The sequence below is a fragment of the Ascaphus truei genome, chromosome 15 (genome assembly GCF_040206685.1).
Source record: "Ascaphus truei isolate aAscTru1 chromosome 15, aAscTru1.hap1, whole genome shotgun sequence".
Lineage (NCBI taxonomy): Eukaryota > Metazoa > Chordata > Amphibia > Anura > Ascaphidae > Ascaphus > Ascaphus truei.
Window position 1 is genome coordinate 53,588,546 of NC_134497.1, and position 72,089 is coordinate 53,660,634.

General features: G+C 40.7%; 8 non-coding genes across 8 annotated transcripts; 5 read left to right on the top strand and 3 right to left on the bottom strand.

The window, feature by feature from the left end:
• The first annotated feature begins 4,216 nt into the window (after positions 1-4,216).
• Positions 4,217-4,299, top strand: TRNAL-UAA (transfer RNA leucine (anticodon UAA)). Its single transcript has one exon. It is a non-coding gene; the product is annotated as a tRNA-Leu (tRNA).
• A 12,704-nt stretch (positions 4,300-17,003) lies between these two features.
• On the top strand, positions 17,004-17,085 carry TRNAS-UGA (transfer RNA serine (anticodon UGA)). Its single transcript has one exon. It is a non-coding gene; the product is annotated as a tRNA-Ser (tRNA).
• An 11,282-nt stretch (positions 17,086-28,367) lies between these two features.
• TRNAL-CAA (transfer RNA leucine (anticodon CAA)) lies at positions 28,368-28,449 on the top strand. Its single transcript has one exon. It is a non-coding gene; the product is annotated as a tRNA-Leu (tRNA).
• A 2,480-nt stretch (positions 28,450-30,929) lies between these two features.
• TRNAI-UAU (transfer RNA isoleucine (anticodon UAU)) lies at positions 30,930-31,022 on the bottom strand. Its single transcript is given in 2 exon segments — positions 30,930-30,965; positions 30,985-31,022. It is a non-coding gene; the product is annotated as a tRNA-Ile (tRNA).
• A 3,406-nt stretch (positions 31,023-34,428) lies between these two features.
• On the top strand, positions 34,429-34,510 carry TRNAS-AGA (transfer RNA serine (anticodon AGA)). Its single transcript has one exon. It is a non-coding gene; the product is annotated as a tRNA-Ser (tRNA).
• A 2,483-nt stretch (positions 34,511-36,993) lies between these two features.
• On the bottom strand, positions 36,994-37,086 carry TRNAI-UAU (transfer RNA isoleucine (anticodon UAU)). The gene is given in 2 exon segments: positions 36,994-37,029; positions 37,049-37,086. It is a non-coding gene; the product is annotated as a tRNA-Ile (tRNA).
• Positions 37,087-37,464: 378 nt separating this feature from the next.
• TRNAS-AGA (transfer RNA serine (anticodon AGA)) lies at positions 37,465-37,546 on the top strand. The gene has a single exon. It is a non-coding gene; the product is annotated as a tRNA-Ser (tRNA).
• Positions 37,547-46,202: 8,656 nt separating this feature from the next.
• On the bottom strand, positions 46,203-46,295 carry TRNAI-UAU (transfer RNA isoleucine (anticodon UAU)). The gene is given in 2 exon segments: positions 46,203-46,238; positions 46,258-46,295. It is a non-coding gene; the product is annotated as a tRNA-Ile (tRNA).
• Positions 46,296-72,089: the final 25,794 nt, after the last annotated feature.

Sequence of the window (72,089 nt, forward strand, 5' to 3'; positions counted from 1 at the left end):
GTACAGTACTGTAACAGTATCACATTTTGGCATATACAGCGCTCTCCCCTCGCTCGCCCCCGCACACACACAGGATAATTTACTGCACTGCAGGGTATTTCAACTACTTATCTTCTCTAAAGTGCAGTACACCTCTCACACACCATTCCTTTGAATGTGTTTCTTTGTGGTTTCAATCACACTCCTGCTTGCTTGCGAAGTTCAAGAGTGATTTTTTATTTTTATTTTCTCCACAAGCCTGCCTAAACCATCTTGATATGATGATATTCAATCTGTGCTGTAGCTTTTGACTGCGACACTGTGCGTTTGACTGCACATGGTTGATTTGTGTGCTTTTTATGTACTGTATTTTGGGGTGTAGGTATCAAATTATTATGATGACCTACCTTTTGAAAATATGCATTTCTTTGAACTGCAGTACAGCTAATCCTTCATGCAGGCTCGCTCAAGGATTTGAAACTCTTATAGACAGACACCTCTCCAGAGCCATTCCGTTTCTAAAGCTTGCCATTGTGTTTTTAATCCATCCCTAGCTGAGCATCACCTCTCTGCGCCTGCGTGCCTTATTTTTCTATTGTTGTCTTAGAGTCACCTCTCTATAATCCTCTTTGGGAAGGGAGCTAGCTGATGATTACTGCGCATGACTCACCCATCCACCACCCCAACCCTTTGAGGCTTTGTTTACAGTAACGCTTTTGAAAATCCCTTCTCGATTTTGATATGTAAATCTGATTTGCACAGCACTGTGAAATTGAGAGTTAAAAAAAAACATTATCTGATTCATGTTGTTGATGCAGTAAATTACCACTTTTTGTAATTCATTCTTTTTCTTTGGTGTAGGTGTGGGGGGGGGGTTGTCAATGATTATGATTATCATGAATGTAAATAAATATTTATTTTATTTTATCAGGAACAAAAAACAAATATAAAAATAATCATGAATTATACAAAATGCAGTCTTTATTCAGTTCTTCTGTCAGATTGAAATTGAGGGCCGATGTATAATCATTAATAATGCACATTGATAATAATATTAGTTAATAATATATAATAATATATATTTATTAATATAATTTTTTCCGTCTTTATCTTCTTCTTCATTCTGTGTACAGTACAGTAGTTTATTGAGAGAGGAGAGGTGTTGTGTACATCATGACTGCAGTTTAGATACTGTACACTTAAGTGTACAAACAGTTCACAAACTTTAAACGATACCCCCCCTCTCCCCCAGTACATCCTTTTTTTCTGAAAAGACAAGAAAACAAAAAATGAGTGCAGTTATGTGCATACTGTATTATGGCATTGTGTGCTGTATAGTACTGTCAAATTAGTATATACTGGAACTACTGTATACTCTGACTACTAGGAAAGAAAAAAATCTGTGCCATACTTATCTGAATCATACTGTACTTACAATACAATACTACAGTACAGTACTATACCATACTACCTTCCTGATGCTTGCCCATTACGCGCGATCACAATGGGCAACACAGTCGCACTATGGTCAATATATTTATTGCATCGTTCCACGGTGAGTACATCGTTCCAAAAACTCAGTATGCCTTGCGCCAACTCATCCTTTTTGTAGGGTTTCACGACTTTTCGGATATGGTCCTTCAGCTGATGCCAGACCATTTCGATAGGATTGAAGTCTGGCGATCTGTCATTGGAGGGGGGAAAAAAGGACAATTAGTTAAAGAAATACAGTACACAGTAAAAACAGTGGAAAAAAATGAGACACGGTTACCGCATTTACTCTGCTGGCGTCTTCACCCAGTTGATACCACGCTCAAGGATATGCGCTGTTGACGCGTGTGCTTTAAATTGTTGTCCTGGTAGAAACGGTGACCATCCGGGAACTCACATGAGATGTATTCCACAATCTCCGGCACAATTTTCTCTTGGAAGAAAGCTTTATTCATGATTCCTATAACAAGAAAAGAAAAGTGCTCAAAAAACTGCACACTAGTACAGTACAGTGCGTAAGGCAAAAGCATGTGACATACATTTTACTGTACCTTCAAAGATGAAGTTTTCTGAGAAGTCTTCAAAGAGGGGTTTGTGTAAAAGACCAGACACTTGTTAATTCTTTAAACTAAAGATAGTGTCATTTTCTATTGGTTTAGGAGATTTTGAAAAAATCAGGAAAAGCTTTCTGTTTTTTTTCCATGTAAATAGAATTAACACCATGCACTACATGTTACCAGTGGAACTTTTCTTCTGCTCCTTCTCTTTCTTCAATATTTTAATAAATGATTTTGAAAAAACAAAATAATAAAAACGATGACTTTTTGGTGGAAACTGCTTTGTCCTTGTTCTTCTTGCCCCAATTGCCATCCGACTCTGCTCTTCTAATCTCTGACATCCAAGTTAGATCATTTTCCCTTTACTCCTTTTTCATAGTTACATAGTAGATGAGGTTGAAAAAAGACGTACGTCCATCAAGTTTAACCTATGCTAAATTTAGACAACAGATACGTTATCCTATATCTATACTTACTTATTGTTCCAGAGGAAGGCAACAAAGAAAACCCAGAGTCATATAATCCAATGATATCTCATAAGGGAAAAAATAAATTCCTTCCTGACTTCAAGAATTGGCAATCGGATGAATCCTTGGATCAACATCCTTCCCAAGTATACTTATTTGGTATATATACCTTTCCTATCTAAAAAGATGTCAACCTGTTTTTGAACAAATCAATTGTATCTGCCATCACAGTCTCCATGGGTAATGAATGCCACATTTTTACTAAGTGCAGTATTGGCGGATCCGCTCATCCCCAGTTTATTTCCAACTTTTTGCGATGGGGCAATTTGGAGGTAAATTTGCCATTCTAGAGCCCCGAACAGCAGCAAGAAGCTGATCGGGGCTCCAAGAATTGCACGAGTTTGAGAAACTGGCGATGCGCTGCGAAAAAAGTCTTCTCGCCAAACGTTTGGAGGATTTTTTTGTACGCCAAAAAAAAAAGGCGAATTTGATTATTTTCGCCAGGTTACCGCAGCTTCCTGAATATCTAGAGGCACTTTTGGCGGAAACCTGGCAAGAACTGATTTATCGGAGCTCTCTGCATAGACCCCTAAGTCAGAAGCTGGGACGAAGTTCTGAAAATAGAAGGCGGCAGGCACGGTTGGGTATTCTACCTGAAAAGAGTACCAAGAAGCCAGGGAGGATTTCCCAATCAGGGTAAGCCTTTCAAAGAAGGCGCTCTGCACTTATTTGTAGCTATTTTTCGACCCCAGACCCCTAGTAAATGTGTATTTCTTCTGTATATTTTATATTCATTGTTGTCCGTGAGTTTCACTCAAATAAACCCCATTTTATTCCACTATCTTGTTTTGTCTATTGAATGATCCCTGAAAGGTATAAAAGGTGTTAAAAGTGCTGGGCTCCCATGACATTTGGCTAGACAATAAGATATTAGTACTGGAATACATTGCATATTTGCATAACCTAGGTTTATACAGGCAGCAATATTATGTCAAAGGACAAAGTCATCTTTCTATCTATATGTAACTACTTCTTCAGTTACTGCTATGTACTGACCTTTGGTGGCTCTCTTAGTGGTTGTGGACAAAATACTGTATGTAGCTATCCCCGCCCATCTCAAACAGGAAAATACATCCTGTATGTTTGATATATATATATATGGTAAGGAAGAGTAGGCTTGGAAAGTGGAACTAATCAGTGCTTAGGGAAATCATAATTCTAGTGCAGTGTTATAATAGTCAATCTTTCTAAAAAGACTAACAATATGTATACTATTGCCTAGACTTTCACATTCAATGTCATACATTATTCATTGGAAGTCACCCATGGCCTTGAAAAATTTCCCAACTTTATAAGATAACTCACCGTGAAATGCTCCATGAAGGACAACTATCTATAATAATCAAGAAGATTAAAAAATGGGTTAGGAGGCGCAAATTGTAATAAATGTATAATGCACTTCCCCTGACTGAGTAGAAGAAAGCTAGACATTTTGACTCCATTTATGATATGGGATCACTCTTTTACAAAAAGTAAATATGTAACCCTGTTCAGCATAATCTTGCTGCAAAAAAACTCTAGCATTTCCAGGAACAGGTGAAAAGGCTGCAGAAAGCACAGTCACTTAGCCATGTTGTTCTCATTCGTCATATATGACTTTTAAGGACATACTGTACATTGCTGAAGTCCATTTTATCCAGATGATCAAAATTCTAAGTCACCACCAGGATGGCCGAGTTGTGAAGGCGTTGGACTTAAGATCCAATGGACACATGTCTGCGTGGGTTCAAACCCCACTCCTGGTATTGCTTTGTTTGTCTTGCAGATTAATTGAATACATTATTCCTGGACATGTTTATTTTGTTGATACTTTTGCCATAGTCCACATATTGATAGTTCATATTTGTCATCATTCAAAAGTGAGTGTTACCCATATACGCTCAAGAGCCATCTGTGTGACTGAATTCTGTGCTACCTGCTATGTAGTAATGGCCGAGGGGTTAAGGTGGTGGACTAGAAATCCATTGGGGTTTTCCCACGCTGGTTCAAATCCAGCTGACTACGTTGACTTTTTCAGTGGTAAAGTGTTATTAAAAACTTCACTGCACTTATCATTTGGTTTGTATCTGCTTGGCAAAGCAATCTTTACTTACTAGAATATGTGGCACACTAAAGAAGAAAACACTCTGAATTCTTAAAACATTTTCCAAGTTATACATTTTAGGGTGACTGTGCTAAGTACTGCATGTATTGAGATGTGTACATTCTTTACAGTCTTAGGTACCATTTTATGGCATAGTTCTTTTTATTTAATAAATAGTATTTTTATAGTCACTAGGATTCTCTATGTTGTATGTGTAGTGTAGACCTGTTTTAACCCTGCAGAGTTGCACTATGATCTGTGTCTGTGTGTGTTTTTTCCCTTACATGGCCTGTCAAGCAAGTGTGCTGATCCCCTGAGGAGTACAGGATTATCCATTGAACTTTTGGCGCCAGGTTTTTTTCTTTGTTTCCAAGTATTTTCTGTTAGTACTGACAGTATTACTAGGCAGCCATTATATTTTGTATTTTTACTTGTCACATTGGTGTTTTAATCTTTTGCGCTTGTTCACATTTTTTATTTTTCACATTCTTTACAGTCTGCCAAAACTATATTGTTTAAATACAGCCACGGCCCCTTTTATTCTCCAACATCTCCGATTTTTTTCAGGATTTTTTTCCGAATGCCACGCACTTCACTGCACTTCACCACGTTCATGCCGCATTCTGACCGCATTTATACCGCATTCATGTTGCATTCACACCCGTGGTTGATGTGCGGTTGATGTGTTTATTGATAATGGTTCGGATTTAATTGGTTGCAATTCTTTGCGTATCCGCCAGATGGCAGATATTCATGAATTGTAATGCGCATGCGCTTCAGTAATGTGTCGACTTGCAGGTGTTTAAAAGAATACCACAGTGGTCCATTGTAAATTGGCTTTGGGACTGAAGAAGTTACAATAATGTATCAATTTAGGCTTTTCATATTAAAAAAAGACAAGCACAGTTTCTGGTCTGGTTATTGTCCTGAGAGTCTCGCCATGAGTGCACAACTGCAGTCCGTGTTCCAAAAACCCGACAGAACGTACGCTTATTTAATATGGCCGTGATTAATGCAACAGATGATAAGATGGCAACAGTTGTTCAAATTTATCAGTATTTTATCGAAAACTATGACTTTTACAAATTTTCACCAGATGCTCATGTGTGGAAGCGTGCAATAAGGAAAAAGATATGTAGCGATCCATGTTTTTTTCATATTGATCCCGATGTTATTGGAGGGTATTGGTGTGTATCACTGGGTTTTTCCCGTATCTATGATCATGGAGACTGCAAAAGGCGAAAGGTCGTGTTAAAACCAACTAAGAAACGTCAGTCGCTAGCAAGCAATGCGAGAGTGACAGCGACAGTGACAGCTTCCAATAACGGTCCGACCGTCAGTGAAAACCTGGTGACCGGCAACCCTTGCTGTCTGTCCCTGCCCGGATACCTGCAGTCTGAGCCAGATTTCGCGTACAGATTCGAGCAAGCTTGCATATACCTAAGCGATTTCCAGCCTCATCAGCTGACTACAGGTGTAGTAGTCCTGCTGTCACCTGTCAACGACATGTACGATCAAGAATACGGGACTGGCAGTGGCTCCGTGCCAACTGATTGGCAAAGTCTATGGTGAGTAATGTTGCCGTATTTTATTCTGTTTTTGAAATATCAATATCAATGTGATTCAAAAATCAAGCGATTCTCCTGTAAGCAATATCATTGGCTGAGCAGCTTCTACAGTAGATACTGCACAATTGGTGAAAAGCTAGGTGCATGCGCATTGGAACCTTCTTGAAACGCATATGCGTGTCATCACATCGACAGTAGGCGCATGCGCATGTGAACAGGAGATACCCCCCAAGAAAATTATTGGTGGAACTGACTGTGGGAACTTCTTTAAGGGACTGACTGACCATTACAGTAAAACTTTTACTTTTTTTTTGTTCCTCAGAAAAGAAAACTTTGTCATCTCATGCGGAAAATTACAAATGGAGGGATTTCGATGGATAATATCGCTTTGTGTTACAATGCCTGCATATTGCTGAATCTGAGTAAAAGAAAACAGGTACCGGAGTCTACAGTTTAGTGGCCGTTGTTATTGATTAGGATAGAATACCTGAAACAGTATGCTGTTGTTTTCAGACCGTATACAATACTTTTTTTATATATACTGTATAATAAACCCGAAAAATAAAAAGTATGCATTTATTCTACAGTACATATATTCCAGTACATATGTGTATTCTATACCCGTACAGCATGTATTGTTTTAATACTCTTGTGATGTACAGTACTGAGCATGCCTATAGTATACTGTACAGTATGCCTGGACAGTACTGTACAGTATATTCTAGAAACACTGTATTTTGTTACAGAATAAAAGGAGACAATGGAATAATTTAAAATAAATCAACATTTTATTTCATTGGTGGTGTAAGTACAAAAACATTTATTTACAAATACAATGTAAAAACATTTTAAGTGTACAGCAATTCAAAACATCAAGAGGTGTATGGTTTACTGCTAGTGAAAACATTTATGTACAGAAAGTCAAAACATTTACAGTCAGTCAGGCCTGCACACAACTCCAGTCTTCGGGGGCCGCAAACAGCCCCGGTTTTAAGGCCTGTTTGCGGCCCTTCGGGGACTGGAATTGTACAGGTCCTGTGTACGGTAAGGAAAAACATTTCTTTATTAATACAAGTTAAAACATGCAACATCTCCTTTATTAAAGTACAAAAAGTCAAAACATGTACAGCACAACAGTATGGTGTTATTAAAAAAAAATATTTCTTCATAAAATTTAAAAAACGCAACATCACCTTTATTAAAGTACAGAAAGTCAAAACATTTACAGTAGGATGGTGTACAGAACAGTCAGTCAGGCCTGCACAACTCCAGTCCTCGAGGGCCACAAACAGCCCCGGTTTTAAGGACAACCTTGAAAAACGGGCCTGTTTGCGGCCCTCTGGGACTGGAATTGTGCAGGTCCTTTCTACAGTAAGTAAAAACATTTCTTTATTAATACAAGTTAAATAACGCAACATCTCCTTTATTAAAGTACAGAAAGTCAAAACATTTACAAAAACATTTACAAAAAATAAACAACAGTTGAACAGTCACGCAAATTCGATCCCCACCAGATTGTCCTTCCAGGGCCGATGCCTTGTATGGCGCAAAATGCCATTAATGGAGTCTCGAACGATTTTCATTAAAGGATCTGTTATTGAAAAATAGCGCCGCAATTCCTACACAATAGTCCTTCTTAAATTTTCAGGAAGCACACTTTTTTCGGTATTTCCTTCGTAGTTCACTTTGTAGACCCACCGGCAGTACACCAAGTAGGACACGTGGTGCTTAAAAATTAACATGGCATACTTCTGGGGTAAACCAGCACTCATCACCCTATACTTCTCCCTGAGTGTCGGTTGCAGCTCGCGCAGGATGATGTCGGGCACCGTATCGATGCAAGCGTATGTAAGTTGGGTTCTGTGAGCGGGTGTTCTTCTGTGAGCGGGTGTGCTTGTGTCAGCGAGAGAGTGTAGGTTGTCTGGGAGGAAGCTTTCCTCCTGTCTTGCTCGCCGTGTTGTCTTCTGGCGTGGTCTTGACGGGGTTGTCATGTTATCCTCCTCCTCAACGGCATACATGTACACAAATTCTTTTGGTGGAGGCGGTGCGCTTAGTGTTGGAAGGTGGTCGAAGGTCCCATTCATCACATCCATGCCACCCTCCTGCTCCGGTGTCGGGGATACAGGGGCATGGACACCGAGCAAATTATGTATCCCCGCTATGTCAGTCTCTATCTTCTCCATCCGTCGATCCATCTTCTCCATCCGTTGATCCATCTTCTGCATCCGTTGATCCATATTTAGCATGGTCTCTAAATGCAGATCTATCTTAACCAGCACAGTAGAGTTCCCGTGGATATCCACATTTAACCCATTCAACATGCGGTCTAACGAGCTGGTTCTTGTGCATGGCGTGCTGTGGAAAACGGGGTGGATGGGTGCTACGGAGGATGAGATGGGGGTTCCATGGAGAGAAGCGGCAGCGTCGTCGAAGAGGGATGGAGAAAGCGACCTGTGGATTTCCGGGCGAGGAGCGGCAGATTCATCTAAGCGTAATGGAGAAAGTGACCCGTGGATTTTAGGGGCACCAGTGGCAGCGTCGTCGAAGACCAGTGGCGAAGATTGGCTGTCGGTTTCCGGGAGAGCGGCGGAAGATTCGTGGATGAGTAGTGGAGTAGTATGGCTGTAGATTTCCGGGAGAGCGGCGGCAGAGTCGTCGAAGCATAAACGAGGAAGTGGCCTGCGGGTTCGATGGGTTGGCTTCCATTTACATAACTACAGTATTTAATACAGTATATCTATTGTTTATATTGCTGCATATTAATAGAACTATATATTGTGTAGATCTATCTCATTTTATAGTTATTTTGGTATATTTATATAACTACAGTATTTAATACAGTATATCTATTGTTTATATTGCTTCATATTAATAGAACTATATATTGCTTAGATCTCTCATTTTATAGTTATTTCGATATATTTATATAACTACAGTATATAATACTGTATATCTATTGTTTATATTGCTGCATATTAATTGAACTATATATTGTGTAGATCTCTCATTTTATAGTTTTTTCGGTATATTTATATAACTACAGTATATAATACTGTATATCTATTCTTTATATTGCTGCATATTAATTGAACTATATATTGTGTAGATCTCTCATTTTATAGTTTTTTCGGTATATTTATATAACTACAGTATATAATACAGTATATCTATTGTTTATATTGCTGCATATTAATAGAACTATATATTGTGTAGATCTATCTAATTTGATACTATTTTTACTGTAAATGATGTGCTGTACTTGTGGCCTACTGCACTTTAACTTACCGGATTGTTGTTTTTCTGTACATTGTAGGGAAACAACTCTTCTGGTCGACAAAATAAGTGAAGAGAATGATGAGTGCCTTATAGGTCAAATACACAATGAACCACCAGGAGAGGGATAGGGAGTGATCACAGGACCATACTAATAGAATAATGTAATTAAATACGTGTATGTTAGGTAATCAAATAGTGGGTGCAAACTGTGAACGGAAAAGTGAATCAGAAAAAGGGGGAAGGGAAACACAAAGTGATTGTGCCCCTAAAAGTATTCACTAAACTGCACACCACTGAGTGTAAAAATTAACTTTTAATAGATTTACTTAAAACATATATTACCAAAGAATTGTGTAACGTGAATTAAAAATAAATTAAATCAACACTATCAAGCATCCATGTCATCAGATATATGATTATACTACCCCAATTAACAATCTAATCTTGGTTGGATATAGAGGACATGAGATGATGTAAGTCAGGGTATTAACCCCTCTGGAACAACTGTGAGACCCGGTGGTAAATATATATATATATATATATATATATATATATATATATATATATATATATATATATATATATAAGTCAGCGAGCTAATAAAGGAATAAATATCCAAACAGCCTGCTAGGATTTTTACCATTGAGCACTTCAGTAATAAATGTCAATATAGTGAGGTGCAAATACTGTCAGTGGTAAAGCTGACACTCACAGCAATGTTGTTGGTGAGTTCACAGCATAAGCCCTGTGAAGACACATATCATGGATAACAGGGATGAAAAGCTCACTGACTGTAAAAACTGGATTAAGTAAACAAATACTAAGGTCCATACACACAGAACCAGGAGACTGCTGACACTACATTAAAACAGCTCCAAGTAGGAGACTGACACCATTGCACTGACATATCCTGACTTACATCATCTCATGTCCTCTATATCCCACCAAGATTAGATTGTTAAGTGGGGTAGTATAATCATATATCTGATGACATGGATGCTTGATAGTGTTGATTTAATTTATTTTTAATTCACGTTACACAATTCTTTGGTAATATATGTTTTAAGTAAATCTATTAAAAGTTAATTTTTACACTCAGTGGTGTGCAGATTAGTGAATTCTATTAGGGGCACAATCACTTTGTGTTTACCTTCCCCCTTTTTCTGATTCAAATACACAATGCCGCAAAATCACAATCTCACTTTATCCGAGACCAGCATAAAGAAGATTAGATGCAGAATTGGATGGAAATATGGACATGTTAGGTTAGTACTGGACAGTACAGGAGGTTAAAGTATTGTTTAAGAAACTGTACTGTACCTATAAAATGATTCCTTGTCATTACAGAGCGTACCCTATGATAAGATACGTTAACAAGATCAAGAGAGTGGTCCAGGCCCAGGCATGGATCGACAGCGGAGAAACTTTCCAGGATTGCAGGATTTGCCACCTTTGCATTCCACAAAAAAGGTTGCATATCTATGAAGCCGCGTCCAAAACACCCAGTGAAGATGCATTTGTGGGGTGCCATTTCTAGGCGTGGACCAGGATGCATCGTCATCTTTGAAGGTACAGTAAAATGTATGTCACATGCTTTTGCCTTACGCACTGTACTGTACTAGTGTGCAGTTTTTTGAGCACTTTTCTTTTCTTGTTATAGGAATCATGAATATAGCTTTCTTCCAAGAGAAAATTGTGCCTGAGATTGTGGAATACATCACACGTGAGTTCCCGGATTGTCACCGTTTCTACCAGGACACTGATCAGAAGCACACCACGTCAACAGCGCATATCCTTGAGCGTGGTATCAACCGGGTGAAGACGCCTGCGAAGTAAGTGCGGTAACCGTGTTTCATTTTTTCCCACTGTTTTTACTGTGTACTGTATCTCTTTAACTAATTGTCCTTTTTTTTCCCCTCCAATGACAGATCGCCAGACTTCAATCCTATCGAAATGGTCTGGCATCAGCTGAAGGACCATATCCGAAAGTTGTGAAACCCTCCAAAAAGGATGAGTTGGCGGAAGGCATACTGAGTTTTTGGAACGATGTACTCACCGTGTAACGATGCAATAAATATATTGACCATATTGCGACTGTGTTGCCCATTGTGATCGTGCGTAATGGGCAAGCATCAGGAAGGTAGTATGGTATAGTACTGTACTGTAGTATTGTAAGTACAGTATGATACAGGTAAGTATGGCACAGATTTTTTTTCCCTGAGAGAGCAGCACCAGCCATCTGGTTACAAAGTATTTAACAGTAGTCACAGTATACAGTAGTTCCAGTATAGATTGGTTTGACAGTACTAACTGCATAATGTTGTCCAATATGGAGTAGCTATACAGTACACAATGCCATAACACAGTATGCACATAACTGCTCAATTTTTTTCTTTCCTGAGAGAGCAGCACCAGCCATCTGGTTACAAAGTATTTAACAGTAGTCACAGTATACAGTAGTTCCAGTATAGACTAGTTTGACAGTATTATACAGCACACATTACCATAATACAGTATGCACATAACTGCACTAATTTTTTGTTTTCTTGTCTTTTCAGAAAAAAAGGATGGACTGGGAGATAGGGGGGGTATCGTGTAAAGTTTGTGAACTGTTTGTACAGTTAAGTGTACAGTATCTAAACTGCAGTCATAATGTACACAAAACCTCTCCTCACTCAATGAACTACTGTACTGTACACAGAATGAGGAAGAAGATAAAGACGGAAAAAATTATATTATTATATATATATATATATTATTATATATTATATATTATTAATTAATATTATTTTCAATGTGCATTATTTATGATTATCCACCGGCCCTCAATGTTCTTCTGACATAAGAACTGAATAAAGAATGCATTTTTTATTATTCATGATTATTTGTATATTTGTATTTTATGTCCCTGATAAAATAAAATAAATATTTCTTTACATTCATGATAATCATATTCATTGACAACCCCCCCAACCCCCACACACACCTACACCAAAAAGTGGTAATTTACTGCATCAACAACATGAATCAGATAACGGATTTTGTAACTCTCAATTTCACAGTGCTGTGCAAATCAGATTTACATATCAAATTCGAGAAGGGATTATCAAAAGCGTTACCGTAACAAAGCCTCAAAGGGTTGGGGGGGTGGATGGGTGAGTCATGCGCAGTAATTATCAGTTAGCTCCCTTCCCAAAGAGGATTACAGAGAGGTGACTCAAAGCCAACAATGGGAAAATTAGGCACGCGGGTGCAGAGAGGTGATGCTCGACAAGGGACTGACGATTAAAAACACAATGGCAAGCTTTAGAAACGGAATGTATTCTGGAGAGGTGTCTGTCGATAAGAGGTTCAAATCCTTGAGCGAGCCTTGTGTGTGTGTGTCGGGGAGGGGAGTACAGGGTACAGGGTACAGCTGCATGAAGGATTAGCTGTACTGCAGTTCAAAGAACTTGCATATTTTCAAAAGGCAGGTCATCATAATAATTTGATCCCTACACCTCCAAATACATAAAAACACACAAATCAACCATGTGCAGTCAAACGCATAGTGTCGCAGTCAAAAGCTACAGCACAGATTGAATATCGTAATATCAAGATGGTTTCGGCAGGCTTGTGGAGAAAATAAAAATAAAAGATGAGGAGAAAAAAAAATATATATTTTTTTGGTCACTCACTCTTGAACTTCGCAAGCAAGCAGTGGTGAACTTACAGATGCATGCGCAGTAATCATCAGCTATGTACTGTATCCCAAAGAGGATTACATGCAGGCGCAGAGAGGTGATGCTCGGCTAGGGACGGATTAAAAACACAATGGCAAGCTTTAGAAATGGAATGGCTCTGGAGAGGTGTCTGTCAATAAGAGTTTCAAATCCTTGAGCGAGCCTTGTGTGTGTGCGTGAGGGAGGGGCACATGCTGAATGGGTTAAGTGTGGATATCCCCAGGAACTCTACTGTGCTGGTAAAGATAGATCTGCTTCTGGAGACCATGCTAAATATGGATCAACGGATGCAGAAGATGGATCATCGCATGGAGAAGATGAATTGACGGATGGAGAAGATAGAGACTGACATAGCGGGGATACATAATTTGCTCAGTGTTCATGCCCCTGTATCCCCGATGCCGGAGCAGGAGGGTGGCATGGATGTGATGAATGGGACCTTCGACCACCTTCCAACACTAAGCGCACCCCCTCCACCAGAAGAATTTGTGTACATATATGCCATTGAGGAGGAGGATAACATGACAACCCCGTCAAGACCACGCCAGGAGACAGCACGGTGACCAAGACAGGAGGAAAGCTTCCTTCCAGACAACCTACCCTCACCCACCACCACAAGCACACCCGCTCACAGAAGAACACCTGCTCCCAGAACCCAACCTACATACGCTTGCATCGATACGGTGCCCGACATCATCCTGTGCGAGCTGCAACCGGCACTCAGGGAGAAGTATAGGGTGATGAGTGCTGGTTTACCCCAGAAGTATGCCATGTTAATTTTTAAGCACCACGTGTCCTACTTGGTGTACTGCGGGTGGGTCTACAAAGTGAACTACGAAGGAAATCACGAAACAAGTGCGCTTCCTGAAAATTTAAGAAGGACTATTGTGGAGGAATTGCGGCACTATATTTCAATAACAGATCCTTTAATGAAAATCGTTCGAGACTCCATTAATGGCATTTTGCGCCATACAAGGCATCAGCCCTGGAAGGACAATCTGGTGGGGATCGAATTTGCGTGACTGTTCAACTGTTGTTTATTTTTTGTAAATGTTTTTGTAAATGTTTTGACTTTCTGTACTTTAATAAAGGAGATGTTGCGTTTTTTAACTTGTATTAATAAAGAAATGTTTTTACTTACTGTACACAGGACCTGCACAATTCCAGTCCCAGTGGGCCGCAAACAGGCCCGTTTTTCAAGGTTGTCCTTAAAACCGGGGCTGTTTGTGGCCCTCGAGGACTGAAGTTGTGCAGGCCTGACTGCCTGTTCTGTACACCATCCTACTGTAAATGTTTTGACTTTCTGTACTTTAATAAAGGAGATGTTGCGTTTTTTAAATTTTATGAATACATATCCGCTCAAGAGTCATCTGTGTGACTGAATTTGGTGCTACCAACTATGTAGTCATGGCTGAGTGGTTCGGCGATGGACTAGAAATCCATTGAGGTTTCCCCGTGCAGGTTCAAATCCTGCTGACTACGTTGACTTTTTCAGTGGTTAAGTGTTATTAAAAACTTCACTGCACTTTTCATTTTGTTTGTATCTGCTTGGCAAAGCAATCTTTACTTACTGGAATATGTGGCACACTAAAGAAGAAAACACTCTGAATTCTTCAAACATTTTCCAAGTTATACATTTTAGGTTGCTGCTGGCTGTAAAACATTTAATAAAGGACTCCATTTCAATAAATGTATTCTTTTCTATTGATAAGTATCTCTATGCTGCAACATAGTGCAAAGAGGTCATTTGTGTGCAATACTTTGCACAACATAAAATAGTGGAGAAACGGTTTACCCCTACAGAAATAACTTAAGGTGACAAAGGATAAAGATAATAGACATGAGAAGCCAAAACATTTGGAGATTACCAAACTATTTAGCAAAAAGTGAAAAATTCAGGGAATTCCTACAAAATAAGTGGAGAGAGTTTGAAATTGATAATGAAGACCACAAACCGATCCAATATTGTTTTCGGAAGGCTCTAAAGCAGTCATGAGGGGCCAAATTATCTCATACGTCAGCAGGTTCAAGAGGGAGGCCAACAAAGGCTTCAATGTGGAAAGTAAGGAGATAGGGCAAGCTTATAAAATGCTTAAGACAAAGGACTCCCAAATCAATAGAGAAAGCTACTGGCAGAAGAAAGCGGCATGTGAAATGTGGATAGAAAAACAAGAAATCAGGAAAAACACAATCAGAGAGACCACATTCTTTAATCATGGGAACAAATCTGGTAGACTCTTGGGGAACCTCATGAGAGGGTATAATAACATAAAACCTATTGTGCAAATAAAAGATTTAAAGGGAGCAATAACTACAGACGCAGAAAAAATAAGCTTCATTTTTAAAAAATATTATGAAAAACTATACGAGAAGGGATCTATCAATATAGCTAATAGAAAAAGGTTCTTCGAGAAACTTACAATCCCAAAAATCAATGCAGACCAACTAGCGAGCATCAATGCCCCCATTACAGCCAAAGAACTTGAAGACACTATAGGTAATTTGAAGACATTTAAGGCCCCAGGACCGGACGGTCTGTCATGGGAGTACTATAAAATACTCAAGGAAGAAATAAATAATAAACTGAAAACAACCTTCCAGTTAATCCTAGAAGGGAAAGGAGCCATACTTTCAAGTGAAATGGCCCATATAAAAATTATTCATAAACCCAGGAAAGACCCCCTTCTGCCAGAGTCATATACTGTCCCGGCCAGCTTTACTGTAAAGCTAGCCGGGATAAATGCGGGGGTTTTCTCCGATTTGAACGGAGTTTCCCGTAGTTTTCCACGCGGCGGCCGCTTCAAAAGATAAGGGCTAATGGCGTTTATCATTGAAATCGCCCGAGGCGCTGGAAACCGGCCGAAAAGAGCCAAAAAGTGTCGCGCACCATCCGCGATTTAAAAATTCCCGTGGTGGCAGCCGCTTTAGAATAAAGCTGGCCGCCACTGTAGGCCAAAATCCCTGATAAACCAGGATATTAAGATATTTACAAAAATAATAGCAGATAGATTGTCAAAAATACTACCATCTATCATACACCCAAACCAATCGGGTTTTATAAAGGGAAAATCAGGAGTTAAAAATATTAGAAAGGTCATTTAGGCTATCCTTTGGGCACAAAAGCTGAAGATAAAAAATGCTGCCGTGGTCGCTATAGACGCTGAGAAGGCGTTCAATAACATACTCTGGACTACGTCCACTTTGTGTTAGATAAGTTTGTTTTTTTGTGGGAACATCACCTTGGTCTTGAAAACCCTATATAACAAACCAAAAGCCAAGATTATATCGTCCCGCTGTATATCAGAATCCTTCTCGCTCCATAGAGGGATGAGACAAGGATGCCCGCTGTCTCCGCTGTTATTTAACCAAGCAATAGAACCGCTGAGACACTATTTGAGACAGATGACCGACTGACTGGAACACATGCCTGTAATGATCTATGTTCTTCTTGCCCCAATTGTCCTCCAAATCTGCTCTTTTAATCTCTGACATCCAAGTTAGATCATTTTCCAATTACTCCTTTTAACCCCTTTTCTTTTTTTTCTGCCTCAGATCTTTTTCATACTGTACATTGAATGTGGTTAACAAAAAGTATTCTCGTCATTATTCAAAAACCCAATAGCAGCAACATTTTACAAAGATAATGTTGTTTAAACAATGTGTACAAACAAGGCATGTAGTTCTCTTTATGAAAATATTCTCAAGGTTATTTGGTTCTTATTGGTCATCAATTATTAGTGTGTGTTACCCATATCCGCTCAAGAGCCATCTGTGTGACTGAATTCACTGCAACCAGCTATGTAGGCATGGCCGAGTGGTTAAGGCGATGGATTTGAAATCCATTGCGGTTTCCCCGCGCAGGTTCAAATCCTGCTGACTACGTTGACTTTTTCAGTGGTTAAATGTTATTAAAAACTTCACTGCACACTTCATTTTGTTTGTATCTGCTTGGCAAAGCAATCTTTACTTACTGGAATATGTGGCACACTAAAGAAGAAAACACTCAGAATTCATCAAACATTTTCCAAGTTATACATTTTAGGGTGCTGCTGGCTGTAAAACATTTAATAAAGGACTCCATTTCAATAAATGCATTGTTTTCTAATGATAGGTATCTCTATGCTGCAACATAGTGCTAAGAGGTCATTTGTGTGCAATACTTTGCACAACATAAAATAGAGGAGAAACGATTTACCCCTACAGAAAATCTTAAGGTGACAGAGCATAATGAGCACTTTAGTGTGAGAGTGAGGGAATTCTTCCACTTTATATTTACAGATAATATTTGACTTCTTCATAATGACTGTGCTAAGTACTGCATGTATTGGCATGTGTACATACTTTACAGTCTGCCAAAACTATATTGTTTAAATATAATGGGAATAATCAATGTTATAGTTCAACTGCTTATCACACTTCAGCACAAATAGCTTTTTGTTATGAAAAAAACAACTTAGCTTGAATTTTACTGAAAATGGTCATTCATGTATGTAATAATTGTACTGTGACTTCCTGAAGTTTACAGAAAATTAAGACATTAATCAAATGTAAACTTTATGGAATCTTTTGTGAAACAGAATTATTCTCATTAAGAACAAATGTACTTTGTACTTTGATATTAAATTCAGAGACAGAACATTTTATATTAAAATCAGATTTAGGGGCCTATGCAGAGAGCAGCGCTATTTCGAAATTCGCCATTTTTTGGAGAAAATCGCGCAGAAAGCAGCAGAAAATGGCGAGTTCCGAAAAACGCGCCAATTTTTCTTTTCTATTTGTAAAACTCGCCTCGCGGCTGGCGAGAACCTCAATCTCGCCAGTTTTAAAAATATCCGTATGCAGAGAGGCGCGAACGGCATCTAGCGGCTGTTCGCGCCAATAAAATGGAGCGATTGTCTCCGTTTTGCCTCGCCAAAAAAAACTGCCGCTCGCGGCCATTGCAAAGGGGAAAAAAAAGGCGTGAATTTGTTTTAACACATTTCTGAAGCGCGCATCTCGCCAATTTAAACTCGCCACACGCATCCATGTTAAACATAGCAGAATTCGCACTTTTCTGCATATGGAGATTAAAACTCTCCAAAAAAGCTACTTTTTAATAAATTCGCCAATTTTAAAATTCGCTGCTCTCTGCATAGGCCCCATAATGTTTTTGGGGCGTTCAATATGATCTTAAAGGGGTTCTGTATGTTTTTGTCTTGCAGTTTAAGAATATTGAATACCTAATTCTTGGACATGTTTATTTTGTTGATACTTTTGCCATAGTCTGCATATTGATAGTTCCCTCTAGATACCCAAGAGATCAATGTTGGTATCCCTCCACCCTTTGTATGTCAAAATTGATAAAAAAAAAAAATGATTTTTTGAGTGAGTTGCAAAGTTCAAATTTGTTGGAATATTTTATTCTATGCTTAAGGCATTTAAAATATCTTTAATATTAACATCAAGCAATGTTCCTTCATATTTACTTTAACTGTGTGTTACTCAAATATTCAATGTTGTTTTAGCATGTTATCCTTTAGCTTGCTATGTAATTGGCAAAAAACAGAAGATTCTTTATTCCTCTTCTATGTTGTCATTTATGATTGCCCACTTTGATAAAGCATAAAGCATAAAGCATAAAGCACGTAAAACTGAAAGAAAAGATGGTCGTACATGCAAAACTTCTTTCAGCACTCTTGGTTTCTCCCACATACAAGATCCACTCGCCTATAGTAATAAGATAATTTATTAAATTGAAGACTCTGGTGAAATAGCATGGGGTTGTGCTACAGTGAGGATTAACTCTTAAGTGGGATTTAAACTTGTTTGGATTTAAAAACAAAACGTAGAAAAACATCAACCGCGGGTGACGCTGGCATGAATGCAACATGAAAGCGGTATAAATGCGTAATGAACGTGGTGAAGTGCGGTGAAGTGCGTGGCATGCGGAAAAAAATCCCGAAAAAAGTTGGAGATGTTGGAGAATAAAAGGGGCTGCGGCTGTATAGCAAAAAGATAATTTATTAAATTGAAGACTCTGGTGAAATAGCATGGGGTTGTGCTACAGTGAGGATTAACTCTTAAGAGTGATTTATACTTGTTTGGATTTAAAAACAAAATGTAGAAAGCTTTTGTTCCACCACTGCCATTCAGATGCAAATTGTGTTTGAAAAAATATTTCTGGCTTGATTGAAAGGTAGAATGTGGCTTTGCTAGGGTGAATTTTAACTCTTAATGGGGTTTTGTATTGAGTTCAGATTTGTTTATTAATCATTCTCAGGATGTAGGTGGAGGAAATGTAATAACTACAGATTATGAGAGAGGTGAGAAGTGGATTACATATGGTGAGCAAGATATGAATGTCAGAGGTGAATAGTTGGGGTAAGAAAGGGGGATAGGTTGACCCTTACTTAGTACAGATAGACAGGATGCTCATTAAAGATTGTCTTTTTAGGATATATAAATCTGGAAATATATTTATCCTCTAGACCCAAATAATGAGTAGCATTGGCTCCACTGGTGTATTTTGGTTTGAAAAAAGGAAGAATATGCTTGGACAGCTCTAATTTTTTATTTTTTTAAATCATACATCATCAATTACCAATATCTTCTTGCCCACATTGAGACACCTATTGTATTTGACTGCTTTACATTCGCTCCAATGTAAGCCAAATAGGAAAATTAGGAAATGTTGTTTTTATGTAAAAGATTACATTTAGCAATTTACATCCATAGGCCTTTGATTTAACATTGTATACATTCAATGGTTGATGAAACAAAAAAGGATATGTTCCAGGTGAGGCTTGAACTCACAACCTCGGCATAGCTTAGCAGATACTGCCATATAAGTATCGCGTGCAAACCGATTGCGCCACTGGAGCACATGCCTGTAATGATCTATGTTCTTCTTGCCCCAATTGTCCTCCAAATCTGCTCTTTTAATCTCTGACATCCAAGTTAGATCATTTTCCCTTTACTCCTTTTAACCCCTTATCTTTTTTTTCTGCCTCAGATCTGTTTCATACTGTACATTGAATGTGGATAACAAAAAGTATTTCTCGTCATTGTTCCAAAACCCAATAGCAGCAACATTTTACAAATATAATGTTGTTTAAACAATGTGTACAAACAAGTCATGTATTTCTCTTTATGAAAATGTTCTCAAGGTTATTTGGTTCATATTGGTCATCAATCATTAGTGTGTGTTACCCATATCCGCTCAAGAGCCATCTGTGTGACTGAATTCAGTGCTACCAGCTATGTAGTCATGGCCGAGTGGTTAAGGCGATGGACTAGAAATCCATTGGGGTTTCCCCGTGCAGGTTCCAATCCTGCTTACTACGTTGACTTTTTCAGTGGTTAAGTGTTATTAAAAACTTTTCTGCACTTTTCATTTTGTTTGTATCTGCTTGGCAAAGCAATCTTTACTTACTGGAATATGTGGCGCACTAAAGAAGAAAACACTCTGAATTCATCAAACATTTTCCAAGTTATACATTTTAGGGTGCTGCTGGCTGTAAAACATTTAATAAAGGACTCCATTTCAATAAATGCATTGTTTTCTATTGATAAGTATCTCTATGCTGCAACATAGTGCTAAGAGGTCATTTGTGTGCAATACTTTGCACAACATAAAATAGTGGAGAAACGGTTTACCCCTACAGAAAATCTTAAGGTGACAGAGGATAATGAGCACTTTAGTGTGAGAGTGAGGGAATTCTTCCACTTTATATTTACAGATAATATTTGACTTCTTCTTAATGACTGTGCTAAGTACTGCATGTATTGGGATGTGTACATACTTTACAGTCTGCCAAAACTACATTGTTTAAATATAATGGGAATAATCAATGTTATAGTTCAACTGCTTATCACACTTCAGCACAAATAGCTTTTTGTTATGAAAAAGCATTTGTAATGTTTAATTGTTATCATTCACAAAAGCTAAGCAGGGCTTTCTAAACCTGTTGAAGAAAAAAACAACTTAGCTTTAATTTTTGCTGAAAATGGTCATTCATGTATGTAATAATTGTACTGTGACTTCCTGAAGTTTACAGAAAATTAAGACATTAATCAAATGTAAACTTTATGGAATCTTTTGTGAAACAGAATTATTCTCATTAAGAACAAATGTACTTCGTACTTTGATATTAAATTCAGAGACAGAACATTTTATATTAAAATCAGATTTAATGTTTTTGGGGCGTTCAATATGATCTTAAAGGGGTTCTGTATGTTTTTGTCTTGCAGATTAAGAATATTGAATACCTAATTCTTGGACATGTTTATTTTGTTGATACTTTTGCCATAGTCTGCATATTGATAGTTCCCTCTAGATACCCAAGAGATCAATGTTGGTATCCCTCCACCCTTTTTATGTCAAAATTGATAAAAAAAATAAATGATTTTTTGAGTGAGTTGCAAAGTTCAAATGTGTTGGAATATTTTATTCTATGCTTAAGGCATTTAAAATATCTTTAATATTAACATCAAGCAATGTTCCTTCATATTTACTTTAACTGTGTGTTACTCAAATATTCAATGTTGTTTTAGCATGTTATCCTTTAGCTTGCTATGTAATTGGCAAAAAACAGAAGATTCTTTATTCCTCTTCTATGTTGTCATTTATGATTGCCCACTTTGATAAAGCATAAAGCATAAAGCACGTAAAACTGAAAGAAAAGATGGTCGTACATGCAAAAGTTCTTTCAGCACTCTTGGTTTCTCCCACATACAATATCCACTCACCTATAGCAATAAGATAATTTATTAAATTGAAGACTCTGGTGAAATAGCATGGGGTTGTGCTACAGTGAGGATTAACTCTTAAATGGGATTTATACTTGTTTGGATTTTAAAACAAAACGTATAAAAACATCAACCGCGGGAGGCGCATGCGCGATGGTGAGGGGAATAGCTGCCTAATCCAGTAGCTCCTACCCCCGCCAAAGCATTAATAAAGATAAGGCAAACAAAATCGGAATTTCGCACTTGAAGTTTCTTGATACCAACAAGGGAACATATAGAGATGGCCCCGCCATCAACAAAAAAAAAAAACACGGGAGATCTTCGGAGACATCTGAGCCGATCCGCGACCAGAGACGTGAGGGCAGAAATGGCGCCTGGCTCTGCGGCAGGATCGGGGTCAGAACATGACGAGGACTTGGATGAGATGCCAGAACAGAGGCCCGTATGGCGTTGTGACTTTGACCGATTATATAACGATATGAAATCGTTATTCAGGTCAGAGATACAGGAACTAAGGAAAGAGGTACAGGGCCTCGGAGAAAGAACGGGGGCCCTGGAGGACAAAATGGTGGCTGTCTCCACAACAATTAAAAAGTCAGTGAAGCGTTCTTCCCATCTACAAAGTCAAATTACAGAGCTGGCCGAACGCCAAGAAGATGCCGAGAATCGAGACTGCCGCAGTAACGTCCGTATACGCGGTATCCCCGAGGACATAACAGAGATAGACGAATTTGTCACCAGATGGATGGCGACTCTGCTCCCTGATGCCCCCGTGGCGGAGCTAATGATGGATAGATGCCATAGGGCCCTGAGGAGCAAACCCCTGGCGAACGCACAACCGAGAGATGTAATTGCCCGGTTGCATTACTTCCGTACCAGGCAGGCAATCTTTATAAAAGCCAGAGGAGACGAAGCCTGTCAATTTGAGGGAATCTCCCTGCAGCTCTTTCAGGATCTGTCCCCCCTGACCCTGGCCAGGCGCCTGAAGCTGCAACCGATCACCCGACTCCTCAGGGACAGAGCTATTTGCTATCGGTGGACCTTCCCGTTTGGCCTGCTAGTCATTAAAAACGGGAGGGCCACCTCAATGAAAAACCTAGAGGAAGGGGATGAATTCCTGCGCAGACTGGGGGTGACAGTCGGAGAAGCCGCGGGCCCACGGAAAGAGGCAGAACCTGACAACGAGTGGCACCAGGCCGGCACATCCCGGAAGGCTCGAGTTACCAGCGAGCCGGAAAAAGAGTGAACAAAGCACTCACTAACAAAATAAACTGTACACTTCAAAGTTTGATTGCCTAAAAGTTATGGCGCAAAGTTTAAGTTACCTAGGCCGCTTGCATCTCTGAGTGACTGGCAGCAGAACATGGCTTCATAGTGCCACGACATCACCTATCTATTGGGGGACAAGAACATTCTACCCCAAGGCTCCAGGCCAAACCTGAAAAGTATTCGACTTACCTGTCTGAGGCGTCTCGACTCTTGGCGGGAAGAAAGCTGCATCGCCGGATGAAGAAGGGCCCAGCGCAGGAAGACGTCCGCCTCCGTCGACATCCGGCTGCTAAAGAACAGGGACCGGAAAGACGTCACCGGATATGGCCGCGCGGCCATCTTGGTAGAGGCAAGCTGACGGGAAAAGCGGACACACGTCATTCAGGAGCGCCGGAAACACAACTAGGACCCAGAAGGACAGATGCCCCAGAACGAGCACAGGGTCACAAGACCCACACACAGCCCTGACACACAGCACACTGGTACCAGGGGACGCACAGGTAGCAGGGAGAATGACCAGAGGGGGAAAGATAGACCCCGTTAGTAACAAGTAGAGGCCTCCTGCCGCGGAAGCATCCCGAGGGGCGAAAGGCATACACGACACAACCGATTGATACGAGGGCCAGGAAGGGAGAGTCCCCACACTAGAGGGTATAGAGGGGAGGGAATAAAGAACCCCAAGGACCATAAGGGTAAGGGGGCACTATGTGATTACATGGAGGGCAATAGTAGAGAGGTGGGAAGCGTAGCCTACATAGATAGGACACATACAAAATGACTATGCCCGCGAACTTCGAGATGCTAGAAGGTCATATTGGCTGTAACTGATTGCCGTGAAAACTGGTTAAAGGAGGCGGGAGAGGGGGTAGTTGCCCACTCGCCGTCGCCATGAGTCTCCTCATGGGTACTTGGGGGATAGACCCCAAGGGACCCATGCAAGACACCGGTGGGCCGGTGGAAACGGGTCAAGCACATCCTGACATGTTCAGAGGTGAGCCCACCCGAACCGGAATCCCACAAGGGGCAGTTCAGGCATCCCAGGGGACTCGGTCCCCTGGAGTCGCCGAAAGTTATCAATGTTTATTTGTTGTCTCCCCCATGCTCCCGATGTGTGTACCCCAGTGTTTCCCCCCTGTACAGACGAGCAGTGTACAAAGCAGTTCACAGATCTACACTCTGAAGAGAGACGTGACCCAGACAGAAAGAGGTAACGCAGCACATCGCAATGACAACACCAATGGGTAAGGATTTTATTTTCTTATCAAACAACGTGAAAGGCTTTAATGGCCCTCTCAAAAGAAAGTTAGCCCTAACTGATTACCGACGACATGACCCCAACATAATACTACTTCAAGAGACCCACTTCTCAAGGACCAGTTCCCCAAAGTTTCTGGATAGCAGATATAGAACGTGGCTCTCTACATCAGCCAATAAAAAGAAAAGAGGTGTAGCAATTTTACTACACAACCGCCTTGCGTTTGACACGACACTAACAAAAAAAGATAAGAATGGGCGCTTCTTAATACTATTAGGTGTTGTGGGAGGACAAACTCTTACACTAGCCAATGTCTAGGCACCCAATGAAGGAGCAGATACCTTCTTTTCGAGATTTTTTGCAATCCTACATAAAGTGGCACAAGGCGGTATAGTACTAGGCGGTAATTTTAATCTCACATTAGATCCTAAGGCTGATAGGTGCACACCCAGTGAGACGAAACACACACAAAGCAGAGCAGCATGGACCCAAGGCCTCAGGACAAACAGATTAGTAGACATCTGGCGTGAACAACACCCAGGAGAAAAAGAGTACATGTTTTATTCACACCCACACGACAGATACAGCAGGATAGACTACCTCTTTGTATCCAATAGAATGGTTTAGCAGATCTCCCACACGGGCATCCATGATATTTCATGGTCACATCACGCACCTGTAGAGCTGCGGTGCACAGACTTCAGACTAGACAGACCAGGAGCGACGTGGAAGCTTAATAAGTTCCTTCTGAAAATCCCTGAAATTGAAACAGCAGTAAGGGATAAAATCAGGGTCTACTTTGAGGAGAATGTCGGTAGTGTGACATCCCAATCCACCCTATGGGAGGCCCATAAGGCGACTCTTCGTGGAGAGCTCATAGGGATAGCAAGTAGGTGGAAAAAAGCGAGGGAATATAAGATTAAGATTCTCCAATCCGAGCTAACAGCCCTCTCCGCCCTTCACAAAACTAACAAACAAGTGCAGACCCTTCAGGCCTGGCGCGACACTAAAACAAAACTAAATTTATTGATGTCCTCCCGAGCTGAGAAGGAGCTGACCTGGTCTAGGCGACAATTCTATGAAAAGGCGAACAAGCCAGATACCCCGCTTGCTAACAAACTCAAAAATAGTAACCGTAACTTCCACATTCAAGCAATTCGAACCAAAAATGGTGACCTTACTTCTGACCCCAAACAAATCGTAGACGAATTCAAAAAATACTATGAGACCCTATACGATGGGGCGAAGGTCTCCCATTGCGAGAACACTCATAGGCAGCTGAAAACATTTCTAACAGAGGCAAAACTACCCAGTCTGGGCAGATTGGAAAGGTAAGCATTACAGGAGGACTTTTCAGGTGAGGAGATATCAGAGGTAATAAAAGCACTAAAGCCATCCAAAGCCCCAGGCCCGGATGGTTTCTCTAATCTTTATTATAAAAAAATTCAGAAAAACCTTAGTACCTCACCTGGTCCGACTATTTAACTCATTTTTAGATGGTGCCCCTATCCCTAGCCAGATGCTCCAAGCGTCTATAACAGTGATCCCCAAACCAGGGAAGGACCCAGCTGACTGTAAAAGCTACTGGCCAATATCCCTCATCAATTCGGACACCAAAATCTTCTCAAAATTACTGGCCAACCGCCTGAATACAGTTATGCCTAAGCTGGTCCACCCCGATCAAGTAGGGTTTATATGCGGGAGGCAAGCTACAGACAATACCAGACGGATAATAGACCTAATTGATTTGGCACATAGAAAACATATCCCGTCTATGGCATTGAGTCTGGATGCTGAAAAGGCCTTCGACCGCATAGATTGGCCCTATCTCACAGAGACGCTAAGAGCGTTTGGCATAGGGGGGAGAATGTTGGGCGCTATTCTGGCTCTCTATAGGGAACCGAAGGCGAAGGTCAGACACCAGGGCTTCCCGTCGGAAGATTTCCCAATAAAGAGTGGCACCAGGCAGGGATGCCCCCTGTCCCCACTTATTTTTGCATTATGTATAGAACCCCTAGCGGCACACATACGCAACTCCCCCGATATAACAGGTATACAGATCAAGGATCAGTCACACAAAGTGGCCCTGTATGCAGATGACATTATACTAATGTTATCCAAACCCCTTACCTCCCTGCCAAATGTTTTCAGCCTGCTAGATGAATTTAATAAGATCTCGGGTTTCAAAATTAATCAGACAAAATCAGAAGCCTTAAATATAAACCTGCCAAAGGTCACAGAAAAATTAATCGAATTGAATTTTAATTTCAAATGGCAAGCCTCCTCCATTAAATATTTAGGGATCTATATAACCAAGGAGTACAACGCCCTCTACAAAGCCAACTACCCCAGGCTAATTAGGACTCTGAAGGAGGATCTACGGATCTGGTCAGGCCACACAATTTCATGGATCGGCAGGATCCAGTGCCTTAAGATGAATCTCCTCCCCCGAATCTTGTATCTGTTCCAGACCCTTCCGATACAAGTGATCAGAGACGACATCCTCCGCTTACAGTCCTCTATGGTGAAATTCGTCTGGGGTAATAAAAAACCACGTATAAAAACTAGCATTCTCACTAGGCCAACAGTTAGAGGAGGATTAGGGGTACCTTGCTTGATATCGTACTTCAAAGCGGCCCAATTAACCCAAATTATTCAGTGGCACATGCATCCTAGCCTGCGACGATGGGTTGAGTTAGAAACAGCATGCTGTGACCCCATAGAGATACAAGACCTAATTTGGCTACCAAAAAAGGTATATAAGACCTTGAGTGAGCCGCTGGCCGCAGTGAATAGCTCGTTGACTACTTGGGAGAACACCAAACACAAGTGTGCCCTAACAACCCAGCACACACTTATGACCCCGATTATGGGGAACCCTGATTTCGCTCCGAGTATGTTATGCAAGAACCTAGCGGTCTGGAAAGCAAAAGGCCTCACAAGGCTACTACACCTGGAGGGAGGCCAATCAATCAAAACATTCGAACAAATTCGATCAGAAACAGAAATGCCTAATTCTGAATTCTTGAGATACCTCCAGGTGAGAGCATTTTACACGAAAATTCCCAAGCGCCCCCAGCGAACAAATTTTGAGCAGCTGTGTTCCAGAGGCCCGGACACCACGAGACTCACATCTCGGATATACAGAGAGGTGGTCTGCCCCAGGCAGGACGTTGACACTAAACTTAACTATAGAATCAAATGGGAAACGGACTTAGGGGAGACAGTAGAATACAAAGACTGGTCCACAATAGTACTGGCAGCAGCGAAAAGCTCTATATGCACCACCTTGACCACTCTGGACCACGTCCACTTTGTGTTAGATAAGTTTGTTTTTTTGTGGGAACATCACCTTGGTCTTGAAAACCCTATATAACAAACCAAAAGCCAAGATTATATCGGCCCGCTGTATATCAGAATCCATCTCGCTCCATAGAGGGATGAGACAAGGATGCCCGCTGTCCCCGCTGTTATTTAACCTAGCAATAGAACCGCTGGGACACTATTTGAGACAGATGACCGACTGACTGGAACACATGCCTGTAATGATCTATGTTCTTCTTGCCCCAATTGTCCTCCAAATCTGCTCTTTTAATCTCTGACATCCAAGTTAGATCATTTTCCAATTACTCCTTTTAACCCCTTATCTTTTTTTTTGCCTCAGATCTGTTTCATACTGTACATTGAATGTGGATAACAAAAAGTATTTCTCGTCATTATTCAAAAACCCTATAGCAGCAACATTTTACAAAGATAATGTTGTTTAAACAATGTGTACAAACAAGGCATGTAGTTCTCTTTATGAAAATATTCTCAAGGTTATTTGGTTCTTATTGGTCATCAATTATTAGTGTGTGTTACCCATATCCGCTCAAGAGCCATCTGTGTGACTGATTTCACTGCAACCAGATATGTAGGAATGGCCGAGTGGTTAAGGCGATGGATTCAAAATCCATTGGGGTTTCCCTGCGCAGGTTCAAATCCTGCTGACTACGTTGACTTTTTCAGTGGTTAAATGTTATTAAAAACTTCACTGCACATTTCATTTTGTTTGTATCTGCTTGGCAAAGCAATCTTTACTTACTGGAATATGTGGCACACTAAAGAAGAAAACACTCTGAATTCATCAAACATTTTCCAAGTTATACATTTTAGGGTGCTGCTGGCTGTAAAACATTTAATAAAGGACTCCATTTCAATAAATGCATTCTTTTCTATTGATAGGTATCTCTATGCTGCAACATAGTGCTAAGAGGTCATTTGTGTGCAATACTTTGCACAACATAAAATACAGGAGAAACGATTTACCCCTACAGAAAAACTTAAGGTGACAGAGGATAATGAGCACTTTAGTGTGAGAGTGAGGGAATTCTTCCACTTTATATTTACAGATAATATTTGACTTCTTCTTAATGACTGTGCTAAGTACTGCATGTATTGGGATGTGTACATTCTTTACAGTCTGCCAAAACTATATTGTTTAAATATAATGGGAATAATCAATGTTATAGTTCAACTGCTTATCACACTTTAGCACAAATAGCTTTTTGTTATGAAAAAGCATTTGTAATGTTTTATTGTTATCATTCCCAAAAGCTAAGCAGGGCTTTCTAAACCTGTTGAAGAAAAAAACAACTTAGCTTGAATTTTACTGAAAATGGTCATTCATGTATGTAATAATTGTACTGTGACTTCCTGAAGTTTACAGAAAATTAAGACATTAATCAAATGTAAACTTTATGGAATCTTTTGTGAAACAGAATTATTCTCATTAAGAGCAAATGTACTTTGTACTTTGATATTAAATTCAGAGACAGAACATTTTATATTAAAATCAGATTTAATGTTTTTGGGGCGTTCAATATGATCTTAAAGGGGTTCTGTATGTTTTTGTCTTGCAGTTTAAGAATATTGAATACCTAATTCTTGGACATGTTTATTTTGTTGATACTTTTGCCATAGTCTGCATATTGATAGTTCCCTCTAGATACCCAAGAGATCAATGTTGGTATCCCTCCACCATTTGTATGTCAAAATTGATCAAAAAACATGATTTTTTGAGTGAGTTGCAAAGTTCAAATGTGTTGGAATATTTTATTCTATGCTTAAGGCATTTAAAATATCTTTAATATTAACATCAAGCAATGTTCCTTCATATTTACTTTAACTGTGTGTTACTCAAATATTCAATGTTGTTTTAGCATGTTATCCTTTAGCTTGCTATGTAATTGGCAAAAAACAGAAGATTCTTTATTCCTCTTCTATGTTGTCATTTATGATTGCCCACTTTGATAAAGCATAAAGCATAAAGCATAAAGCACGTAAAACTGAAAGAAAAGATGGTCGTACATGCAAAACTTCTTTCAGCACTCTTGGTTTCTCCCACATACAAGATCCACTCGCCTATAGTAATAAGATAATTTATTAAATTGAAGACTCTGGTGAAATAGCATGGGGTTGTGCTACAGTGAGGATTAACTCTTAAGTGGGATTTATACTTGTTTGGATTTAAAAACAAAACGTAGAAAAACATCAACCGCGGGTGACGCCGGCATGAATGCAACATGAAAGCGGTATGAATGCGGCATGAACGTGGTAAAGTGCGGTGAAGTGCGTGGCATTCGGAAAAAAATCCCGAAAAAAGTTGGAGATGTTGGAGAATAAAAGGGGCTGCGGCTGTATAGCAAAAAGATAATTTATTAAATTGAAGACTCTGGTGAAATAGCATGGGGTTGTGCTACAGTGAGGATTAACTCTTAAGAGTGATTTATACTTGTTTGGATTTAAAAACAAAATGTAGAAAGCTTTTGTTCCACCACTGCCATTCAGATGCAAATTGTGTTTGAAAAAATATTTCTGGCTTGATTGAAAGGTAGAATGTGGCTTTGCTAGGGTGAATTTTAACTCTTAATGGGGTTTTGTATTGATTTCAGATTTGTTTATTAATCATTCTCAGGATGTAGGTGTAGGAAATTTAATAACTACAGATTATGAGAGAGGTGAGAAGTGGATTACATATGGTGAGCAAGATATGAATGTGAGAGGTGAATAGTTGGGGTAAGAAGGGGGGATAGGCTGACCCTTACTTAGTACAGATAGACAGGATGCTCATTAAAGATTGTCTTTTTAGGATATATAAATCTGGAAATATATTTATCCTCTAGACCCAAATAATGAGTAGCATTGGCTCCACTGGTGTATTTTGGTTTGAAAAAAGGAAGAATATGCTTGGACAGCTCTAATTTTTTATTTTTTTTAAAGCATACATCATCAATTACCAATATCTTCTTGCCCACATTGAGACACCTATTGTATTTGACTGCTTTACATTCGCTCCAATGTAAGCCAAATAGGAAAATTAGGAAATGTTGTTTTTATGTAAAAGATTACATTTAGCAATTTACATCCATAGGCCTTTGATTTAACATTGTATACATTCAAACAATGCTATTGGTTGATGAAACAAAAAAGGATATGCTCCAGGTGAGGCTTGAACTCACAACCTCGGCATAGCTTAGCACATATTGCCATATAAGTACCGAGCGCAAACCGATTGCGCCACTGGAGCACATGCCTGTAATTATCTATTTTCTTCTTGCCCCAATTGTCCTCCAAATCTGCTCTTTTAATCTCTGACATCCAAGTTAGATCATTTTCCCTTTATTCCTTTTAACCCCTTATCTTTTTTTTCTGCCTCAGGTCTGTTTCATACTGTACATTGAATGTGGATAACAAAAAGTATTTCTCGTCATTGTTCCAAAACCCAATAGCAGCAACATTTTACAAATATAATGTTGTTTAAACAATGTGTACAAACAAGTCATGTATTTCTCTTTATGAAAATGTTCTCATGGTTATTTGGTTCATATTGGTCATCAATCATGTGTGTGTTACCCTTTTCCGCTCAAGAGCCATCTGTGTGACTGAATTCAGTGCTACCAGCTATGTAGTCATGGCTGAGTGGTTAAGGCGATGGACTAGAAATCCATTGGGGTTTCCCCGCGCAGGTTCCAATTCTGCTTACTACGTTGACTTTTTCAGTGGTTAAGTGTTATTAAAAACTTCACTGCACTTTTCATTTTGTTTGTATCTGCTTGGCAAAGCAATCTTTACTTACTGGAATATGTGGCGCACTAAAGAAGAAAACACTCTGAATTCATCAAACATTTTCCAAGTTATACATTTTAGGGTGCTGCTGGCTGTAAAACATTTAATAAAGGACTCCATTTCAATAAATGCATTGTTTTCTATTGATAAGTATCTCTATGCTGCAACATAGTGCTAAGAGGTCATTTGTGTGCAATACTTTGCACAACATAAAATAGTGGAGAAACGGTTTACCCCTACAGAAAATCTTAAGGTGACAGAGGATAATGAACACTTTAGTGTGAGAGTGAGGGAATTCTTCCACTTTATATTTACAGATAATATTTGACTTCTTCTTAATGACTGTGCTAAGTACTGCATGTATTGGGATGTGTACATACTTTACAGTCTGCCAAAACTATATTGTTTAAATATAATGGGAATAATCAATGTTATAGTTCAACTGCTTATCACACTTCAGCACAAATAGCTTTTTGTTATGAAAAAGCATTTGTAATGTTTTATTGTTATCATTCACAAAAGCTAAGCAGGGCTTTCTAAACCTGTTGAAGAAAAAATCAACTTAGCTTGAATTTTACTGAAAATGGTCATTCATGTATGTAATAATTGTACTGTGACTTCCTGAAGTTTACAGAAAATTAAGACATTAATCAAATGTAAACTTTATGGAATCTTTTGTGAAACAGAATTATTCTCATTAAGAACAAATGTACTTCGTACTTTGATATTAAATTCAGAGACAGAACATTTTATATTAAAATCAGATTTAATGTTTTTGGGGCGTTCAATATGATCTTAAAGGGGTTCTGTATGTTTTTGTCTTGCAGATTAAGAATATTGAATACCTAATTCTTGGACATGTTTATTTTGTTGATACTTTTGCCATAGTCTGCATATTGATAGTTCCCTCTAGATACCCAAGAGATCAATGTTGGTATCCCTCCACCCTTTGTATGTCAAAATTGATAAAAAAAAAAATGATTTTTTGAGTGAGTTGCAAAGTTCAAATGTGTTGGAATATTTTATTCTATGCTTAAGGCATTTAAAATATCTTTAATATTAACATCAAGCAATGTTCCTTCATATTTACTTTAACTGTGTGTTACTCAAATATTCAATGTTGTTTTAGCATGTTATCCTTTAGCTTGCTATGTAATTGGCAAAAAACAGAAGATTCTTTATTCCTCTTCTATGTTGTCATTTATGATTGCCCACTCTGATAAAGCATAAAGCATAAAGCACGTAAAACTGAAAGAAAAGATGGTCGTACATGCAAAAGTTCTTTCAGCACTCTTGGTTTCTCCCACATACACGATCCACTCGCCTATAGCAATAAGATAATTTATTAAATTGAAGACTCTGGTGAAATAGCATGGGGTTGTGCTACAGTGAGGATTAACTCTTAAGTGGGATTTATACTTGTTTGGATTTAAAAACAAAACGTAGAAAAACATCAACCGCGGGTGACGTCGGCATGAATGCAACATGAAAGCGGTATGAATGCGGCATGAACGTGGTAAAGTGCGGTGCAGTGCGTGGCATTCGGAAAAAAATCCCGAAAAAAGTTGGAGATGTTGGAGAATAAAAGGGGCTGCGGCTGTATAGCAAAAAGATAATTTATTAAATTGAAGACTCTGGTGAAATAGCATGGGGTTGTGCTACAGTGAGGATTAACTCTTAAGAGTGATTTATACTTGTTTGGATTTAAAAACAAAATGTAGAAAGCTTTTGTTCCACCACTGCCATTCAGATGCAAATTGTGTTTGAAAAAATATTTCTGGCTTGATTGAAAGGTAGAATGTGGCTTTGCTAGGGTGAATTTTAACTCTTAATGGGGTTTTGTATTGATTTCAGATTTGTTTATTAATCATTCTCAGGATGTAGGTGTAGGAAATTTAATAACTACAGATTATGAGAGAGGTGAGAAGTGGATTACATATGGTGAGCAAGATATGAATGTGAGAGGTGAATAGTTGGGGTAAGAAGGGGGGATAGGCTGACCCTTACTTAGTACAGATAGACAGGATGCTCATTAAAGATTGTCTTTTTAGGATATATAAATCTGGAAATATATTTATCCTCTAGACCCAAATAATGAGTAGCATTGGCTCCACTGGTGTATTTTGGTTTGAAAAAAGGAAGAATATGCTTGGACAGCTCTAATTTTTTATTTTTTTTAAAGCATACATCATCAATTACCAATATCTTCTTGCCCACATTGAGACACCTATTGTATTTGACTGCTTTACATTCGCTCCAATGTAAGCCAAATAGGAAAATTAGGAAATGTTGTTTTTATGTAAAAGATTACATTTAGCAATTTACATCCATAGGCCTTTGATTTAACATTGTATACATTCAAACAATGCTATTGGTTGATGAAACAAAAAAGGATATGCTCCAGGTGAGGCTTGAACTCACAACCTCGGCATAGCTTAGCACATATTGCCATATAAGTACCGCGCGAAAACCGATTGCGCCACTGGAGTACATGCCTGTAATGATCTATTTTCTTCTTGCCGCAATTGTCCTCCAAATCTGCTCTTTTAATCTCTGACATCCAAGTTAGATCATTTTCCCTTTATTCCTTTTAACCCCTTATCTTTTTTTTCTGCCTCAGATCTGTTTCATACTGTACATTGAATGTGGATAACAAAAAGTATTTCTCGTCATTGTTCCAAAACCCAATAGCAGCAACATTTTACAAATATAATGTTGTTTAAACAATGTGTACAAACAAGTCATGTATTTCTCTTTATGAAAATGTTCTCAAGGTTATTTGGTTCATATTGGTCATCAATCATGTGTGTGTTACCCATATCCGCTCAAGAGCCATCTGTGTGACTCAATTCAGTGCTACCAGCTATGTAGTCATGGCCGAGTGGTTAAGGCGATGGACTAGAAATCCATTGGGGTTTCTCCGCGCAGGTTCAAATCCTGCTGACTACGTTGACTTTTTCAGTGGTTAAGTGTTATTAAAAACTTCACTGCACTTTTCATTTTGTTTGTATCTGCTTGGCAAAGCAATCTTTACTTACTGGAATATGTGGCGCACTAAAGAAGAAAACACTCTGAATTCATCAAACATTTTCCAAGTTATACATTTTAGGGTGCTGCTGGCTGTAAAACATTTAATAAAGGACTCCATTTCAATAAATGCATTGTTTTCTATTGATAAGTATCTCTATGCTGCAACATAGTGCTAAGAGGTCATTTGTGTGCAATACTTTGCACAACATAAAATAGTGGAGAAACGGTTTACCCCTACAGAAAATCTTAAGGTGACAGAGGATAATGAACACTTTAGTGTGAGAGTGAGGGAATTCTTCCACTTTATATTTACAGATAATATTTGACTTCTTCTTAATGACTGTGCTAAGTACTGCATGTATTGGGATGTGTACATACTTTACAGTCTGCCAAAACTATATTGTTTAAATATAATGGGAATAATCAATGTTATAGTTCAACTGCTTATCACACTTCAGCACAAATAGCTTTTTGTTATGAAAAAGCATTTGTAATGTTTTATTGTTATCATTCACAAAAGCTAAGCAGGGCTTTCTAAACCTGTTGAAGAAAAAAACAACTTAGCTTGAATTTTACTGAAAATGGTCATTCATGTATGTAATAATTGTACTGTGACTTCCTGAAGTTTACAGAAAATTAAGACATTAATCAAATGTAAACTTTATGGAATCCTTTGTGAAACAGAATTATTCTCATTAAGAACAAATGTACTTCGTACTTTGATATTAAATTCAGAGACAGAACATTTTATATTAAAATCAGATTTAATGTTTTTGGGGCGTTCAATATGATCTTAAAGGGGTTCTGTATGTTTTTGTCTTGCAGATTAAGAATATTGAATACCTAATTCTTGGACATGTTTATTTTGTTGATACTTTTGCCATAGTCTGCATATTGATAGTTCCCTCTAGATACCCAAGAGATCAATGTTGGTATCCCTCCACCCTTTGTATGTCAAAATTGATAAAAAAAAAAAATGATTTTTTGAGTGAGTTGCAAAGTTCAAATGTGTTGGAATATTTTATTCTATGCTTAAGGCATTTAAAATATCTTTAATATTAACATCAAGCAATGTTCCTTCATATTTACTTTAACTGTGTGTTACTCAAATATTCAATGTTGTTTTAGCATGTTATCCTTTAGCTTGCTATGTAATTGGCAAAAAACAGAAGATTCTTTATTCCTCTTCTATGTTGTCATTTATGATTGCCCACTTTGATAAAGCATAAAGCATAAAGCATAAAGCACGTAAAACTGAAAGAAAAGATGGTCGTACATGCAAAACTTCTTTCAGCACTCTTGGTTTCTCCCACATACAAGATCCACTCGCCTATAGTAATAAGATAATTTATTAAATTGAAGACTCTGGTGAAATAGCATGGGGTTGTGCTACAGTGAGGATTAACTCTTAAGTGGGATTTATACTTGTTTGGATTTAAAAACAAAACGTAGAAAAACATCAACCGCGGGTGACGCCGGCATGAATGCAACATGAAAGCGGTATGAATGCGGCATGAACGTGGTAAAGTGCGGTGAAGTGCGTGGCATTCGGAAAAAAATCCCGAAAAAAGTTGGAGATGTTGGAGAATAAAAGGGGCTGCGGCTGTATAGCAAAAAGATAATTTATTAAATTGAAGACTCTGGTGAAATAGCATGGGGTTGTGCTACAGTGAGGATTAACTCTTAAGAGTGATTTATACTTGTTTGGATTTAAAAACAAAATGTAGAAAGCTTTTGTTCCACCACTGCCATTCAGATGCAAATTGTGTTTGAAAAAATATTTCTGGCTTGATTGAAAGGTAGAATGTGGCTTTGCTAGGGTGAATTTTAACTCTTAATGGGGTTTTGTATTGATTTCAGATTTGTTTATTAATCATTCTCAGGATGTAGGTGTAGGAAATTTAATAACTACAGATTATGAGAGAGGTGAGAAGTGGATTACATATGGTGAGCAAGATATGAATGTGAGAGGTGAATAGTTGGGGTAAGAAGGGGGGATAGGCTGACCCTTACTTAGTACAGATAGACAGGATGCTCATTAAAGATTGTCTTTTTAGGATATATAAATCTGGAAATATATTTATCCTCTAGACCCAAATAATGAGTAGCATTGGCTCCACTGGTGTATTTTGGTTTGAAAAAAGGAAGAATATGCTTGGACAGCTCTAATTTTTTATTTTTTTTAAAGCATACATCATCAATTACCAATATCTTCTTGCCCACATTGAGACACCTATTGTATTTGACTGCTTTACATTCGCTCCAATGTAAGCCAAATAGGAAAATTAGGAAATGTTGTTTTTATGTAAAAGATTACATTTAGCAATTTACATCCATAGGCCTTTGATTTAACATTGTATACATTCAAACAATGCTATTGGTTGATGAAACAAAAAAGGATATGCTCCAGGTGAGGCTTGAACTCACAACCTCGGCATAGCTTAGCACATATTGCCATATAAGTACCGCGCGCAAACCGATTGCGCCACTGGAGCACATGCCTGTAATGATCTCTTTTCTTCTTGCCCCAATTGTCCTCCAAATCTGCTCTTTTAATCTCTGACATCCAAGTTAGATCATTTTCCCTTTATTCCTTTTAACCCCTTATCTTTTTTTTCTGCCTCAGATCTGTTTCATACTGTACATTGAATGTGGATAACAAAAAGTATTTCTCGTCATTGTTCCAAAACCCAATAGCAGCAACATTTTACAAATATAATGTTGTTTAAACAATGTGTACAAACAAGTCATGTATTTCTCTTTATGAAAATGTTCTCAAGGTTATTTGGTTCATATTGGTCATCAATCATGTGTGTGTTACCCATATCCGCTCAAGAGCCATCTGTGTGACTCAATTCAGTGCTACCAGCTATGTAGTCATGGCCGAGTGGTTAAGGCGATGGACTAGAAATCCATTGGGGTTTCCCCGCGCAGGTTCCAATCCTGCTTACTACGTTGACTTTTTCAGTGGTTAAGTGTTATTAAAAACTTCACTGCACTTTTCATTTTGTTTGTATCTGCTTGGCAAAGCAATCTTTACTTACTGGAATATGTGGCGCACTAAAGAAGAAAACACTCTGAATTCATCAAACATTTTCCAAGTTATACATTTTAGGGTGCTGCTGGTTGTAAAACATTTAATAAAGGACTCCATTTCAATAAATGCATTGTTTTCTATTGATAAGTATCTCTATGCTGCAACATAGTGCTAAGAGGTCATTTGTGTGCAATACTTTGCACAACATAAAATAGTGGAGAAACGGTTTACCCCTACAGAAAATCTTAAGGTGACAGAGGATAATGAGCACTTTAGTGTGAGAGTGAGGGAATTCTTCCACTTTATATTTACAGATAATATTTGACTTCTTCTTAATGACTGTGCTAAGTACTGCATGTATTGGGATGTGTACATACTTTACAGTCTGCCAAAACTATATTGTTTAAATATAATGGGAATAATCAATGTTATAGTTCAACTGCTTATCACACTTCAGCACAAATAGCTTTTTGTTATGAAAAAGCATTTGTAATGTTTTATTGTTATCATTCACAAAAGCTAAGCAGGGCTTTCTAAACCTGTTGAAGAAAAAAACAACTTAGCTTTAATTTTTGCTGAAAATGGTCATTCATGTATGTAATAATTGTACTGTGACTTCCTGAAGTTTACAGAAAATTAAGACATTAATCAAATGTAAACTTTATGGAATCTTTTGTGAAACAGAATTATTCTCATTAAGAACAAATGTACTTCGTACTTTGATATTAAATTCAGAGACAGAACATTTTATATTAAAATCAGATTTAATGTTTTTGGGGCGTTCAATATGATCTTAAAGGGGTTCTGTATGTTTTTGTCTTGCAGATTAAGAATATTGAATACCTAATTCTTGGACATGTTTATTTTGTTGATACTTTTGCCATAGTCTGCATATTGATAGTTCCCTCTAGATACCCAAGAGATCAATGTTGGTATCCCTCCACCCTTTGTATGTCAAAATTGATTTAAAAAAAAATGATTTTTTGAGTGAGTTGCAAAGTTCAAATGTGTTGGAATATTTTATTCTATGCTTAAGGCATTTAAAATATCTTTAATATTAACATCAAGCAATGTTCCTTCATATTTACTTTCACTGTGTGTTACTCAAATATTCAATGTTGTTTTAGCATGTTATCCTTTAGCTTGCTATGTAATTGGCAAAAAAAAGAAGATTCTTTATTCCTCTTCTATGTTGTCATTTATGATTGCCCACTTTGATAAAGCATAAAGCATAAAGCACGTAAAACTGAAAGAAAAGATGGTCGTACATGCAAAAGTTCTTTCAGCACTCTTGGTTTCTCCCACATACAATATCCACTCACCTATAGCAATAAGATAATTTATTAAATTGAAGACTCTGGTGAAATAGCATGGGGTTGTGCTACAGTGAGGATTAACTCTTAAGTGGGATTTATACTTGTTTGGATTTTAAAACAAAACGTATAAAAACATCAACCGCGGGAGGCGCATGCGCGATGGTGAGGGGAATAGCTGCCTAATCCAGTAGCTCCTACCCCCGCCAAAGCATTAATAAAGATAAGGCAAACAAAATCGGAATTTCGCACTTGAAGTTTCTTGATACCAACAAGGGAACATATAGAGATGGCCCCGCCATCAACAAAAAAAAAAAACACGGGAGATCTTCGGAGATATCTGAGCCGATCCGCGACCAGAGACGTGAGGGCAGAAATGGCGCCCGGCTCTGCGGCAGGATCGGGGTCAGAACATGACGAGGACTTGGATGAGATGCCGGAACAGAGGCCCGTATGGCGTTGTGACTTTGACCGATTATATAACGATATGAAATCGTTATTCAGGGCAGAGATACAGGAACTAAGGAAAGAGGTATAGGGCCTCGGAGAAAGAACGGGGGCCCTGGAGGACAAAATGGTGGCTGTCTCCACAACAATTAAAAAGTCAGAGAAGCGTTCTTACCATCGACAAAGTCAAATTACAGAGCTGGCCGAACGCCAAGAAGATGCCGAGAATCGAGACCGCCGCAGTAACGTCCGTATACGCGGTATCCCCGAGGACATAACAGAGATAGACGAATTTGTCACCAGATGGATGGCGACTCTGCTCTCTGATACCCCCGTGGCGGAGCTAATGATGGATAGATGCCATAGGGCCCTGAGGAGCAAACCCCTGGCGAACGCACAACCGAGAGATGTAATTGCCCGGTTGCATTACTTCCGTACCAGGCAGGCAATCTTTATAAAAGCAAGAGGAGATGAAGCCTGTCAATTTGAGGGAATCTCCCTGCAGCTCTTTCAGGATCTGTCCCCCCTGACCCTGGCCAGGTGCCTGAAGCTGCAACCGATCACCCGACTCCTCAGGGACAGAGCTATTCGCTATCGGTGGACCTTCCCGTTTGGCCTGCTAGTCATTAAAAACGGGAGGGCCACCTCAATGAAAAACCTAGAGGAAGGGGATGAATTCCTGTGCAGACTGGGGGTGACAGTCGGAGAAGCCGCGGGCCCACGGAAAGAGGCAGAACCTGACAACGAGTGGCACCAGGCCGGCACATCCCGGAAGGCTCGAGTTACCAGCGAGCCGGAAAAAGAGTGAACAAAGCACTCACTAACAAAATAAACTGTACACTTCAAAGTTTGGTTGCCTAAAAGTTATGGCGCAAAGTTTAAGTTACCTAGGCCGCTTGCATCTCTGAGTGACTGGCAGCAGAACATGGCTTCATAGTGCCACGACATCACCTATCTATTGGGGGACAAGAACATTCTACCCCAAGGCTCCAGGCCAAACCTGAAAAGTATTCGACTTACCTGTAATCCCGGCGACATTGGCTGCCCCACAACCCAGAAGAGGCCCGTGACACGCATCACTGGAAGATGGAGGCGTCTCGACTCTTGGCGGGAAGAAAGCTGCATCGCCGGATGAAGAATGGCCCAGCGCAGGAAGACGTCCGCCTCCGTCGACATCCGGCTGCTAAAGAACAGGGACCGGAAAGACGTCACCGGATATGGCTGCGCGGCCATCTTGGTAGAGGCAAGCTGACGGGAAAAGCGGACACACGTCATTCAGGAGCGCCGGAAACACAACTAGGACCCAGAAGGACAGATGCCCCGGAACGAGCATAGGGTCACAAGACCCACACACAGCCCTGACACACAGCACACTGGTACCAGGGGATGCAGAGGTAGCAGGGAGAATGACCAGAGGGGGAAAGATAGACCCCGTTAGTAACAAGTAGAGGCCTCCTGCCGCGGAAGCATCCCGAGGGGCGAAAGGCATACACGACATAACCGATTGATACGAGGGCCAGGAAGGGAGAGTCCCCACACTAGAGGGTATAGAGGGGAGGGAATAAAGAACCCCAGGGACCATAAGGGTAAGGGGGCACTATGTGATTACATAGAGGGCAATAGTAGAGAGGTGGGAAGCGTAGCCTACATAGATAGGACACATACAAAATGACTATGCCCGCGAACTTCGAGATGCTAGAAGGTCATATTGGCTGTAACTGTTTGCTGTGAAAACTGGTTAAAGGAGGCGGGAGAGGGGGTAGTTGCCCACTCGCCGTTGCCATGAGTCTCCTCATGGGTACTTGGGGGATAGACCCCAAGGGATCCATGCAAGACCCCAGTGGGCCGGTGGAAATGGGTCAAGCACATCCTGACATGTTCAGAGGTGAGCCCACCCGAACCGGAATCCCACAAGGGGCAGTTCAGGCATCCCAGGGGACTCGGTCCCCTGGAGTCGCCGACAGTTATCAATGTTTATTTATTGTCTCCCCCATGCTCCCGATGTGTGTACCCCAGTGTTTCCCCCCTGTACAGACGAGCAGTGTACAAAGCAGTTCACAGATCTATACTCTGAAGAGAGACGTGACCCAGACAGAAAGAGGTAACGCAGCAAATCGCAATGACAACACCAATGGGTAAGGATTTTACTATCTTATCACACAACGTGAAAGGCTTTAATGGCCCTCTGAAAAGAAAGTTAGCCCTAACTGATTACCGACGACATGACCCCAACATAATACTACTTCAAGAGACCCACTTCTCAAGGACCAGTTCCCCAAAGTTTCTGGATAGCAGATATAGAACGTGGCTCTCTGCATCAGCCAATAAAAAGAAAAGAGGGGTAGCAATTTTACTACACAACCGCCTTGCGTTTGACACGACACTAACAAAAAAAGATAAGAATGGGCGCTTCTTAATACTATTAGGTGTTGTGGGAGGACAAACTCTTACACTAGCCAATGTCTAGGCACCCAATGAAGGAGCAGATACCTTCTTTTCGAGATTTTTTGCAATCCTACATAAAGTGGCACAAGGCGGTATAGTACTAGGCGGTGATTTTAATCTCACATTAGATCCTAAAGCTGATAGGTGCACACCCAGCGAGACGAAACACACACAAAGCAGAGCAGCATGGACCCAAGGCCTCAGGACAAACAGATTAGTAGACATCTGGAGTGAACAACACCCAGGAGAAAAAGAGTACACGTTTTATTCACACCCACACGACAGATACAGCAGGATAGACTACCTCTTTGTATCCAACAGAATGGTTTCGCAGATCTCCCACACGGCCATCCATGATATTTCATGGTCAGATCACGCACCTCTAGAGCTGCGGTGCACAGACTTCAGACTAGACAGACCAGGAGCGACGTGGAAGCTTAATGAGTTCCTTCTGAAAATCCCTGAAATTGAAACAGCAGTAAGGGATAAAATCAGGGTCTACTTTGAGGAGAATGTCGGTAGTGTGACATCCCAATCCACCCTATGGGAGGCCCATAAGGCGACTCTTCGTGGAGAGCTCATAGGGATAGCAAGTAGGCGGAAAAAAGCGAGGGAATATAAGATTAAGATTCTCCAATCCGAGCTAACAGCCCTCTCCGCCCTTCACAAAACTAACAAACAAGCGCAGACCCTTCAGGCCTGGCGCGACACTAAAACAAAACTAAATTTATTGATGTCCTCCCGAGCTGAGAAGGAGCTGACCTGGTCTAGGCGACAATTCTATGAAAAGGCGAACAAGCCAGATACCCCGCTTGCTAACAAACTCAAAAATAGTAACCGTAACTTCCACATTCAAGCAATTCGAACCAAAAATGGTGACCTTACTTCTGACCCCAAACAAATCGTAGACGAATTCAAAAAATACTATGAGACCCTATACGATGGGGCGAAGGTCTCCCATTGCGAGAACACTCATAGGCAGCTGAAAACATTTCTAACAGAGGCAAAACTACCCAGTCTGGGCAGATTGGAAAGGGAAGCATTACAGGAGGACTTTTCAGGTGAGGAGATATCAGAGGTAATAAAAGCACTAAAGCCATCCAAAGCCCCAGGCCCGGATGGTTTCTCTAATCTTTATTATAAAAAAATTCAGAAAAACCTTAGTACCTCACCTGGTCCGACTATTTAACTCATTTTTAGATGGTGCCCCTATCCCTAGCCAGATGCTCCAAGCGTCTATAACAGTGATCCCCAAACCAGGGAAGGACCCAGCTGACTGTAAAAGCTACCGGCCAATATCCCTCATCAATTCGGACACCAAAATCTTCTCGAAATTACTGGCCAACCGCCTGAATACAGTTATGCCTAAGCTGGTCCACCCCGATCAAGTAGGGTTTATATGCGGGAGGCAAGCTACAGACAATACCAGACGGATAATAGACCTAATTGATTTGGCACATAGAAAACATATCCCGTCTATGGCATTGAGTCTGGATGCTGAAAAGGCCTTCGACCGCATAGATTGGCCCTATCTCACAGAGACGCTAAGAGCGTTTGGCATAAGGGGGAGAATGTTGGGCGCTATTCTGGCTCTCTATAGGGAACCGAAGGCGAAGGTCAGACACCAGGGCTTCCCGTCGGAAGATTTCCCAATAAAGAGTGGCACCAGGCAGGGATGCCCCCTGTCCCCACTTATTTTTGCATTATGTATAGAACCCCTAGCGGCACACATACGCAACTCCCCCGATATAACAGGTATACAGATCAAGGATCAGTCACACAAAGTGGCCCTGTATGCAGATGACATTATACTAATGTTATCCAAACCCCTTACCTCCCTGCCAAATGTTTTCAGCCTGCTAGATGAATTTAATAAGATCTCGGGTTTCAAAATTAATCAGACAAAATCAGAAGCCTTAAATATAAACCTGCCAAAGGTCACAGAAAAATTAATCGAATTGAATTTTAATTTCAAATGGCAAGCCTCCTCCATTAAATATTTAGGGATCTATATAACCAAGGAGTACAACGCCCTCTACAAAGCCAACTACCCCAGGCTAATTAGGACTCTGAAGGAGGATCTACGGATCTGGTCAGGCCACACAATTTCATGGATCGGCAGGATCCAGTGCCTTAAGATGAATCTCCTCCCCCGAATCTTGTATCTGTTCCAGACCCTTCCGATACAAGTGATCAGAGACGACATCCTCCGCTTACAGTCCTCTATGGTGAAATTCGTCTGGGGTAATAAAAAACCACGTATAAAAACTAGCATTCTCACTAGGCCAACAGTTAGAGGAGGATTAGGGGTACCTTGCTTGATATCGTACTTCAAAGCGGCCCAATTAACCCAAATTATTCAGTGGCACATGCATCCTAGCCTGCGACGATGGGTTGAGTTAGAAACAGCATGCTGTGACCCCATAGAGATACAAGACCTAATTTGGCTACCAAAAAAGGTATATAAGACCTTGAGTGAGCCGCTGGCCGCAGTGAATAGCTCGTTGACTACTTGGGAGAACACCAAACACAAGTGTGCCCTAACAACCCAGCACACACTTATGACCCCGATTATGGGGAACCCTGATTTCGCTCCGGGTATGTTATGCAAGAACCTAGCGGTCTGGAAAGCAAAAGGCCTCACAAGGCTACTACACCTGGAGGGAGGCCAATCAATCAAAACATTCGAACAAATTCGATCAGAAACAGAAATGCCTAATTCTGAATTCTTTAGATACCTCCAGGTGAGAGCATTTTACACGAAAATTCCCAAGCGCCCCCAGCGAACAAATTTTGAGCAGCTGTGTTCCAGAGGCACGGACACCACGGGACTCACATCTCGGATATACAGAGAGGTGGTCTGCCCAAGGCAGGACGTTGACACTAAACTTAACTATAGAATCAAATGGGAAACGGACTTAGGGGAGACAGTAGAAGACAAAGACTGGTCCACAATAGTACTGGCAGCAGCAAAAGCTCTATATGCACCACCTTGAAGGAGAATGCATATAAAGTCCTAAAGAGGTGGTATCTCACCCCAACACGATTAGCAAAGTTTGTCAAAGATTACCCTCCATTGTGCCCAAAACAATGCGGGGAACAGGCAGACTTGCTTCACATGCTGTGGGTTTTCCCCAAAGTGGCTCCTTTATGGGAGGAAATCCAGGATTGCCTACAGAGTATTCTCGAACAGCCGGTCCCCCTGGACCCCTGGCTGTTCCTGCTGGGCAGGCGCACTCGGGGAATAGGCAGACCGGCACAAAAACTGATTGCACACTTTGCAACAGCCACGCGGTGCGAACTCGCAGCTTTGTGGAAGCTACCAGATTTACCCACGATTACAAAAATTCGGAACAGAATCTGGTATATCTGCCGGATGGAACAGTTGACAAGTCTGGTCAACGACACCGGCTCAAATTTCCTCAAAATCTGGACCAAGTGGCTAGACCACTCAGACATCCCCAGGGTGAATGCCACCACCATCATGCCATAATACACCAAGATGCATTCTCCTACGAAGTGCCAGTACAGACAACGCGTAGAAGGGGTACCGGTAGGGAAGACGGTAAATAGGGTCGCCACATTTGAAGGTAGCTCTGCATAGCAGAGGAGAGGCAAGAGTAGATTTGGTGAACACACAGAAGGCTCTGGGATCTGCGTGGAATTCGGAAAAAATTCCCGAAAAAAGTTGGAGATGTTGGAGAATAAAAGGGGCTGCGGCTGTATAGCAAAAAGATAATTTATTAAATTGAAGACTCTGGTGAAATAGCATGGGGTTGTGCTACAGTGAGGATTAACTCTTAATGGGGTTTTGTATTGAGTTCAGATTTGTTAATTAATCATTCTCAGGAGGTAGGTGGAGGAAATGTAATAACTACAGATTATGAGAGAGGTGAGAAGTGGATTACATATGGTGAGCAAGATATGAATGTGAGAGGTGAATACTTGGGGTAAGAAGGGGGGATAGGCTGACCCTTACTTAGTACAGATAGACAGGATGCTCATTAAAGATTGCCTTTTTAGGATATATAAATCTGGAAATATATGTATCCTCTAGACCCAAATAATGAGTAGCATTGGCTCCACTGGTGTATTTTGGTTTGAAAAAAGGAAGAATATGCTTGGACAGCTATCATTTTTTAATTTTTTTAAATCATACATCATAAATTACCAATATCTTTTTGCCCACATTGAGACACCTATTGTATTTGACTGCTTTACATTCGCTCCAATGTAAGCCAAATAGGAAAATGAGAAAATGTTGTTTTTTATGTAAAAGATTACATTTAGCAATTTACATCCATAGGCCTTTTATTTAACATTGTATACATTCAAACAATGCTATTGGTTGATGAAACAAAAAAGAATATGCTCCAGGTGAGGCTTGAACTCACAACCTCGGCATAGCTGAGCACATACTGCCATATAAATACCGCACGCTAACCGATTGCGCCACTGGAGCACTTTCCTGTAACAATCTATGTTCTTCTTGCCCCAATTGTCCTCTAAATCTGCTCTTTTAATCTCTGACATCCAAGTTAGATCATTTTCCCTTTACTCTTTTTAACCCCTTTTCTTTTTTTTCTGCCTCAGATCTGTTTCATACTGTACATTGAATGTGGTTAACAAAAAGTATTTCTCGTCATTGTTCAAAAACCCAATAGCAGCAACATTTTACAAAGATAATGTTGAAGGAAAATACAACTTAGCTTGAATGTGACTGAAAAATGGTCATTAATGTACTGTAATAATTGTAATTCTCTGAAGTTTACAGAAAATTAACAAATTAATTAAAGGTAAACTTTATGGAATCTTTTGTGAAACTGAATGATTCTCATTAAGGACAAATGTACTTTCTGCTAGTATATCTGCCATATAAATTATTATTGGTAATCATTCAAATCTTCACCTGAATGAATGAAATGATTATGAAAACAATCACTTCATTGCTTTTAATCACAGTTTAGCAAGAAGTACAAAAACTACATGTTCCTTTGTCCCTACACTATACTTAAGAGGGGTTTGTGTAAAAGACCAGACACTTGTTAATTCTTTAAACTAAAGATAGTGTCATTTTCTATTGGTTTAGGAGATTTTTAAAAAATCAGGAAAAAGCTATCTATTTTTTTTCCATGTAAATAGAATTAACACCATGCACTGCATGTTACCAGTGGAACATTTCATCTGCTCCTTCTCTTTCTTCAATATTTTAATAAATGATTTTGAGAAAACAAAATAATAAAAACGATGACTTTTTGGTGGAAACTGCTTTGTCCTTGTTCTTCTTGCCCCAATTGCCCTCCGACTCTGCTCTTCTAATCTCTGACATCCAAGTTAGATAATTCTCCCTTTACTCCTTTTACATAGTTACATAATTACATAGTAGATGAGGTTGAAAAAAGACGTACGTCCATCAAGTTTAACCTATGCTAAATTTAGACAACAGATACTTTATCCTATATCTAAACTTACTTATTGATCCAGAGGAAGGCAACAAAGAAAACCCAGAGTCATATAATCCAATGATATCTCATAAGGGAAAAAATAAATTCCTTCCTGACTCCAAGAATTGGCAATCGGATGAATCCTTGGATCAACATCCTTCCCAAGTATAGTTATTTGGTATATATACCTTTCCTATCTAAAAAGATGTCAACCTGTTTTTGAACAAATCTATTGTATCTGCCATCACAGTCTCCATGGGTAATGAATGCCACATTTTTACTAAGTGCTGTATTGGCGGATCCGCTCATCCCCAGTTTATTTCCAACTTTTTGCGATGGGGCAATTTGGAGGTAAATTTGCCATTCTAGAGCCCCGAACAGCAGCAAGAAGCTGATCGGGGCTCCTAGAATTGCACGAGTTTGAGAAACTGGCGATGCGCTGTGAAAGAAGGCTTCTCGCCAAACGTTTGGCGGATTTTTTTGTACGCCAAAAAAAAAGGCGAATTTGATTATTTTCGCCAGGTTACCGCAGCTTCCTGAATATCTAGAGGCACTTTTGGCGGAAACCTGGCAAGAACTGATTTATCAGAGCTCTCTGCATAGGCCCCTAAGTCAGAAGCTGGGACGAAGTTCTGAAAATAGAAGGTGGCAGTCACGGTTGGGTATTCTACCTGAAAAGAGTACCAAGAAGCCAGGGAGGATTTCCCAGTCAGGGTAAGCCTTTCAAAGAAGGCGCCCTGCATGTATTTGAGGAGGCTAGTTTTCAACTCCAGACCCCTAGTAAGTGTGTACTGTATTTCTTCTGTATATTTTATATTCATTGTTGTCCGTTAGTTTCACTCAAATAAACCCCATTTTATTCCACTATCTTGTTTTGCCTATTGAATGATCCCTGAAAGGTATAAAAGGTGTTATAAGTGCTGGGCTCCCGTGATATTTGGCTAGACAATAAGATATTAGTACTGGAATACATTGTATATTTGCATAACTTAGATTTATACAGGCAGCAATATTATGTCAAAGGAAAATGTCTTCTTTCTATCTATACGTAACTACTTCTGCAATTACTGCTATGTACTGACCTTTGGTGGCTCTCTTAGTGGTTGTGGACAAAATGCTGTATGTAGCTATCCCCGCCCATCTCATACAGGAAAATACATCCTGTATGTTTGATATATATATATATATATATATATATATATATATATATATGGTAAGGAATAGTAGGCTTGGAAAGTGGAACTAATCAGTGCTTTGGGAAATCATAATTCTAGTGCAGTGTTATAACATTCAATCTATCTAAAAAGACTAACAATATGTATATTATTGCCTAGACTTTCACATTCAATGTCATACATTATTCATTGGAAGTCAACCATGGCCTTGAAAAATATCCCAACTTTATAAGATAACTCACCGTGAAATGCTCCATGAAGGAAAACTATCTATAATAATCAAGAAGATTAAAAGATGGGTTACGAGGCGCAAATTGTAATAAATGTATAATGCACTTCCCCTGACTGAGTAGAAGAAAGCTAGACATTTTGACTCCATTTATGATATGGTATCACTCTTTTACAAAAAGTAAATATGTAATCCTGTTCAGCATAATCTTGCTGCAAAAAACCTCTAGCATTTCCAGGTAAAGGTGAAAATGCTGCAGAAGAAATCCCTTACTTTCACACTAAAGTGCTCACAATCCTTTGTGACATTAAGTTATTTGTGTAGGGGTAAATCGTTTCTCCTCTATTTTATGTTGTGCAAAGTATTGCACACAAATGACCTCTTAGCACTATGTTGCAGCATAGAGATACTTATCAATAGAAGACAATGCATTCATGACGAGAAATACATTTTGTTAACCACATTCAATGTACAGTATGAAACAGATCTGAGGCAGAAAAAAAAGATAAGGGGTTAAAAGGAGTAAAGGGAAAAAGATCTAACTTGGATGTCAGAGATTAGAAGAGCAGAGTCATAGTGCAATTAGGGCAAGAAGAACAAGGGCAAAGCAGTTTCCACCAAAAAGTTATCATTTTTATTATTATTAAGAATTAACAAGTGTCTGGTCTTTCAGTCACTTAGCTATGTTGTTCTCATTCTTCATATATGACTTTTAAGGGCATACTGTACATTGCTGAAGTACATTTTATCCAGATGACAAAATCTCTATGTCACCACCAGGATGGCCGAGTGGCTAAGGTATTGGATTTAAGATCCAATGGACATATGTCTGCGTGGGATTAACAATATTGAATTCCTAATTCCTGGACATGTTTATATTGTTGCTACTTTTGCCATAGTCCACATATTGATAGTTCATATTTGTCATCATTCATCTGTGAGTGTTACCCATATCCGCTCAAGAGCTTTGCCCTTGTTCTTCTTGCCCTAATTGCACCCCGAGCAGTAAAATTAACTCAAGAATAAAGCAAACTTGGAATAGAGGGCTGAGAACCAATAACCTTTTAGATATTTGGCGAGAACAGCACCGACAGGATAAAGGTTTTACATTCTACTCCCACCCACATGACAGATATAGTAGGATAGACTACCTTTTTGTATCCAGTAGAATGGTTTCACAGATCTCCCACACGGGCATCCACGATATTTCGTGGTCAGATCATGCACCGATAGAGCTGCGGTGCTCTGATTTTATTCTAGACAGACCATGAGCGAACTGGAAGCTCAATGAAGTCTTACTAAAAATCCCCGAAATTGCACAAAATGTAGGGGATAGAGTCAGGGAATATTTTCAGGAGAATACGGGAAGTGTGTCTTCACAGGCTACCTTATGGGAAGCCCATAAGGCGACTCTGAGCGGAGAGCTCATAAGGATTGCAAGCAGACGAAAGAGGGAGAAGGACAAGAAAATCAATCAATTACAAGCAGAATTGGCAGTCCTCTCAGCTCGACATAAAACTAACAAGGACGCAATGACCCTTAAGGAGTTGCTAGACACTAAAACTAAGCTTAATATCTTGCTGACTTCCCGTGCTGAAAAGGAGCTGACATGGTCGAAGAGGAAATTTTTTGAGAAAGCAAACAGGCCAGATATCCTACTTGCCAACAAACTTAGAGACAAAAACCAAGTCTCCCAAATTCAGGCAATTCACACAGTGCAGGGGGATCTGACCTCTGACCCCAAACAAATAGTTAACGAATTCAAAATATACTACGAGACCCTCTACGATGGGGCGAAGGTGGCACACACACCAACCACAAAAGCACGATTAAAGACGTTCTTAACAGAGGCTCAATTGCACCAAGTGACCAGAGAGGAGAGGGACGCACTACAGGCAGACTTTACTACTGAGGAACTCCTAGAGGTAATGAAGTCATTAAAGGCAGCCAAGGCCCCAGGCCCAGATGGCTTCTCCAATCTCTATTATAAGAAATTCCGCAAAATATTAGCTCCTCACCTACTAAAATTATGTAATTCCTTTCTGGATGGTGCCCCCATCCCGAGCTCGATGCTCCAGGCATCTATCTCAGTAATCCACAAACAAGGAAAAGACCCAGCGGACTGTAAAAGCTATAGACCCATCTCGTTAATAAACTCAGACACGAAAATATTTTCCAAACTTTTAGCTAACCGCCTTAACCAGGTGTTGTCCAAGTTGGTCCATCCCGATCAAGTAGGGTTCATATGCGGTCGACAAGCAGCTGATAACACCAGACGGATTATCGACTTGATTGATCTGGCGCAAAAAAAACATATCCCGTCTATGGTGCTTAGTTTAGATGCAGAAAAAGCGTTCGATAGAATTGATTGGCCCTACTTGAGAGAGACGCTTGGGGCGTTTGGATTGGGGGGGAGAATGATAGAGGCAATTCTCGCTCTGTATCGGGGACCGACGGCGAAGGTCAGACACCAGGGCTTCCCCTCGGGAGAGTTTCAGATAAAGAGCGGCACCAGGCAGGGTTGTCCTCTGTCACCCCTTCTCTTTGCGCTATGTATTGAACCCCTAGCGGCGCACATCCGCCTTAGCCCGAATATAGCAGGAATCCAAATTAGTGACCAGCCAAATAAAGTGGCCCTGTACGCTGATGACGTGATACTCACACTATCACAGCCCCTCACCTCTCTGCCGAACGTTTTCCAAATATTAGGGGATTTTAATACGTTATCGGGGTTTAAAATTAACCAGGCAAAATCAGAAACCCTAAATTTCAATTTACCTAAAGTTACCGAGAAACTGATCACGGTGAACTTTGAGTTCAAATGGCAAACCTCCTCCATAAAATATCTAGGAATCAATATCACGAAACAGTCAGGCACCCTTTATAAAGCTAATTACCCCAGACTAATTCGAACACTGAAGGAAGTTCTACGGAAATGGGCAGGGTACAACATATCCTGGATTGGCAGGATTCAATCTCTAAAAATGAATCTCCTTCCCAGAATTCTGTACCTATTTCAGACTCTTCCGGTCCCTATAATCAGGGAAGAGATCCTTAGGTTACAGTCCGCAATGGTGAAATTTATCTGGGGTAATAAAACCCCCCGTGTCAAAACTAGCACACTAATTCGGCCTACAACAAAAGGAGGATTAGCGGTACCTTGCCTGTTGTCGTATTATAGAGCGGCCCAATTAACCCAAATCATCCAGTGGCACACCCACCCTAGTCGAAGGCGTTGGGTGGAGCTGGAGGCGGCCTGCTGTGCCCCGGTGGCGCTGCAGGACCTGATCTGGCTTCCAAATAAGGTCCGTAAGGACTTCAAACACCCGCTCCCCGCGATTGTCAGCTATTTGGCAGTATGGGACAAAAGCAAATACAAGCATGTCTTAATGAGACAACACTCCTTGATGACCCCAATTTTGGGAAACCCTGATTTCACTCCGGGCCTGCAGAAGAAGGATTTCATTATTTGGACACAGAAGGGCTACACTCGCCTTTTACACCTGGAGGGTAGAATCTCTATCAAACCATTTGAGCAAATAATGTTTGAAAAATCAGTTCCAAACTCAGAATTCTTTAGATACCTCCAGTTAAGAGCTTTTTATGATAAATTCCCCATTCGGGCTAAACGCACTAATTTTGAACAGCTCTGTTCTACTGGAACAGGAACCAGGGGACTTATCTCTACAATGTACAAAGCGGTGGTCTGTCCGAATCCTGACGCCGACGTGACATTAAAATATAGGAATAGATGGGAAAGAGACCTAGGGGACACATTAGAGGACAAAGAATGGGACTATATAGTCTTGGCGGCAGCTAAGAGCTCAATTTGCACGACATTAAAGGAGAACGCGTATAAGGTCCTGATGAGGTGGTATTTGACCACACTACGATTGTCAAAGTTTGTCAGGGGCTACCCCCCATTGTGCCCTAAACAATGCGGGGAGCAGGCAGACTTGCTGCACATGCTGTGGGGTTGCACCAAGATACTCCCAATCTGGGAAGATATCAGAAATTGGCTCCAGAGAATTCTCGACTGCGCGATCCCTTTAGACCCCTGGTTGTTTTTGCTGGCCAGACGCACCCCGGGGTTAAACAGGTCGGAGCACAAATTGATTGCACATTTTGCAACTGCCCTGAGGTGCGAAATCGCAGCATTGTGGAAGCAGCCGGAGCTACCAAATATCCCAAAAATCAGGAATAGAATTTGGCACGTTTGCCGGATGGAAAAGTTAACGAGTCTGGTTAACGACACCGGCACAAACTTTCTAAAAGTCTGGTCTCCATGGCTAGACCTGAACGATATCCCAGGGATCAATGCCTCCAACATACGGCTCTAATAGCTCTAGGCGCGTTCTCCTTTGATGAGTGTAGGGGACGGGGAGATATAGAATACGATCAACAAGAGGGGATAACTAAATTCGGAAGCAAAATGAACAAGCAGGGACTAGGATACATACGTGAGATTAGACGCCAACATTACGATTGCAGTTAACCTGAGATCTGTCGGACCGGAAGTCTTCAAAGCCCAAGAGATCCAGAGCCTTGATGGAACCGTAGTTTCCAAGATGAGCCCAACGGAGCTGAAGCCTATCTGGGGCAACCTCACCCCCCCCTCCCTTCCTCCTCCCCCTGGTGTCATATGATTGTAAGTCTTGTTGGTCTGGTCGTAACCCTGGTATGTCTTAAGTGAGTCTACTTATAAAATGAGTTGGTATGGGTACTGTTGTATAAGACATTGGGTTGGCAGAAAATGTGATAATTGTACCATGCACTCAACAAAAACTTTTTTGGTTGAAAAAAAAAAAATGAACGAAAAAAAGACGGTGCAAAACTGCGCTAAAAAATAATATAAATGATCACAATACTTGAAATAAATATTGCAGGCAGCCTGGCAAATACTGACCGTACAGTCAGAAAATGAACCACAGAGAAAAGAAAGAATTGCCGGTGCCAAATCAGTCCTTTAAATAATAATAACCAAACAGTCTCTTGAAAAGTCCCAAAAGTGTCCTTGAACAAACAGGCAGTGAAGGGGTCAACGAACGGCTCACACCAAATGATAGTTCAATATGTAAAAAAGAGAAGAAAACAAACAGATAATGGTGCAGTACGCCAAAAAAGTTGACATTAAAACATTAAAAACTCACACATGACAAACATAACACACCAAATGATAGTGCAATATCTAAAAAAGAGAAGAAAACAAACAGATAAAGGTGCAGTACGCCAAAAAAGTTGACATTAAAACATTAAAAACTCACACATGACAAACATAACACACAATGACAGACAGACACTAGCAAGGCTATAATCCTAACAAAAAACTATTTATTAACATTGAAATACTGGGTCCGGAGGATACAGCACTTATGTCCAGAGGGGTAAAATTGAAACCCTACTTACAGGACAGTAGATGGTAAAAGCAGTGAAGCTGAAGATCGCTCAGGTGCTCCTCTCTGATGATAACTGGAGCACCTTTAGGGATTGCCTCGTGTGGGGGATGGATGTTGGGTCGCACGAAAACCGGAACTTCCTGGTGGATGTGACGTCACACGCCGTGGTGTTACCGAAATCACTGCTTCTCTTCCTCTCCTTTCCCCCCACAGCCTGCACAACTGCTGCCAATATCCTCCACAACCAAACAGACAGCTAGGACAGTAGATGGTAAAAGCCGTGAAGCTGAAGATCGCTCAGGTGCTCCTCTCTGATGATAACAGGACAGTAGATGGTAAAAGCAGTGAAGCTGAAGATCGCTCAGGTGCTCATCTCTGATGATAACTGGAGCTCCTTTAGGGATTGCCTCGTGTGGGGGATGGATGTTGGGTCGCACGAAAACCGGAACTTCCGGATGGATGTGACGTCACACGCCGCGGTGTTACCGAAATCACTGCTCCTCTTCCTCTCCTTGCCCCCCACAGCCTGCACAACTGCTGCCAATATCCTCCATAACCAAACAGACAGCTCTAAAAACAGAATAATCTCCCAACGACATTTCATGCACATGCATGCACTTCCTCAGGGGGTGTGACTTGCCCTGACAACCAGCAGTTTATATGCACTGCATGGGTGGTTCTAATTGGCTAATTAGATGACACAGTGATAGTTTAACCCATCAAAAACATAAAAACATTAAAACATTTAAAATTAAATCTTAAAATAATAAATAGTGGGGCTGACAGAAAATGAACATAATATATCATATTATAAAAAGGCTTTTAATTCAAAGTCTATGTTCAGCCCTCTAGGGGATAGTGTTTTTAGTTCGTAAATCCAGTATGCTTCACGCATACTTGCCTGTCTTAATCTACTCCCACCTCTTAGACTGGGCTGAACCACTTTAATGGCCTGGCAGCGCAAACCTTTAGGATTTTTATTATGGCACAAAAGAAAATGATGGGAGACACTATGTGTGACCAATCCTTTCTTGATGTTATAAACATGCTCATAGATGCGTCTCTGGAAGGTTCTCCCAGTTCTGCCAATATACTGCAAGCCACAAGGGCATTGAAGCAAGTATATTACAAAGGTGTAATGGCAATTAATAAATGTCTTAATGGGATAGCTTCCAGAGGTTACATTAGATGTCAAATGTTTAGCATTCATACTGTAGGAGCAAGCCACACATTTCGCACAAGTGAAAAATCCTTTTGGACCCCCTATCTGTTTCTGTTGCTTTACTGGACTACTTGGGGCTAATTTAGATTTTAAATTATTAGCCTTAGAGAATATAATTTTGGGTTTTTCTGGGAGAATGTCCACCAATATATCATCTTTTAACAAGATGGGCCAATATTTGTTTATAATCTGTATTATTTTAGGGGCCATCTCGTTATACTGGGTAATAAAAGCAACTTTATTATTACTTTGTCTGTTGTGTCTTTTTTCTTATTATTATATTTGAGTAAAGTATCTCTTTCTATTTTAGTAACTTGTTCAAATGCCTCATCTAAGAGACTCTCTGGATACTTTCTCTCAAGAAATTTACTTTTTAGGTCTTTTTAAAAGTCTCATCCTCAGAGCAGTTGCGCTTAAGGCGCACTAACTGGCCCTTAGGGATATTACGCAGCCATTGTGGGTTGTGCTGACAATCTGCACGTACATAATTATTAGCTTGTACTGGCTTGAAAAAAGTCCTGGTGTGAAGTGTATTCTGATTAATATAAATGTGTAAATCTAAAAAATCAATGTGCTCAGTGCTGTGATTGCAAGTAAATTTAAGGTTGTGATGATTACAATTTAAATAAGTGCATCCAGTGAGGCTTGACTGCCTGACCAAACAAAAAACACATAATCAATGTAGCACCGCCAGAGCACCAGGCCCGCCCCTAGAGGACAGTTGTTCCAAATAAATTCCTCCTCCCAACTGTCCATAAACAGATTGGCATAACTAGGAGCAAACCTCGTGCCCATAGCGGTGCCACATTTCTGAATGTAATAACGTGAATTAAAGGTGAAATAATTGTGAGTCAAAATAAACCAAATACTATCCACCAAAAAACTCCTTTTAATTGAAGAAAAATGATTTCTATTTTCCAATATACGAGACACGGCTTGGCAGCCTAGTTTGTGATCAATCACAGTATATAAAGATGTAACATCAGCCATAGCCAATATATAACCAGGCTGCCATTCCAGATCTTTCAAAATTTGTAATATATGTGTCGTGTCTCGCAAATAGGATTTAACACCAGTGACTATAGGTTGTAAGTGATGATCAATAAATTGGGAAAGATTAGAAGTGAGTGAAGAAATACCAGAAATAATAGGTCTACCAGGGGGTGAAGTAAGACTTTTGTGAATTTTGGGTATAAAATAAAACAAAGGAGTGTGAGGAAACTGAATAGACAAAAAGTCAAACTCATCCTGACATATAGCCCCACTATTCAAGCCAGTAGTCAGCAGATCCCCTAATTCTGCCTGAAAATGCACCAAAGGGTCACCTGCAAGGGGGAGGTATGTGGTCCTGTCTCCCAATAGTCTCATGGACTCTTGTATATAATAGTCCTTGTCCATGACCACAATGCCTCCACCCTTATCTGCAGACTTGATGACAATAGAAGCATTACTTTCCAAACTCTGAACAGCCTATTTCTCTCGAACATTAAAATTATCATGCCTAATTTTATATGTTCTACAATAATTCTCCAGATCCATATTAACCATCTCCACAAATGAACTTACTAGATGTCCCTGTGAAAATTTATGGTAAAAGGTTGATGGTTTCCTGAAGTTCCTATGTGGAGGATTTTCTATACTACGAACCTCTCTAGGTGGATCTGTTTGGTTTGATATGGCATCCCTTGCAAAATATTTCTTTAGGGCTAATTTGCGGGTAAATTTAAGGACATCAATGAATAGATTAAAACTGTTAGGCCCGCAGACCGGAGCAAATGTTAGACCCTTACTCAATACCTTTTTTTTCAATATTTTTCAGTGAATACTGGCTAATATTGAATATATTCGGAAATTCTTTCTTTTTCTTTATTCGATTTCTACTAACACCTCCTCTTCTCCCTCTGACCCTGTCTTTCTTTTCTTGTAGTTGGGAGGAGGTCGGGGTTCTAATGGTAGTTTTACTATTTCCACTTCTGGGAATATGTGTTCTCTCTCATTCCTCCATTCTAAAAAAGAAAAATTGGGTTTAATAGCCGGTGTGGGGAGTGGAGTGTAGGAAATGCTCTCTGCATCGCTCTCGGACCCTATGTCGCACAGCAACGTGTATCTGTTGCTGACCGCAATGGGCACGACTGAGGTAATACCAATGCATCATAGCATTCCTTTGCTCTCTTTTGTTGCAAATAGAGATTCTTGTCATGCAAAGGTAATTTAGCAGGTGCTAATGGTGTAGGAGCAAATATATTGCTATTGGGTTTCTTTGGGCCAGTCCTCATTTCTTTATGTATAAATTTGCTCCTAACAGCTCTAGAGTCCTTCATTCCTGCTGGTGGAATGGAATTCTTTTGTTTTACTGTTTTTGTATTACTTTCTTTAGATTTCTTCGCCCAATCTCTTTGACAGCCCGTATCATAGTCCTGTTTATGTCTAAAAAACTTTTGTTGTTTAGTTTGAACTATTTCAAGTTCTGCCTGATCCAACCTTTTTTTAATAGTTGGTTCTAATAAAAGTAGATCGTTGTTATTCTTATACGGATCTAGCTGGATTTTCATCTCTAAAATCTGATCATCCAATTCGGTCAGGGTCTTTCTTCGCTGATGTACCAATAGTTTCATGAGAGCAAATGAGCACTGATCAAGTATCTCATTCCACTCTTTCATGAAAGTATCATTATGTGCATCTGCAGTGGGTTTTTTGCGAACTCTAAGGCCCCTTGGAATGCGGTGGTTCTCCAAATACTTGCTCAGTGTGGTAGCTTCCCACCATTGTTTGCTTTCTAGCATAAGTGTTTTCTCCAACCGAGCAAGTATTGGATGAAAATCCTCTGCCGCATTTTCAACAAATTGAACAGAATTGGGATCACTAAAAATATGGTCAACATTGACACTTCTACGAGATCTCAGATGAAATAAAGAACTCATAGCAAATTAGTATCTTGGCATACAAATAAAAAACAATAATATGTGAAGCAGCTAACACCAAATTGTACAAAACATAAACTAACGAAAAAAAGACGGTGCAAAACAGCGCTAAAAAATAATATAAATGATAACAATACTTGAAATAACAAAAATGAGGCACAACTTTCAAGAAGACCTACAAATGGCTTCCTTTCCCCCCTCCCCCCTTTCATTCCCCTTCCTTTGCCCCCTTCCTTTCCCCCCTCCCCCCTTCCTTCCCCCCTTCCTTCCCACCCTTCCTTCCCCCCTCCCCCACCTCCTTCCCCCTCACCCCTTCTTTCCCCCTTCCCCCCTCCCCCCTCCCCCCCTTCCTTCCCTCCTCCCCCACCTCCTTGCCCTCCCCCCTTCTTTCCCCCTTTCTTCCCCCCTCCCCCCTCCCCCTTCCTTCCCCCCCTTACCTTCCCCCCCTCCCCCCCTTCCTTCCCCCCCTTTCCTTCCCCCCATCCCCCTTCCTTCCCCCACCTTTCCTTCCGCCCCTCCTCCCCCTTCCTTCCCCTCCTCCCCCCTTCCTTCCCCCCTCCCCCCTTACTTTCTCCCCTCCCCCCTTTCCTTCCCACCTCCCCCCTTCCTTCCCCCCTCCCCCTTCCTTCCCCCCCTGCCAAACCTTCCTTCCCCCTCCCCCTTCCTTCTCCCCTCCCCCATTCCTTCCCCCCTTCCCCCCTTCCTTCACCCCCTTCCTTCCCTCCCTCTCCCCCTTCCTTACACCCTCTCCCCCTTCCTTCCCCCCTCTCCCCCTTCCTCCCCCCCTCTCTCCCTTCCTTCCCCCCCTTCCTCCCTCCCAACGAGGACAGTAGTTTTTATTAAGATCCCCCCTGTAGGGGATAGTTGAGGGGAGGGGATGATGTACAAAGAAGCTGCGGGAATGTGTATAAAATGGATGTAAACTGTTTACTTGTATATAACCTCCTCTGCTGACTGTAAGGAATCCGCTCCTCGGTTTACTGTTTGCCTTACCTTGCAGGCTTGTGCAGTCCTGGAACACTTCCCCTGATATTTACTGCAGCCTAGATTCACTCACCAAACCAATACTGCCACACTCTGCCATTGCAATTCTGCCATTGGTTCTCTGACCTTTAAGTACTGCTTTGCCACAATGCTCCCTGCCGAGCATAGTCCTTCCTGGATGTCTCTGTGTTCTGCCATAAGCCTTGTCTTGTCTGTCTCCTTGGTTCCTGAGACCGGCTGCTTGTGTCACGCAGCGGTCTGTTCCTGTGCTGAAGTGGAGTACTCTCCTTGTTGTCTTCAGCTCCCTGGTTCCTGTGACCGGCTGCTAGTCTCATGCAGCGGTCAGTTCCTGTTTCCTGTGCTGAAGCTGAGTACTCTCCTTGTTACTTCAGCTCCTTGTTTCCTGTGACCGGCTGCTATATTCACGCAGCGGTCTGTTCCTGTTTCCTGCACTGAAGCGGAGGTTTCCCTGTGTTTCTTTAGCTTCCTGGTTCCTGGGGCCTACTCTTTCCCTAATCTAGAGAGGCCGTGTCCTGGTTCCTGCACTGAAACGGAGGATTACCCTGCGTCTTCAGCCTCCTGGTTTCCTGCACTGAAGCGGAGGTTTCCCTGTGTATCTTCATCTTCCTGGTTCCTGGGGCCTACTCTTTCCCTAATCTAGAGAGGCCGTGTCCTGGTTCCTGCGCTGAAATGGAGGATTCCCCAGCCCGCTCAGGACTCTTGCGTTGAAGCACTGGTTTACCAGTGCAGCTAGGCGGTGTGCTACTCTGGTCTGTCTACCACCTCCTGAGACCAGTACCATGAGCAATGGTCGCCGCACGCGCAGAAGCCACTCCCGTGCTCCTAAGCTGAAGCAGGGCTCTACTGACTACCTGTTGCCGAACTCCTGCTTGAACAATGTTTACCCTGATGTCTCCAGTCCTGACCCTGGCGTGTCCACAGACGATGCTGTCTTCTCCTATCCTGATCCTGCTACGTACGACTACGAACTGCGCAATCCGGATCCGCCTGCGCGGTCTAAGGTCGGTGCTTTTACAACCCCACCTCAGCCACGCGGTCCGACCCAGGTTTGTGGCGAGCACAGCCGTGACACTGACATAGCAAAAGTAATAAATGTATCTGCTGAAGACTGAGATAAAGGAAAACGGGTTTCTCCTCCCCCCTCCCCCAATCCCTTTCCCACCCCCCCTTCCATCCCTTTCTCACCACCCCCCTCCATCCCTTTCCCACCCCCCCCCACCATCCCTTTCCCACCCCTCCCTCCATCCCTTTCCCACCCCCCCTACCTCCTCTCTCCTCCTCCCTACCCAACGAGGATAGTAGGTTTTATGAAGATCCCCCCCGGAGGGGATAGTTGAGGGGAGGGGATGATGTACACAGAAGCTGCGGGAATGAATATAAAATGGAAGTAAACTGCTTACTTGTAAATAACCTTCTCTGCTGACATAGCTAAAGTATTAAGTGAATCTTATACAAATGGGTAAATCAATGGACTAACCCTCCAGGCGCTCAGAATAAAGCATAGTCCTGCTGGTGAGCAATGATAGAATGAATCTTATAGACCCCGGCTATACACAACCATTTAGCAGTGTGAAAAATATATCCTTCCCCCCAACCGGCTCACCAAGAGCACTATCAGGCTGGAACACGGGAAACTTTGACAAAGGCCTCCCAGGCCGAAACGCGTTAAGAGGTTTCGCTTGCACCTTGTGCAAATAAAGCTCTTTTATTTTTCTCACATCAGCCTTCACTTCCTTTTTTGTGCTGTGCGGCGCTTTCTCTCTTTTTCAAGAGGTTGTCTATATTAAGTGAATCTGTTGAAGACTGATATAAATGAAAACGGGTTTCTCTTCCCCCTTCACCCCTCCCCCCTACCCCCTCCCTACTCCCCCCACATGTCCACAGAATACTAACGTACATAAAAGTATTAATAAAAAAAAATGTATGATATTACTATTTGCAAGGTATACTGTGAATGCCCTAGGAATTTCATAATAACCCCCTGACACCCCCTCCCCGATGTCTCCACCCCCCCCCTCGCACTCCCCTGCCCCAACTTCCCCACCCCCCCTGGCTTTCTTACGCCCCCCCATCCAACCCCTTTCCCCCCCCCGTGGTTTTGGCCTGCCTCCCCCCTCCCCCTATGCCCCATTGTCCTGCCAAATCCCTATAAGGTTTAGGATTCAAGAGCTAAAAATACTCTCTCCAAGAAAGCTTAAATGGTTTTATTCACTTTATAAATCTGCAGGGGGTCAGGGACGTCTCCCTTGACCCACACCTGTGCGGACCACCTAGGAAGCTCTCAGATGGGCAATAGGCCCAAACACCTCCTCACTAGAGTGACGGAGGATACCAAAACTGGGTTTGTAAGGAACCCATTTTCATTCTGCTCCCCATCTCTCCCCTCCCCCCACTTGCTCCCAGCCTCCTCCCTCTCCCCTCCCCCCCAGGCATCCATATCTACCACTAGCTGGACTCTAAAAACAAGGAATGGAAACCCCGGCATACAAAGAGAACTACGACAATCGAGCCTCCACCCTGGGAAAGTGGATAAGCCCATACGTACTCACAAACATAGGGTAAAAGAACAATGTTCTAGTATAGTGCTACAAATGACCAGGTTTGATGGAAATATATAAACAATCTTGATTGAAGAGCGTTAATCAACGGTAGGTTATATACAAGTGAGTGCTGGGGTATGCAGGTGGGCGTATAAATGAGACTGTATATATATAGCCCTGGTGAGTGCTGTAAGCAGAGATATATAAACCCTACCACATCACTCCCAATAAGGACACAGTCTCAGACCGCCTAAAGTCCCCTGTATAGTACCTCCCAGTAATGCAATAACGCTAAAGACTCACGTGAACCATGCCCGTTTTCCTTCTGAATGTGGGTGCTTCTGCTGGGTAAAGTAGATATTCTGGTAGTCACAGGATGCGGTAGTACAGAGCACAGCGAACGACAGGACTCCACAGGACAGCAGTGATGAAGATTAAAAAGTTTTCTTTATTAGCACATCATGGTGCAGACAGGTGCAGACAGGTATGGGTGCAAGATCTCCTCCTCTTACGTGTTTCACGCCTGTGTTTGGCGCTTCATCAGAGAGTGAGTGTAGATGTGCTGTGTTCCCCCTCTTATACCACACTGATTGCCTGTAATAGCCTTCAGCCGCCATAACCGGAAACCGGAAGTAACACGGTTTCCGTCAAGAAACCGGAAGTGACGTGTCGCAATGTATGCGAGGTGGTGAGATGTTTACAAACCACCCATGTAGTCATGGTGATTACCACGTCATCTCCTCTAGTAATGAAATGGAAAATTTAAAACAAAGGGGAGGAACACAGCCATATACCTTGCAGAAATGTGTTTTAAAATAATCTATGCAAGGTTTAACAATAAAAACAAAATGTATCAAAGTGTACAGAGGACCTCTAAAGGTATATGCATATTGTTACTGAAGTATATAGGTTATAAAACTTCATATGATGTGTATACATTGGGCCAAACAAATGGACATTATTAAAGAAATATCAATATATAATATAGGATCCGGAGATATTATGCATACAGTACATGAAGAGATATATCACACCCAGATACAATTTCAGATCGAATAAGGATATATAAGGGTGCTGGAGGAACAGAATATATGCAGATATATAAAATTAAAGCATTGTTATACATCATAGACTATCATCATTGATAAAGCATAATCATTAAATTAAAAAATGTTTAAGTTCTGCAAAAAACCTCTAGCATTTCCAGGAAAAGGTGAAAAGGCTGCAGAAAGCACAGTCACTTAGCTATGTTGTTCTCATTCTTCATATATGACTTTTAAGGACATACTGTACATTGCTGAAGTTCATTTTATCCAGATTATCAAGGCTCTAAGTCACCACCAGGATGGCTAAGGTTAAGGTGCTGGACTTAAGATCCAATGGACATATGTCTGCGTGGGTTCAAACCGCACTCCTGGTATTGCTTTGTTTAACAATATTGAATACCTCATTCCTTGACATGTATATTTTGTTGATACTTTTGCCATAGTCCACATATTGATAGTTCATATTTGTCATCATTCAAAAGTGAGTGTTACCCATATCCGCTCAAGAGCCATCTGTGTGACTGAATTCTGTGCTACCAGCTATGTAGTCATGGCCAAGTGGTTAAGGTGATGGACTAGAAATCCATTGGGGTTTCCCCTTGCCGGTTCAAATCCAGCTGACTATGTTGACTTTTTCAGTGGTAAAGTGTTATTAAAAACTTCACTGCACTTTTCATTTTGTTTGTATCTGCGTGGCATAGCAATCTTTACTTACTGGAATATGTGGCACACTAAAGAAGAAAACACTCTGAATTCTTCAAACATTTTCCAAGTTATACATTTTAGGGTGCTGCTGGCTATAAAACATTTAATAAAGGACTCCATTTCAATTGATGCATTGTCTTCTATTGATAAGTATCACTATGCTGCAACATAGTGCTAAGAGGTCATTTGTGTGCAATACTTTGCACAAAATAAAATAGAGGAGAAATAGTTTACCCCTACAGAAATAACTTAAGGTGACAAAGGATAGTGAGCACTTTAGTGTGAGAGTGAGGGAATACGTCCACTTTATATTTACAGATAATATTTTACTTCTTTTAAAGACTGTGCTAAGTACTGCATGTATTGAGATGTGTACATTCTTTACAGTTTGCCAATACTATATTGTTTAAAAACAGCCGCGGCCCCTTTTATTCTCCAACATCTCCGATTTTTTTCGGGATTTTTTTCCGAATGCCACGCACTTCACTGCTCTTCACCACGTTCATGCCGCATTCTGACCACATTTATACCGCATTTATGTTGCATTCACACCCGCGGTTGATGCGCGGTTGATGTGTTTATTGATAATGGTTCGGATTTAATTGGTTGCAATTCTTTGCGTATCCGCCAGATGGCAGATATTCATGAATTGTAATGCGCATGCGCTTCAGTAATGTGTTGACTTGCAGGTGTTTAAAAGAATACCACAGTGGTCCATTGTAAATTGGCCTTGGGACTGAAGAAGTTACAATAATGTATAAATTTAGGCTTTTCATATTAAAAAAAGACAAGCACAGTTTCTGGTCTGGTTATTGTCCTGAGAGTCTCGCCATGAGTGCACAACTGCAGTCCGTGTTCCAAAAACCCGACAGAACGTACGCTTATTTAATGTGGGCCGTGATTAATACAACAGATGATAAGATGGCAACAGTTGTTCAAATGTATCAGTATTTTATCGAAAACTATGACTTTTACAAATTTTTGCCAGATGCTCATGTGTGGAAGCGTGCAATAAGGAAAAAGTTATGTAGCGATCCATGTTTTTTTCGTATTGATCCCGATGTTATTGGAGGGTATTGGTGTGTATCACTGGGTTTTTCCCGTATCTATGATCATGGAGACTGCAAAAGGCGAAAGGTCGTGTTAAAACCAACTAAGAAATGTCAGTCGCTGGCAAGCAATGCGAGAGTGACAGCGACAGCTTCCAATAATGGTCCGACCGTCAGTGAAAACCTGGTGACCGGCAACCCTTGCTGTCTGTCCCCGCCCGGATACCTGCAGCCTGAGCCGGATTTCAAGTACAGATTCGAGCAAGCTTGCATATACCTAAGCGATTTCCAGCCTCATCAGCTGACTACAGGTGTAGTAGTCCTGCTGTCACCTGTCAACGACGTGTATGATCAAGAATACGGGACTGGCAGTGACTCTGTGCCAGCTGATTGGCAAAGTCTATGGTGAGTAATGTTGCCGTATTTTATTCTGTTTTTGAAATATCAATATCAATGTGATTCAAAAGTCAAGCGATTCTCCTGTAAACAATATCATTGGCTGAGCAGCTTCTACAGTAGATACTGCACAATTGGTGAAAAGCTAGGTGCATGCGCATTGGAACCTTCTTGACATGCATATGCGTGTCATCACATCGACGGTAGGCGCATGTGAACAGGAGATACCCCCCAAGAAAATTATTGGTGGAACTGACTGTGGGAACTTCTTTAGGGGACTGACTGACCATTACAGTTAAACTTTTACTTTTTGTTTTGTTCCTCGGAAAAGAAAACTTTGTCATCTCATGCGGAAAACGGCAAATGGAGGGATTTCGATGGATAATATCGCTTTGTGTTATAATGCCTGCACATTGCTGAATCTGAGTAAAAAAATACAAGTACCGGAGTCTACAGTTTAGTGGCCGTTTTTATTGATTAGGATAGAATACCTGAAACAGTATGCTGTTGTTTTCAGACCGTATACAATACTTTTTTTTATATACACTGTATAATAAACCCGAAAAATAAAAAGTATGCATTTATTCTACAGTACATATATTCCAGTACATATGTGTATTCTATACCCGTACAGCATGTATTGTTTTAATACTCTTGTGATGTACAGTACTGAGCATGCCTATAGTATACAGTACAGTATGCCTGGACAGTACTGTACAGTATGTTCTAGAAACACTGTATTTTGTTACAGAATAAAAGGAGACAATGGAACAATTTAAAACAAATCAACATTTTCTTTTATTGGTGGAGTAAGTACAAAAACATTTATTTACAAATACAATGTAAAAACATTTTAAGTGTACAGCAATTCAAAACATCAAGAGGTGTATGGTTTACTGCTAGTGAAAACATTTATGTACAGAAAGTCAAAACATTTACAGTCAGTCATGCCTGCACACAACTCCAGTCCTCGAGGGCCGCAAACAGCCCCGGTTTTAAGGCCTGTTTGCGGCCCTCGGGGACTGGAATTGTGCAGGTCCTGTGTACAATAAGGAAAAACATTTCTTTATTAATACAAGTTAAAACACGCAACAAATCCTTTATTAAAGTACAGAAAGTCAAAAAATGTACAGCACAACAGTATGGTGTTATTAAAAAAAAATATTTCTTCATAATATTTAAAAAACGCAACATCCCCTTTATTAAAGTACAGAAAGTCAAAACATTTACAGAAGGATGGTGTACAGAACAGTCAGTCAGGCCTGCACAACTCCAGTCCTCGAGGGCCGCAAACAGCCCCGGTTTTAAGGACAACCTTGAAAAACGGGCCTGTTTGAGGTCCTCTTGGACTGGAATTGTGCAGGTCCTGTGTACAGTAAGTAAAAACATTTCTTTATAAATACAAGTTTTAAAACGCAACATCTCCTTTATTAAAGTACAGAAAGTCAAAACATTTACAAAAACATTTACAAAAAAATAAACAACAGTTGAACAGTCACGCAAATTCGATCCCCACCAGATTGTCCTTCCAGGGCCGATGCCTTGTATGGCGCAAAATGCCATTAATGGAGTCTCGAACAATTTTCATTAAAGGATCTGTTATTGAAATATAGCGCCGCAATTCCTCCACAATAGTCCTTCTTAAATTTTCAGGAATCGCCCTTTTTTCGCGATTTCCTTCGTAGTTCACATTGTAGACCCACCCGCAGAATACCAAGTAGGACACGTGGTGCTTAAAAATTAACATGGTATACTTCTGGGTAAACCAGCACTCATCACCCTATACTTCTCCCTGAGTGTCGGTTGCAGCTCGCGCAGGATGATGTCGGGCACCGTATCGATGCAAGCGTATGTAGGTTGGGTTCTGGAAGCGGGTGTTCTTCTGTGAGCGGGTGTGCTTGTGGCCGTGGGCGAGGGTAGGTTGTCTGGGAGGAAGCTTTCCTCCTGTCTTGGTCGCCGTGTTGTCTCCTGGCGTGGTCTTGACGGGGTTGTCATGTTATCCTCCTCCTCAACGGCATACATGTACACAAATTCTTCTGGTGAAGGGGGTGCGCTTGGTGTTGGAAGGTGGTCGAAGGTCCCATTCATCACATCATGCCACCCTCCTGCTCCGGTGTCGGGGATACAGGGGCATGAACACCAAGCAAATTATGTATCCCCGCTATGTCAGTCTCTATCTTCTCCATCCGTCGATCCATCTTCTCCATCCGTTGATCCATCTTCTGCATCCGTTGATCCATATTTAGCATGGTCTCTAAAAGCAGATCTATCTTTACCAGCACAGTAGAGTTCCTGGGGATATCCACACTTAACCCATTCAGCAGGCGGTCTAACGAGCTGGTTCTTGTGCATGGCGTGCTGTGGAAAACTGGGTGGATGGGTGTTACGGAGGATGAGATGGGGTTCCATGGAGAGAAGCAGCAACATCGTCGAAGAAGGATGGAGGAGGTGACCTGTGGATTTCCGGGAGAGATGCGGCAGCGTCGTCGAAGAGGGATGGAGAAAGCGACCTGTGGATTTCCGGGCGAGAAGCGGCAGATTCATCCAAGCGTAATGGAGAAAGTGACCCGTGGATTTTAGGGGCACTAGTGGCAGCATCGTCGAAGACCAGTGGCGAAGATGGGCTGTGGGTTTCCAGGAGAGCGGCAGAAGTGTCGTGGATGAGTAGTGGAGAAGTATGGCTGTAGATTTCCGGGAGAGCAGCGGCAGAGTCGTCGAAGCATAAACAAGGAAGTGGCCTGCGGGTTCGATGGGTTGGCTGCCATTTGTTTTGCGTTGAGTGTACATCACCGAATTTCTTCTTGACATAATAAGGTGTATTAAAACCCTTAGCCTTTGGGGTCAGCAGAAGGTTTTCTTTATTGGCCTTAGCCTGTCGCTTTGGCCTTGGCTTGGAAACGGCTGCTGCCTTTCACTTTTTCTGTGTGATAGGCACGGCAGGGGCGAGTGGCTTCTTGCGTCCATGGAATTGGGGTTGATCCATGGAAGCAGATGGCACAATGCAGTATTGGACAAGGGCAAGTTCAGATAAAGTTCATCGAGTGGTGGGCTATGCAAAGTGTGTAACCTTTTATGCATGGCGACGAGGTACAGGTGTTGAAAGTCGGCGTACTCTAATGTGAGTAATTAACGTATAAATACACCATCTATTTTGTGGATTCACTGCACATTGAATACACATCGACTAAACATCGAATATACATTCTTGTGTTTGTATTTCTTTCTACTCGCAGAAATGCCTGTTAAAAAGATTTCAAAGGATCTCAGCATGAGAATTAGGGACATGTACATGAGCGGACAACGAATTGCAGATATCCAACGCTGGTTAGCTGCTTCTGGCCTAGTTGTGCCATCAACCACTGTGTGCTATCATGCACACGGAAAAACCAAACAACGCACGAGTACACCAACGGTAACTAATTAATAGAACTATATATTGCGTAGATCTATCTCATTTTATAGTTATTTCGGTATATTTATATAACTACAGTATTTAATACAGTTTATCTATTGTTTATATTGCTGCATATTAATAGAACTATATATTGCGTAGATCTATCTCATTTTATACTTATTTCGGTATATTTATATAACTACAGTATATAATACTGTATATCTATTGTTTATATTGCTGCATATTAATTGAACTATATATTGTTTAGATCTCTCATTTTATAGTTATTTCGGTATATTTATATAACTACAGTATATAATACAGTATATCTATTGTTTATATTGCTGCATATTAATAGAACTATATATTGTGTAGATCTATCTCATTTTATACTATTTTTACTGTATATGATGTGCTGTACTTGTGGCCTACTGCACTGTAACTTAGTGGATTGTTGTTTTTCTGTACATTGTAGGGAGACAACTCTTCTGGTCGACAAAAGAAGTGAAGAGAATGATGAGATGAGTGCCTTAAGGGTCAAATACACAATGCAGCAAAATCAAAATCTCACTGTATCCGAGACAAGAATAAAGAAGATTAGACGCAGAATGGGATGGAAATATGGACATGTGAGGTTAGTACTGGACAGTACAGGAGGTTAAAGTGTTGTTTACGAAACTGTACTGTACCTATAAAATGATTCCTAAACTATGTGAGTTCAAGCCTCACCTGGACTCTTGGGGAACCTCATGAGAAGGTATAATAACATAAAACCTATTGTGCAAATAAAAGATTTAAAGGGAGCAATAACTACAGATGCAGAAAAAATAAGCTTCATTTTTAAAAAATATTATGAAAAACTATACGAGAAGGGATCTATCAATACAGCTAATAGAAAAAGGTTCTTCGAGAAATTTACAATCCCAAAAATCAATGCAGACCAACAAGCGAGCATCAATGCCCCCATTACACCCAAAGAACTTGAAGACACTATAGGTAATTTGAGGACTTTTAAGGCCCCAGGACCGGACGGTCTGTCATGGGAGTACTATAAAATACTCAAGGAAGAAATAAATAATCCACTGAAAACAACATTCCAGTTAATCCTAGAAGGGAAAGGCGCCCTACCTTCAAGTGAAATGGCCCATATAAAAATTATTCATAAACCCGGGAAAGACCCGCTTCTGCCAGAGTCATATACTGTTCCGGCCAGCTTTATTCTAAAGCTTGCTGGGATAAATGCGGGGCTTTTCTTCGATTTGAACGGAGTTTCCCTGCAGTTTTCCGCGAGTCGGCCGCTTCAAAGATAAGCGCTAACGGCGCTGGAAACCGGCTGAAAAGAGCCGAAAAGAGCCGCGCGCCATCCGCGGGTTAAAAATTCCCGTGGTGGCAGCCACTTTAGAATAAAGCTGGCCGCCACTGTAGGTCAAAATCCCTGATAAACCAGGATATTAAGATATTTACAAAAATAATAGCAGATAGATTGTCAAAAATACTACCATCTATCATACACCCAGACCAATCGGGTTTTATAAAGGGAAGATCAGGAGTTAAAAATATTAGAAAGGTCATTTCGGCTATCCTTTGGGCACAAAAGCTCAAGATAAAAAAGGCTGCCGTGGTCGCTATAGACGCCGAGAAGGCGTTCGATAACATACTCTGGACCACGTCCACTTTGTGCTAGATAAGTTTGGTTTTAGTGGGAACATCACCTCGGTCTTGAAAACCCTATGTAACAAACCAAAAGCCAAGATTATATTGGCCCGCTGTATTTCAGAATCCTTCTCGCTCCAAAGAGGGATGAGACAAGGATGCCCGCTGAACCCGCTGTTATTTAACCTAGCAATAGAACCGCTGGGACACTATTTGAGACAGATGACCGAATTCGAGGGCAAAAGGATGGGCAAAATACATCTGAGATTAGCAATGTTTGCTGACGATATCTTACTGTTCCTGGCAAACCCAGAGAGATCGGTAGAGAAAATACTCAAAACCATATCAATTTTTTGGTCATTTGCGGGCTTCAAAATCAATGTCTCCAAAACGGAACTTTTATACATAAACAAGATAATGGGAACCAGCGATGTAGCTAAAATACCGATCAAGATAACTAAAGTCCCAATAAATTATCTAGGGATAAAATTAGAAGCAGATTTGCCAAAACTATACGAAAATAATAATAAACCGGTTATTAAAACGATTCTGGAGGAGCTGAGGGCATGGATGACCTTCCCACTGTCCCTCTTTGGAAGGATATGTGTTATTAAAATGATATCTTTTGAAAGACTACTGTACCCATTACAGACCCTGCCCCTCTTACTTAAACACAAAGACGTAAAAGAATTAAACAAGGGGGTAAATAATTTTATATGGAATGGGAAGAGAACAAGAATAGCCCTAAACAAACAACAGATGCCAAAGGAAATGGGAGGAACAAATATCCCAAATATTAGAGATTACAACTTGTTGTGCCTTCTAAGACACGTAGGAGACTGGATACTAGACAATGAGTTTTGTTCCTCTCCAGAAATTGAGAAGCAATTCTCTGACCAGTATTCATTACTCGAGATTTTCCATACAGAATGGAAGAAATTACCCCAGGAATTCAGGTCAAATATACTAATCAGAGACACAGTTATGATGTGGAGAGCAATAAGGAAAAAGCTCAACCTATCTTATTCTTCCTCTAGATTTCTATCTATCCTAGGAAACCATAGATTCCCACCGGGGAAAGACAACAAAAACTTCTATATATGGGATAAAAAAGGGATTAAATGCCTGGGCCATATTATAAGCGCAGAGAAACAGGACTTAATGTCTTATCAGGAAGTAGCTACTAAGTATGATCTCCCTGAGAACCAAATATACTCATACATTCAACTGTTAAACTATGGAAGAAGCCTCCACAACTATAAAAGACATATTCTGAAACACAACGCCTTTGACAGCTACTTTATGCAAGATAGGACCCCCAAACACTCGTTAGCAGAAATGTATATTTTAACCAGAGACAAGGAAATGGAGAAAAATAACAGCAAAAATTTAAAAGCCTGGCAACAAGATTTTAAGGAAGTGCAGACAACGGAAGATTTTGTGGTGGGATATACTAGAATTCATAAAATAATAGTCTCTGAATGAATGAAATAATTATGAATATAATCACTTCATTGCTTTTAATCACAGTTTAGCAAGAAGTACAAAAAGTACATGTTCCTTTGTCCCTACACTATAATTAAGAGGGGTTTGTGTAAAAGACCAGACACTTGTTAATTCTTTAAACTAAAGATAGTGTAATTTTCTATTGGTTTAGGAGATTTTGAAAAAATCAGGAAAAAGCTTTCTATTTTTTCCCCATCTATATAGAATTAACACCATGCACTGCATGTTACCAGTGGAACTTTTCTTCTGCTCCTTCTCTTTCTTCAATATTTTAATAAATGATTTTGACAAAACAAAACAATAAAAACGATGACCTTTTGGTGGAAACTGCTTTGTCCTTGTTCTTCTTGCCCCAATTGCCCTCCGTCTCTGCTCTTCTACTCTCTGACATCCAGGTTAGATCATTTTCCCTTTACTCCATTAATATAGTTTCATAGTTACGTAGTAGATGAGGTTGAAAAAAGACGTACATCCATCAAGTTCAACCTATGCTAAATTTAGACAACAGATACTTTATCCTATATCTAAACTTACTTATTGATCCAGAGGAAGACAACAAAGAAAACCCAGAGTCA